Below are 64,912 nucleotides of genomic sequence, written 5' to 3' on the forward strand. Positions count from 1 at the left end.
TCTCCAGCCTGGCCGAATTCTGATCGGCCCCACAATAGTCCAAATCATCCTCCGTAGTTCCTTCAATGGCTGAACTTCTAATAATATTTGCAACTTCAGGTCCCACCAATGAACACTCCAAAGAAGGGTTTCCAATTTGCTTAGAACTCTTACCTGCAACAAGCACTTTTTGAAATTCAAAAGGAGTGGCCAAACCACTTTCGAGCTTATCTGTAGGTCCCATTAGTGAACTCCCCAAAAGAAGTTTACCAATTGGATTAAAACACTATGCCGCATCTAAGGAATTTTGAATTTCAACACTAGAGTCCACGGCCAAGGAAGCTGCTTCATAATTATTCAAATTTTGTTGGGCCTCGCATGACCCCACTTGAAGCTCCATACTAGAGTTCACGTCCAATGCAGTTTCTTCCAATCTAATCGAATTTTTTTTTGCGTAGAAAAGTCTTCCAAATAAACCGAATTCTGTTCCATAGAAGAGTCTTCAACTCTAACCGAATTCAGCAGGGCCCCACAAAGCCTCTCATGAAGCTTTTCAAACCGTTCAAAAGAGCCAATATCCTTAGTGGGCGAATTAGGTGGAAGTTCGTTAGTCGTGGGACCAACAGAGGTAACTACGTTCTTTGAAAGATTACCAACCAACATCGAACTCTTGCCTTTATCTAAAATTTTTTGAAGTTGAAAAGGATCGCTTTGAGAAAGAGAAAGATCAAGAGAAGAGTTCTTGCTAGACGCGATCACCACATCAGAAGGAACCAACCTTGTAGATTTGAAATTTGAATTGAAATTTGAAATTGAATTTGCTGCACCCCCATTGGATGAACTCTTTATTAGTCACATTTAACATGTTATCTTATGAGGCCTAAATCATCAAGACATAATTGGGAAGATGACCCATTGACCTTGAAGATTTTATTACAGAATCCATTAATAATTTAAATTGTTTCTATAAATATTTTCATGTATATACTCCTTTTTTTTTTTTTTTTTTTGTCTAAGGTTCATCGGAGCCCGCTGTTTAATGTTAGTACGTTTGTAACTTATAAACATTCCTATTCACAATGCAAGAATTTAAGTCATATTTTTCTTGCAATTTACCGCATTTTCATCTCTATCTTCCTAAAAAGTAGTAGTGGTATCAGCACAGAAGACATGAGATCCTAATCCTTTCCAAACTCCGTAATCGATGTGCACAAAAAAACAGGCACCCTTCCATCTCACTTCTCAAAGATAACTCTATCTACAATTTTCGGCTTCTCAGTATAAATTACTTGGAATTTCAGATAAAGTTCATCTTCAATGGAAGCGTTGTCCTAAAACTATTTTTCATTTTATTTTCTTATGAGATTTTAATTCAAGGACTGCTGGGATCACGCGCTTATGGTCAAGCTCGACTTAAATTTTCCACAATCTTAATGACGGAATTTTTTCAAACAAATTACAGGATTTTAGTTCGCGATTGCGCGGATATCGTCCACACAGGCTGCTACATTTGGATTCTGATCCAAAGGTAATAAATCCGGGAAACCCTGGTAATCAACTCCGTAAAGTTAAACGTAAAATAGGTTTTGAATTTTACAAAGAACACCCCCAATAGCAATTGAATTCACAAAATAAAACCCTGAAACCTTGAAAGAGATTTTATGAATCAAAACACCCAGCCGACTCTCCTCATCGCCGGTAGCCCAATCCACCTTCAACGCGTAGGTTGCAGCGGTTACATCTAGTTCAGAGGGTATTCGAGCTGGTCTTTATTTATCACTGCTACATCCCTTGCAATCCCTCTTAAGTAGGAAACCCCATCTTCTTTGTCGACGAGAATTGAGTATTCTATTGCAGATTTGACCTTTGCAATTTCTTCAAACGTGAATCCCTTTTCAGATGCAACAATGAACCATGCATTCTCTACAGTAGGTAGAATCAATTCAACTTAATTCAATAATTCTAATTTTATCCTATGTCTGAAATAAACTTTCTAATCATTCTTCAACAGGAGGTAGAATCAATTCAACTTAATTCAATAATTCTAATTTTATCATATGTCTGAAATCAACTTTCTTAGTCATCCTTCAACAACAATTCAGTAGGAGTAATTGAAGATATGTCTGATATTTTTCAAGTTTACTCAGATGGAGCATTGTGTGAAGCAACTTCAAATCAGGCCACGAAGTGGTACTTTTGGATCATAGCAGTTCTTCTGTTGCTGTCCAGACAAAACAGGGAAAAAATGTTTGGTTTTGCTTCAAGACTGCTGGTAAAATTTTTATTCCTTTGTATTAGAATTGCGAACAATGTTTATTGATGTCTTTTGCACAATACTTGGAAGAAAGATTTTTATACAATTTTTTTTTCTTTTTTTCTTTACCTCTAATTCGTTTTCAGGAATTGATCTTCTTTTAAGTGATGTTCTTTAGATCTCTTATCCGGGTATTTCCACTTCAAGAACGCCCTTTTCTCATTATGGGATCAGAAAATGAGCAAATCAGTCTACCAGAGGTTGTCATTATCTCGAGAATGGCTACTTGTGGAACTCTAATTTTTTTTTTAAATGTTTTTTCCTTGTCTTTTTTTTTAGTAAAAAAATGTTTTTGTCTTTGTCACTTGTTTTGCTTTTGTTTACAATTGGTTGGTCTTTCTGGACTTAATCCTTTCTATTACCCCCTTTTTCATCCTATCCTTTTGGTTAATAAATTTATTATTTATTAAAAATAATTCTTAAAAGAAGATTTTTGTAAAGATAAATTTAGTAGGTGAACCCTCCCATTCCCCCGGGCAACCACCCCCAAGATGCAAACGCTCAGACTAATAGCAAAGTTGACTCTCTCACACGAAAGGTTGTCTCATTACCGGAGAGGTTTGACTGGCCTATTTTCATTACCTTGATTTCCAAGCTTTGTAACTCGAAGATTTCTCCTATTGAATGAATTATGCTTTCCAAAAAAAGAAAAAACACGCGCACTCTAATTGGTCCCAATGTACAGACAGGTAAACTCGTGTTTGCTTACCAAGAATACCAATCCAAATCGTTTTTTTAACTTAAATTTGTAGTAGTATTCATAACGGTACTTTTCCATCTCTACAAGGATAACATTAATACAATGTGCTGAACATTTGACACATGACTGGTCTCTTCGGGTAATTAGAATTGGCGAATCATAGGGCAATTGGAAGCCATAAAAAGCTTCTTTTTCCCCTTTAAGATAAATTCATTTTTCCACCTACATATTACCATGAAATGCCTTCTCATGGCCATTTCTAATGAGCCATATGACATTTTGGTTAAAAGAATTTGTCATTATTAGAAGTCATCAGCTAGGAAATTGTAGCTACTCACAGCCCACAACTACCTGTTGGAAATACCTTAGCACATGGGCAATCGTATAAGACAAATGAAACGTAATCATAAAAATGAAAACTTATCTTATTTTGAATAGCATGAATGATCTCCTTTATTTTGTAGTTTCTTTTTTAGAAAAGAAAATGAATTTCAAATTAAATTTTTTTCCATAGTATGGTATTGTAACTTGACAAAAGAGTACATATGTAAAGAAATAACTCTAAAAAAAAAAAAAAAAGTAAAGAGATAACTAAAAATTATTTTTTCGATTTTGAGAAAATATATAGACGACACATCATCAGTAAACTAACGGAACTTAGCAGTAGGGGGCATCTCCTCTTAGTGCGGTTTTATCCATTCATATGTCCACATTTCTTCACCATCTCGCACAGTATATACCCCATCCATCTTTGCAGACCAATAGCACTGACTACAACGAATCTCATCTCTCTTGGCATCATAAGCTGTAAAACTCTGATATCCATCTCTCCAAGATAAATCGCAGAAGAAAAGTGTAGTTTTCTCGGAAATTGTTACGGAAAGGCCCCGGTAATAACTTTTAGGAGCGACATGTTGGATACCTAGATCATTGTCTCTTGATTTGCAATGAACCGTCAGCGTCAAACCTGGATCCAATTCGTTGATGATGCGAACATGCTTCGTGCATTCACCATGCTTGACGTTATTGCAATCATCAATGTGATTGTGATGATAAGTCTCAAATTTTCATGTTGTTTCCTCATAGTATTGGAATCACCCAATGTAATCATCGTCAACAACATGGTTTATTCTTCTTCTTCCATCTTCTTATATACTTCAAGAAAAAGAAGAAAAAAAGATAAGAGTTCTTTTTTTGGCATGGGAAATAGAAGGATGGGAGCCAAGAAACTGAAACTAATGTGGTTTCCCGGAATGGATAGTTTTAACCAATTTTATTCTAATTTGGAAGAGAATCCTCAAATTGAATAAAAGGTCTTTCGAGGTTAGAAAGTATAAGTCAGGAAACCCTAAATGCAAGGAGTGGTTACAAGCCAAAATGTCCCACACATACAAAAAAAGATTATCTTGTCAAGGTATCACCAACCACTTTTAATTTGGGAAAGGCATGCTGAGCAGAGAGGATTTTCACTATTTAATTTTACCATGAAATACCATATGTTTCTAAGATGTCATCCAGGAACGAAATTTCGTTCCATATCGGAAACAAGCCAAAATGGGGAAATCTTGCCGATATTTATTGACCAAATATCCGTATCCGCAATTTCGATCCCCCCATTTCGGGGGGGGGGGAGTTTGTCATTTTGGGCCTAAATTTTGTATGTACCCTAATTTGATGCCATTATTTAGTAAATTTGAATACTTCCCATAAATTATTCCATATAAATACTCTTTTTTTTTGCTAAAAGGGTCATTTTATAACGAAAATATGAAAAAGAAAAGAAATACAGCAATTAGTACCTACCTTGCTCGCCCGCAACAACTGTTGCCCCCAATACACCCTTCCTCACTGGTTCCGGTTCATAATTGACAACAACTAAGTTATCAGAAACGAAATGTAGGACGTCCAGATGCATCCAAATCAAGATCATTAAGAAAAGCTTCATAATAATAGTTACATAGCAGCACTATCCCCTCCCAATGGGAGACTCAAATGCACTGTGGATACTTTCTTTAAAGCTGCATCTACCTTCTTGAATTCCTCTGCTATAAAAGCCTTTTTACTTGTTACTACTTTCTTCACTCCGTGAGCCTTCTTCTTCGGACGACCAGGTTTCCGACGAGAAGAACCTTCAGCCCGCACTGATATAGACGAAGACGAAAGTGGAAGGACTACTTTCAGTTGCAAAGTTTCATCATTGGCCGAACTCTCCAGCCTGGCCGAATTCTGATCGGCCCCACAATAATCCAAATCATCCTCCGTAGTTCCTTCAATGGCTGAACTTCTAATAATATTTGCAACTTCAGGTCCCACCAATGAACACTCCAAAGAAGGGTTTCCAATTTGCTTAGAACTCTTACCTGCAACAAGCACTTTTTGAAATTCAAAAGGAGTGGCCAAACCACTTTCGAGCTTATCTGTAGGTCCCATTAGTGAACTCCCCAAAAGAAGTTTACCAATTGGATTAAAACACTATGCCGCATCTAAGGAATTTTGAATTTCAACACTAGAGTCCACGGCCAAGGAAGCTGCTTCATAATTATTCAAATTTTGTTGGGCCTCGCATGACCCCACTTGAAGCTCCATACTAGAGTTCACGTCCAATGCAGTTTCTTCCAATCTAATCGAATTTTTTTTTGCGTAGAAAAGTCTTCCAAATAAACCGAATTCTGTTCCATAGAAGAGTCTTCAACTCTAACCGAATTCAGCAGGGCCCCACAAAGCCTCTCATGAAGCTTTTCAAACCGTTCAAAAGAGCCAATATCCTTAGTGGGCGAATTAGGTGGAAGTTCGTTAGTCGTGGGACCAACAGAGGTAACTACGTTCTTTGAAAGATTACCAACCAACATCGAACTCTTGCCTTTATTTAAAATTTTTTGAAGTTGAAAAGGATCGCTTTGAGAAAGAGAAAGATCAAGAGAAGAGTTCTTGCTAGACGCGATCACCACATCAGAAGGAACCAACCTTGTAGATTTGAAATTTGAATTGAAATTTGAAATTGAATTTGCTGCACCCCCATTGGATGAACTCTTTATTAGTCACATTTAACATGTTATCTTATGAGGCCTAAATCATCAAGACATAATTGGGAAGATGACCCATTGACCTTGAAGATTTTATTACAGAATCCATTAATAATTTAAATTGTTTCTATAAATATTTTCATGTCTATACTCCTTTTTTTTTTTTTTGTCTAAGGTTCATCGGAGCCAGCTGTTTAATGTTAGTACGTTTGTACCTTATAAACATTCCTATTCACAATGCAAGAATTTAAGTCTTATTTTTCTTTCATGTTGTTTCCTCATAGTATTGGAATCACCCAATGTAATCATCGTCAACAACATGGTTTATTCTTCTTCTTCCATCTTCTTATATACTTCAAGAAAAAGAAGAAAAAAAGATAAGAGTTCTTTTTTTGGCATGGGAAATAGAAGGATGGGAGCCAAGAAACTGAAACTAATGTGGTTTCCCGGAATGGATAGTTTTAACCAATTTTATTCTAATTTGGAAGAGAATCCTCAAATTGAATAAAAGGTCTTTCAGTTAGAAAGTATAAGTCAGGAAACCCTAAATGCAAGGAGTGGTTACAAGCCAAAATGTCCCACACATACAAAAAAAGATTATCTTGTCAAGGTATCACCAACCACTTTTAATTTGGGAAAGGCATGCTGAGCAGAGAGGTTTTTCACTATTTAATTTTACCATGAAATATCATATGTTTCTAAGATGTCATCGAGGAACGAAATTTCGTTCCGTATCGGAAACAAGCCAACAACAACAACAACAACAATAAGCCTTGTCCCAACTAAATGGGGTCGGCTACATGGATTCTTGCCCTCCAATCAGTTCTATTCGAGGCCATGCTAGATACAAGGCCTAAGCTATACATATCCTTTCTCACCACTTCTCCTAAGGTTATCTTAGGTCTACCCCTAGCTCTTCTAGTTCCTTCAATATGGATTATATCACTTCTCCGTAAAGGAGCATTTATAGGTCTCCGTTGAACGTGGCCGTGCCACCTCAAACGAATTTCTCTAAGCTTATCACTTATGGGAGCAACTCCATGCCCAACTCTAATATGATCGTTTCTTATTTTATCCATCCTAGTTTTGCCACTCATCCATCTTAGCATCCTCATTTCGCTCACCGAGTTTATCTATATGATTTTTTTTAACAGCCCAACACCGTCACCGTATATCGTAGCTGGTCGAACAACGGTCCTATAAAATTTTCCTTTAAGCTTTAATGGAATACGCCGATCACATAAGACCCGAGACCTCTCCACTTCATCCACCCTATTTTAATTCTTTGGGAAACCTCATCTTCCAAATCACCTCTTTTACTTATGATTGAACTAAGGTACCTAAAACAATCACTCAGAAATCTCTTTATCGTCAAGTATCACCACCTCATCATCGCCGATCATGACTAAGTTACAAACTAAATATTCGTCTTGATCTACTAAGTTTAAAGCCTTTTGATTTCAAAGCTAATCTCCATGATTCTAATTTGGTATTAATCCCCACTTGGGTCTCATCAATCAACACAATATCATCCCAAAAGCATACACCGGGGACCTCATCTTGAATGTCTTTGGTTAATTCATCCATTACCAGTGCAAATAGATATGGGCTTAAAGTTGACCCTTGATGTAGCCAACGTTATCGGAATTCATTACTTTGTCCCCCCATGTTCTAACACTAGTCACCGAACCATCATACATATCCTTAACTATATCTATATATTTACTTGCAACACTTCTTTTCTCTAGTACTTGCCAAATTAACGCTCTAGGGACTCTATCATAAGTTTTTTCTAGGTCAATAAATACCATATGAAGATCTTTGTACATTCTCTATACCTTTCCATAAGTCTCCTAATTAAGTAAATAGCCTCCGTTGTAGATCTTCCGGCATAAACCCAAATTGGTTCTCCGTAATCGTAGTTAAGTGTCTCAAATGGGTTTCAATTATTCTCTCCCATAATTTCATCGTATGGCTCATCAATTTAATGCCCCTATAGTTATTACAACTTTGAATATCTCCTTTATTTTTGTAAATTGGAACCACAACACTTCTCCTCCAATCATCGGCATTTTCCCGTGCTCATAATCTTATTAAACAATTTAGTCAACCAAACTAGTCCATGGGTTCCTAAGCTCTTCCATACTTCAATTGGGATTTCATCGGACCTTGTGTCTTGGAGTTTATCCTCCTTAAAGCTTTTTTACTTGGACATCAAATTCTACGTATATAAGTTCGAACCTTGGTGCCTTGGTGAAAAGTGTAATCGTCCAAACATAAGTGCTTGAAGAATGCTCATTTAGTAAACTAGAGAAATAGGTTTCCCATCTTTTCTTAATATCCTCCTCACAAACTAATACTTTACCATCTCCATTTTTAATACATCTAACATGGTCAAGATTCTACTCTTCCTATCCTCATCTTAGCTATCTTATAAATAGATTTTTCCCCTTCCTTTGTGCCCAATTTATTATACAACTCTTATATTTCCTTCCCTTGTTTTCCGCAATTTTCTTAGCTTCATTTCTATCCAACCTATACCGATGAAGATCCTCAACATCTTTAGTTCTTTGCCATGCCTTAAAACTAGCTTTTTTATTCCTAATGGCAACTTGAACCTCACTATCCCACCACCACGTCTCTCTATAAGAATGAGTTTTTCCTTTTGATTCACCTAGAACATCTTTAGCCACCTTCTTAATACACATAGCCATCTCATTCCACATTGCATTGGTATCCCCTTTAAAATCCCATTTTCCTTGTTTGACTACTTCATTAATGAAGGATTTAGAGTACTCTCCTTTCAAATTCCACCATCTTATTCGGGATAGTTTACCTTGGACCTTTTATGTGTTCTTAGGACTAAGCACATATCCAAGACCACAAGTCTATGTTGTGCTTAAGCTTTCCCCGGTATCACCTTGCAATCCTTGCACAACAATCTATCAGTCCTTCTAGTTAGGAAGAAATCTATTTGGCTTCTATGCTGTCCACTTTTGAAAGTAATTAAATGTTCATCTCTCTTTTTGAAGTAAGTATTTAATATAGATAGATCAAAAGCAGTAGCAAAATCCAAAATTTGAAATCCCCTCCTCATTCCTTTCTCCAAAACCATATCCTCCATGAACACTCTCATATCCTCTTTGATCTTTTCCAATATGTCCATTTAAATCACCTCCTATGATAATCTTTTCTCCTTGACGAATTCCTTGCATTAATCCATCCATACTTTCCCAAAATTCTAGCTTTAGACTTTCATCTAATCCTACTTGAGGATATTTATTGACCAAATATCCGAAATTTACCCCCCATTGGGGTTTGTCATTTTGGGCCTAAATTTTGTATGTACCCTAATTTGATGCCATTATTTAGTAAATTTGAATACTTCCCATAAATTATTCCATATAAATACTCTTTTTTTTTTTCGCTAAAAGGGTCATTTTATAACGAAAATATGAAAAAGAAAAGAAATACAGCAATTAGTACCTACCTTGCCGCGAACAAGCCCAATACACCCTTCCTCACTGGTTCCCGTTCATAATTGACAACAACTAAGTTATCAGAAACGAAATGTAGGACGTCCAGATGCATCCAAATCAAGATCATTAAGAAAAGCTTCATAATAATAGTTAAATAGCAGCACTATCCCCTCCCAATGGGAGACTCAAATGCACTATGGATACTTTCGCTAAAGCTACATCTACCTTCTTGAATTCCTCTGCTATAAAAGCCTTTTTACTTGTTACTACTTTCTTCACTCCGTGAGCCTTCTTCTTCGGACAGTTTCACGAGAAGAACCTTCAGCCCGCACTGATATAAAACACTTTGCCGCATCTAAGGAATTTTGAATTTCAACACTAGAGTCCACGGACAAGGAAGCTGCTTCATAATTATTCAAATTTTGTTGGGCCTCGCATGACCCCACTTGAAGCTCCATACTAGAGTTCACGTCCAATGCAGTTTCTTCCAATCTAATTGAATTTTGTTGCGTAGAAAAGCCTTCCAAATAAACCGAATTCTGTTCCATAGAAGAGTCTTCAACTCTACCCGAATTCAGCAGGGCCCCACAAAGCCTCTCATGAAGCTTTTCAAACCGTTCAAAAGAGCCAATATCCTTAGTGGCCGAATTAGGCGGAAGTTCGTAGGTCGTGGGACCAACAGAGGTAACTACGTTCTTTGAAAGATTACCAACCAACATCGAACTCTTGCCTTTATCTAAAATTTTTTGAAATTGAAAAGGATCACTTTGAGAAAGAGAAAGATCAAAGAAGAGTTCTTGTAGAGATCACCACATCGAAGGAACCAACCTTGTAGATTTGAAATCGAAATTGAATTTGCGCACCCCATTGGATGAACTCTTTATTAGTCACATTTAACATGTTATCTTATGAGGCCTAAATCATCAAGACATAATTGGGAAGATGACCCGTTGACCTTGAAGATTTTATTACAGAATCCATTAATAATTTAAATTGTTTCTATAAATATTTTCATGTATATACTCCTTTTTTTTTTTGTCTAAGGTTCATCGGAGCCAGCTGTTTAATGTTAGTACGTTTGTAGCTTATAAACATTCCTATTCACAATGCAAGAATTTAAGTCTTATTTTTCTTTCAATTTACCGCATTTTCTACTCTATCTTCCTAACAAGTAGTAGTGGTATCAGCACAGAAGACATGAGATCCTAATCCTTTCCGAACTCCGTAATCGAGGTGCGCAAAAAAACAGGCACCCTTCCACCTCACTTCTCAAAGATAACTCTATCTACAATTTTCGGCTTCTCAATATAAATTACATGGAATTTCAGATAAAGTTCATCTTCAATGGAAGCGTTGTCCTAAAACTATTTTTCATTTTATTTTCTTCTGAGATTTTAATTCAAGGACTGCTGGGATCACGCGCTTATGGTCAAGCTCGACTTAAATTTTCCACAGTAATAATGACGGAAGTTTTACAAACAAATTAGAGGATTTTAGTTCGCGATTGCGCGGATATCGTCCACACAGGCTGCTACATTTGGATTCTGATCCAAAGGTAATAAATCCGGGAAACTCTGGTAATCAACTCCGTGAAGTTAGACGTAAAATAGGTTTTGAATTTTACAAAGAACACCCCCAATAGCAATTGAATTCACAAAATAAAACCCTGAAACCTTGAAAGAGATTTTATGAATCAAAACACCCAGCCGACTCTCCTCATCGCCGGTAGCCCAATCCACCTTCAACATGTAGGTTGCAGCGGTTACATCTAGTTCAGAGGCTATTCGAGCTGGTCTTTATTTATCACTGCTACATCCCTTGCAATCCCTCTTAAGTAGGAAACCCCATCTTCTTTGTCGACGAGAATTGAGTATTCTATTGCAGATTTGACCTTTGCAATTTCTTCAAACGTGAATCCCTTTTCAGATGCAACAATGAACCATGCATTCTCTACAGTAGGTAGAATCTATTCAACTTAATTCAATAATTCTAATTTTATCATATGTCTGAAATAAACTTTCTAATCATTCTTCTACAGGAGATAGAATCAATTCAACTTAATTCAATAATTCTAATTTTATCATATGTCTGAAATCAACTTTCTTAGTCATCGTTCAACAACAATTCAGTAGGAGTAATTGAAGATATGTCTGATATTTTTCAAGTTTACTCAGATGGAGCATGGTGTGAAGCAACTTCAAATCAGGCCACAGAGTGGTACTTTTGGATCATAGCAGTTCTTTTGTTGCTGTCCAGACAAAACTGGGAAAAAATGTTTGGTTTTGCTTCAAGACTGCTGGTAAAATTTTTATTCCTTTGTATTAGAATTGCGAACAATGTTTATTGATGTCTTTTGCACAATACTTGGAAGAAAGATTTTTATGCAATTTTTTTTTTCTTTTTTTCTTTTCCTCTAATTCGTTTTCAGGAATTGTTCTTCTTTTAAGTGATGTTCTTTAGATCTCTTATCCAGGTTTTTCCACTTCAAGAACGCCCTTTTCTCATTATGGGATCAGAAAATGAGCAAATCAGTCTACCAGAGGTTGTCATTATCTCGACAATGGCTACTTGTGGAACTCTAATTTTTTTTTTTAATGTTTTTTTCTTTGTCTTTTTTTTTGGGTAAAAAAATGTTTTTTTCTTTGTCACTTGTTTTGCTTTTGTTTACAATTGGTTGGTCTTTCTGGACTTAATCCTTTTTATTACCCCCCTTTTTTATTCTATCCTTTTGGTTAATAAATTTATTATTTATTAAAAATAATTCTTAAAATAAGATTTTTGTAAAGATAAATATAGTAGGTGAACCCTCCCATTCCCCCGGGCAACCACCCCCAAGATGCAAACGCTCAGACTAATAGCAAAGTTGACTCTCTCACACGAAAGGTTGTCTCATTACCGGAGAGGTTTGACTGGCCTATTTTCATTACCTTGATTTCCAAGCTTTGTAACTCGAAGATTTCTCCTATTGAATGAATTATGCTTTCCAAAAAAAAAAAAAAAACACGCGCACTCTAATTGGTGCCAATGTAGAGACAGGTAAACTCGTGTTTGCTTACCAAAAATACCAATCCAAATCGTTTTTTTAACTTAAATTTGTATTAGTATTCATAACGGTACTTTTCCATCTCTACAAGGATAACATTAATACAATGTTGTGAACATTTGACACATGACTGGTTTCTTCAGGTAATTAGAATAGGCAAATCATAGGGCAATTGGAAGCCATAAAAAGCTTCTTTTTCCCCTTTAAGATAAGTTCATTTTTCCACCTACATATTACCATGAAATGCCTTCTCATGGACATTTCTTATGAGCCATATGACATTTTGGTTAAAAGAATTTATCATTATTAGAAGTCATCAGCTAGGAAATTGTAGCTACTCACACCCACAACTACCAGTTGGAAATTAAGAAATTAATGGCGGGAAAATTGATATTATTAATGTAATTTTTAAATTCAAAAAGGGAGAATACAGGGATGAAGACGTGAAACGAAATTCTGGCGGGAAAAAATTCTGCTCAATATTAAAATTGAATTTTGAAAAAAAGACTCGATTAAACGGGATAACAGAAAATTAGTAATCGACTTTTTCACATTTAGAGTCTCTCTCAAGGTGGTTTCTATCTAGAAATCCTTGTTTGACCAAAACTGTCACACAATCACGATCGTTCAAACCATAACTTCTTCAGGGAGTTTTGTCATCCGTTTGAATCCATAACCTCTCCACTGAGAAATATGAATCTTATCACTCTATCAACCCTACATTTACATTTCCCATGGTTGATTAGATGATAAGACTTGGTAACTCTATCCTCCATAGGATTCATACTTGACAAGTGACTTAAAGAGTGTAAAATAGTATCATATCCATAATGTAACGGTATAATATGATACATTTTTAGTACTAAATATGGAAAAATGGAATGGTTATGGGGTATTAAATGGTATAATACAGTTTTAATATAAAAACAGTACAAAAGTGGTATGAATACAATATGTATGGTCTTGGTATGTGAATGGTGCGATACGATTTTGGTATGAAAAATGGTATTATATGGTATAATTCATTATGTCAATATGACACCCGAAAATGGCACCATACCGTAATGGACTCAAAATCTGTCTTGAAAATCGTATTGTAAAATAAGAATGGTTTCTGGGGGATTTCAACCTTTAGAAATATCAGTTCCACACTGGTACTCAACTTTTGCTTTGATATCTCTAATAATTCATTGATACCAACAAAGCATGGCTTAGTTGGCAATGAACAATGCTTCCCAGTGGAGAGGATCAGGATGTGATCCTCTTTGATGGAATATATAATAGTCCCCACCCCCTATTGCCAATAAGTTAAGATATAGCAAATCCCCACTAATAATTCATCAATAGATCTTTTCATTTCTTAATATTTAGAAGGTCTTTTTCCCTCCTAATTTGGATAACCATCTTGCAAAGTGCCATTTAGCAATGCTCCCAATTGAATCCCCTTGAGATTCTTTGCTATCCATCTTGCCTCAAAAAGAATTTCCACCCTAGGCTTTCCGAAAGGGGGAACACAACATATATCTCTGTATTCTAATTTCTTAATTAGAAGAGTACTCGAAAAATACGCGGCTTTATTTCCGACCCCTGCCCAACAGAAGATATAGTATGGAGCAACCAATACCACGCATTTTCAAATCTGATCATTTGTAAGAACAATATCCACCAAACATCTCCAAAATTGATGCCAAATGTCTAGGAATACAGTTAGTATACCTCTTCCCAGTCTACCTCTAGGAGTGAAGCTCTAGCAGTATTCCAACTATTTTTGTAGAGAATGACACCAAAGGGAAGGCCAGGCCATACAAATGATGGAATCATCAATAGATGACCTAGCTGCTCCTAAAGCTAGACTAACATCAGATGAAGTGTGAGGCCCAGGACCCAATTCTCTATCAGGATTGGATTGCACCCATACCAATCTAGTAGGTCTAAGTAAAAATCTAATGGATCCTCCAAACCTATTAAGAAGAACCCTTGTAGCTAAGGTTCCAAAATAGAGAACAATGGTGAATCCACTCCTAATAATCTGTTGAATAAAAGGTTCCACACAATCCTGATACTTCAGCATCTTCTTATTAGAGTTTGTCTGCCCTGTTTTCTGAAACAATTCTTCCTCAGTTGGATCACATCAAACATAAACTCCTTCAAGAAGCATAATTGATCAATGATAAAGTATAACATGTACAATTTGCAATTTTCAGTTTAACAAAATGAGGGACAAAAACCAAACATTCAATTCATAATCAGTCATATGCATGCAACTTCTTCTAATTCAAAGTTTTCTTCTATGGTTCTCTTTAATACAATGGTTGGAAGCTTTTCCAACACTGTTGCTCTTACCTATCGGAAAGCAATAATAGATGGAGATCTGGAAATTCCCTATGATGAGGTATAGGTTTGATGACAGGACTAGAGTGAACAGCAAAGCACTTTCTGCAAACACAGTGAGCAATGTCATTAGAATTCAAAGTCGAGGTCATACCCCATAGCCTTTAATCAGTACTGAAATTCTCCATCAAATCCATGCCAAACTGTATAAATTTAATTTAAATCAAAACAAGAGTGTGAGTTAACTAATGGCATTTGATATTGAAGAATATTTGAAATTCAATGTACCTCAATGAAAGACAACTGCTGAGACTCATCTTGTGATGGGAACTTCTTAGTTTTTAAATTATCTATGTCAAATTGTATTGCCTTAAGCTGCTCATCAATCTCCCTCAACAATCTTAATTGCTCTTCACCTCTGTTATGGGCTTCTTGCTTTATAATTCTTCCATCATCCTCAAGTAACTCTAGTCTTCTCTTAAGCTGCTTAACCTCAGATTGAGATGGATCAGAAAGAGGTGAATGAGAATCAGCAGCGAGTTCCTCTCTTGGTTTAGGCAGCAATTTCTCACGATATGACAAGACTTTCTTTATCCACTCATCTTTCTCTTTGAAATAGTATTCAGATGTCTCAGGTGGGAGTGAATGCTGCTTCCAGATCCTGGTCTGACCTTGGAAGATCAACTTCTTTTGTTCTTGTTTCTGTGATACACAAAATTCATTATTTTCATAACCATGCACAGCCATCGAATGGATTGAGCTCCTCATGATTGTTTCACTTTCTAGACATGGATTAATAGAGGCATTAAATCCCAGAAAGCCATCAGAATCTTTAACCTCAGAAGTCAAATGTGAAGGTCTACTCGTCATAGTCCATTTTAAGTTTTGTGGCACTTCTCATTGGATTAAGTGGCAGGATTCTGCTCCCTGCTGCACTCAATGAACAAGTCCTTGATATACCCATCAATGTTGAAGATGCTGCCATGGTCAAGGAATTTCTTGAAATCAAGTTGGAATCTGCACTTTCTACAACTCTTCTATTTGATAACTCATTAACTAGTTCATCCAACCTCTTGATTTGTTCACGATATGAATTACAGTCACCAACTGCAGATGCCTCAGACATCACCTGCAATTCCTGCAGTGCAATTGATGACCCTTCATCTTCGAGTGGAGCTGGAGGAAGAGAATTGTACCGCCTCATAATTCTTTGACCTTCATTTCTTGGTAGATACTGATTGTCTTGGAATTTCGGTTTCCCAATAAACAGATCGGTAAAACCCAAGCTTAGTAATTTATATCTGTATGCCTGCATTTGGAACAAAAGAGAAGCAATTTCCATTTCTTTTGAATACATTAGATCTTCAAAAACAGACAGACATTCCTCAGCATGATGCATCTTCTCTTCTACCATTCTCTTGTATTGACTAGCTTCCATCTTCTCTGCAGCCTTTTCTTCTTGCAGACGCAAAATCATGGACAGAGCTTCAGTTGCTGCTGTGGCTGAGGATTCTCTCTCCTCTTCAAGTTCCTGATAGACTTTTTGCAGGAGTTGTTGCTGAGTTTGAAGTGTTTCTTTTACAGCAGAAGCCTTGCCTTCAGCCATTGGCAAAGATTCCAACAGTAGGACACCCACTCAGTTTGATGAAGTATCCAATCTCAAGGTTAACCTGATCAAAAATATAGTTTCTGATCCATGTAAGAACACCCCTTATTCATGTGAACATCAAAAGACACCAAGAAACAAAACAAATTCGCAAAAGCAACACAAAGATTCAACGTGGTTCAACAACAATTTGATGTGCTACATTCACAATCAAAGTCGAAGATCATTTGCTTAAGAACTCTGCCAGAACAATCTTAACGCGAACAATACTCAAGTCTATTTCACATTCTTGCTTTAACAACATGACAATAAGAAAAGGTTAATACTCCTTTGTCAGCCTAAACCCTTCATTACCATCACATTTATAGTTAAATTTCCCCTTCAGATCGCCATAGAAAAATGTCAAACTGGGGCAAAATTTGAAATGTATATGAGAATTCAAAACAACCAACAACACCTAAACAAAGTAAACTTATATTTCTAATGAAACAAACTATTGATAAGTTTGAATACCTTGGAAGCAGAATTCCAGGGTGCGTCTACAAGGAAACTTAAGAAATAAATAAAACAGAAAGGGAACAAGAAAATATAGCCTTCAAGCTTAAGGAATGAAAATCCTTCATAAACATCATAAACATGCAGAAACAGGCGAAGAAATTTTGAAGATAAATGTAGAGATTACCTGATAGGTTGGCTGACAGATCCAAATTGATCCCTTAGATCAGATTGAGAAAACAGGAGGTTGTAATGGTTGACTCAAGTCTCTGAGGATTTCGAAATCAAGGCCTCCAGAAGTAACATTTCTCAGTCAGGAAACCCAACTTTAGAGCTGAAGTAGATCAATCAAGCAATGTCTTCTCAATTCACCCAGATTGAAAATACTCAATATTCAATTTATAGGAAGAAAACCCACTTCCTGGTTCATCGATTTTACAAATTTAAAACCTGAAAATGTCGGTGAAATCAACTAATAAACGAACAAACTAACACGGAAATCAAAATTTTCTTCCTAGAAAAGCCAAATGTATCTGACAAACAAAACAAAACTTTTTACAGGAATTTCCAAATCCCTTTCCAAGGTCAACACAGGAGTGAGTGACAACGAAGGCTTGGATTTAAAAGGATAAAAAAAATCAAAATAAGTTATTATTTTTTGCCATCGTTACTCTCCTGAGTGGGAACCGATCGAAAAATCATTGGGAGCTGAAACCGTCCACTTCTTATTACAAGAAGAAAAAAACAGAAAAAAAGGAATATGGAACCGTTCATCACCATAATCAAGGGTCACACGTGACTGATTTGGTTTCTTGAATGAGTTGACCTTGATGTCAGATAGTGATCGCTAGATCTTCTGTTTAACCTATGGCCCACAACATTAACTGTAAATCAACGGTTTTCGGTAAGTATTGATGGATTTGATAATTAAAAAAAAATCTGATTCGGATGATCCTCATATCAAAAAAAAATCCGATTTGAAATTCCTATGACGAATAGATTATTTACCAAAAACATTTTTGAAAATTAATCATGTCAAGGATCCAGCTATTGGTTGAAAATGTATCTTTTTATGCTGGTAGAGGATGCAGACTTACTTAATTTGCTCATAACCTTTTTAGGTTATTATTTTTTGATCCATTATATTAACCCAAAAAAAAAAAAAAAGCTGATCCATTAATTGTTCGATTAAACATTACCTTGCTAGATTTACAATTTTTTCCAGAAAAGTATCAAGATTGACTGTCATCTTGTTCGTTAGGAATTAGAACTCGTCTCATTTGTTTTGTTAAGATTTAGTACTAAATCTTAAGTGTCGGATTTATTCAGTTGAAATCTCGAGATCATTTTCAGGACTTGCTTGACAAGTTGGGCATTTGAAATTTAAGCACACCAACTTTAGGGGAAGTCCATGAATAACTCGCTGAACATACCTAGCTCAATAACTGGACAAGATACAAATTTCACCAACTCCCATCCATATCACTCCACCTTGTCTTCTTAATCCATTCCATGTTGATTGTACATACCATAGATAATAATTCCTTTTATTGTATAAACACTAAATATTTACCACACAAGCTGCAATGTAGAATCCAAAAAAATTTTTTTTTTTGGGAAAAAAGGAGGGGGGGGGGGGGGGGGGGGAATTCTTCAATCACTCATAAGGTACAAAGCCAAACCTACAAAGTGGAGAGGAGAGGTTTATTGTCCAATACCATTTTCTTTGTGAAAGCAAGTTAGGGAGCTACACTAGAGAAAATGTGAAATGAGTGAAACTTACATTTACAAAGGCTAGTGAGATCATTTCATACACGGAAGGAGATAATTGCTTGCTCTTAATTATTTTGGAGTCATTTGATAGCTTACTGGAAAATAGTTTCTGGTGTTTCTTGCTTCGAGGAACCAAAAAAAATTACAAAAAACTATTTGATAACATTTTTTTTGTTTCTTTTTGCAATATAAATTGAAATTTATGAAAATTTATGCGTTGAAGACACTTTTGACAATATATTTTCAAAACCAAAAGTTGGATACAGACTATATTTAAATAAAATAGCTCTATAAAATGATTATTCATGGAATTTAGCATATTTAACATAAGAATCCTACTAAAATCCACTCATATTGCAATAAAACTCTTTCATTAGTTGCTTTTTCAATCCTAACCATAGGAATTATTCAGTTCTTTATATTATCTATCTCCAGTTACGAAAGTTATTCATCTTTTGTATATTCAGTAAAACCATAACCCTTTCATAAACCTTTCCTTTATGAAAGGGTTTCCTATTCTTCACTTTCAATAAAATAGTTATAGCAATAAAATACTTGTTGATACTATTTCTACTCCTGGAAGTCTGTTTTATCAAACATCTACACAAGTACTTTTGCTGCTAGAAACACTAAAATTGCTTCTGGCATTTCTTGAAGCAATAAAAAAATAATAATAATAATAATAAAAATAAAAAGAGGAAAAGAACTTGATGAATTATCAAATGGGTCATTAACCAATGCTTTCTCATAGATCTTATAGAAGAATCATTTCCAAACCTATTAAGGAGTCATGAATGATTTCTATTAATTAATATACATTCCCGAGAGTCCCTGGAAAGGGTTCTTTTTTTTTTGGGTGCCGGGGGGGGGGGGGGGTTTGTGAAGCAAACATCATTCATTAGAATGCAAAGGAAAATACAAGTATAATTGCATGTGAAAACAAGTTGGTTATAGATATAGATATCTATAGTACCAAAAGATAAAAATATCTCATATCAAAATAGATATTAACTTATAATAAAGTGGGGGTGGGATGCATAGTACCATGTCCCATTGCAGAGTTAGATTGGAAGAGTAATCACTGGTGCAGAAGGTTCAAGTAAGTTGAGTCTTCGGTGTGCAAGGGAATAGGTAGGAAACCCACTGACCTCGAGATGGCCTGAAAACCATGTCTTCTCCGACGCTGTTCCACCCCCCCCCCCCGCGGCCTTCTCCCACCTCCATCATCTCTCCTCCTCTTCCCCCTCCTAAACCTTGGAACACCTTGTTCACAAATCAAAGTCCCTTTGCAAACAACCTAAACCTTTCTTTCGTCCCTCCCGTCTCCCAAAACCTTGTCCCTCTTGCTCATTGCCCCTCTGGCCTCCCTGCTCTTGGTATTAACCGATGGAAATCAGCCATCATTAGCCAATTCCTAGGCCATGTTCCCCCTCTCAACATCCTCAAGTCCTCCCTTGCCAAACAATGAACATCAATTGGGCTTATGCATACTTACTTGCTAGAGTCTGGAATTTTTCTGTTCAACTTCTCTTCTCTAGATTGTCAAGCGCATGCCTTGGATGGATCTCCTTGATTTGTTGGAAAGTCCCATAATTTCATCAAACCTTGGTCTCCTTCCTCTACTCTCCACAGGGTCAACTTCAACACTCTTCCCTTGTGGACTAGCCTCCCCGGCCTGCCTCTTGAATTCTAGAATAGTGATTGTCTCAGTCTAATTGGATTTGCAATGGGTAATCCCCTGCCCACTGACATTAAAACCCTTAAGATGGAAAGACTCTCATATTCTTGCCTATATGTGGATTTCCTTGCTTTCAAGCCTCTTCTTGCAACTGTCTCCATCGCTAACGATAGTGGACTAATGAACGAACAAGTTATCATATATGACTAGGTTCCCCTATGTTGCGACCTCTGCTCTTCATTTGGACATGAAGCAATCTCTTGTTCAACTACTGTTTCAGCTCCAACTAGTTCATACATTCATAAGCAAAGCCTTGAATTTCAAGCTATTTCTACAACTTTTCCCATCAACTCATCGCCTCCAACTTAGAAGATGGCCCTGATTTCTGACACCCCTCAAAGTACTATAGATTTTCTCAAAAAAAATCACTGTTCAGAAGAGCCCAACTACCACTTCCACTACTGCTGCCACCGAAAGAGTGGAAGCCTCAAAACCTTCTCTTACAAACATCTATTGGAGGAATAGAAGACGACCAAAAAATCCATCACCAATAGCCAGCTATTCTCCCCAAGTTTTGCAAGTCCGTATTATTACTACTATTGTTGCACCTGTTTGCGATTCTCTCAGCATAGGTCTCCTCCCTGCAAGCCAGGAAGCTACCTTTGCTGTCATCGAAGCTTTGAATGGTTCCATCACCTTAGACGCTGCTCCCAAAGCACTTGAAAACACGCTATCCTCTGCTTGATTGCCTAATATGCTATTGCCTGAAAAGGATCTCTCCATCCTTACCAACCTTGAAACCACAAGCTTGTTGACCAACCTCTCTGCGAAGGTCTCCATCATCCCAAAATCATCACCTCAGGCTTTCCTTTTTACCTCGACCAATTGTTTAACCAAAAAAACCTTTTTAACCCACACCCCATTGATCGAAATACCCTTATTACCCCCTTCCTACTTCAAACCAATCACCCAACCAAAATATAACCAAGCCCTTAACCCGTTGGCCAAAGCCCATCTCTCAAGCTTCTCCTCCTTTTGGCCCAAAACCACTATCCCTTTTTAGGCCCATCTCTTATGGGCCTAGCTTTCACTTAATACTTAAGCCTTCTCATACTTCAATTCATCGGCCTTTTCAAATCACCAACCATTTTAACCCCTTAAAACCCATTTCCCCTACCCAATCTAATACCTCCGTTAATAACCCCTAACAACATCCTTCTAACCCATTACGTCATCCCACCTGGGCCAAAAAATCACCTCCAAGCCCATGTCCACTGTCCCTACATCCCTGCACCCATCTAGCCCAAACCTCCTTATTCTTGAACTAGACCTCCTCACTACACCCTAGAATTCCTTTATCAACAAAGAGCCTCTTTCCCCATCTTCTGGCTCCTCTATTAATCCAAACCTTTTTGAAACTCCATCTCCCCTTAGCTCCCCCCGTGTGAGAATCCCCTATTCACCCGCTTGTCCGCAATTGCCATCTTCCCCACCTCTTGCCCCACGCCCACTAGCTACAAGGATGCCCCCACCCCTTTTGTTCCAAATGTCTGACTTCTTTATTTGGAATGTCAAGGGCCTCAACTCTCTTGCAAAACAAGCTGAGGTTAGAAATACCATCAAGACAATAGAAGTCTCTCTTTGTGCCATTCTTGAGACCCATGTCCATATAGAGAATTCCCATCGGATTGCCCAGTCTATAACCCCCTCTTGGTCCTTTCTCTCTAACTCCTCTTCCTCTCTAAATGGTCACATCTAGATTCCTGAGACTCTAGATTCCAAATTACTCACCTTAGATCCTCCCCCCCAGCTCATGCATCTTAGTATCCTAGCCAATCACTCCCCCCCCCCTCCCATTTCTCCTCACTATCATTTATGGTTTCACTTATTAGTCAATTGCTAGTTTGGGGTTTTCGAGCTATTCTATTTACTTAAGAATAGTAAGGGTGCACCATTTGCTAGCTTCAAAGTGCTAGTTGTAGTGCGCTGCTTTCAACCGTGCCGTTGATTGCATTCGGGAGGATATCCAATCTATCTCCACCTCCGATCCTAATCTCCCTTGGAGTATGGGGGGGGGGGGACTTCAATACCATCCTGTATTCCCATGAATGCTTTGGAGGATCCACTCCGGACCTGGTTGCAATTGGTGACTTCAACGCCTGCATTGATGACTGGATTTCCAACCTTCATTGGTCTAGCTTCCCCTCACTTGGCATAATTGTCGAGTGGCTCCTGCTAGAATCACCTCTAAGCTTAATTGCTCCCTCACTAATTCTTCTTGGCTCTCCTCCTTCCCTTCTTCCCATGCTTCTTTCTCTCACTCCATTCTTTCTGATCATTCCCCCTGTTTTGTCCATCTTTCCAGCCCTGTTTCCTTCGGACAAAAGCCTTTCAAATTCTTTGATATGTGAACTTCGAGCCCTTCTTTCATTCCTATAGTTCATGAAGCTTGGTATTGTCACTCTCTCCCTTTTATTGCCTTTTCCGCAAGCTTCACAATACTAAGGAAGCTCTTCACTCTTGGAACTCTTCCACTTTTGGCAATATCTCTTCTAGGGTCTCCTCCTGCAGCTCAAATCTTCAACATATTCAATCCTTGCTCCAAAATAATCCCACCAACCCCTCCCTTGTTGAAGATGAAAAAGCCCTCTCCTATAAGCTGTCTTCCCTCATCTCCTCTGAATAAAATTTTCTCCGTCAGGAAGCAAGAATCAAGTGGCTTGAGCTTGGAGACTCCAATTCTGCCTTTTTCATGGGTCTCTCAAGGCACAGAATAACTTCAACTCCATCTCGTCCCTCATCACTAATAATGGTACTTTGATTTCAGACCCCCCCCCCAACATTAAGGCCGAAATTGTCTCTCTCTTCTCAAACCTTCTTGTCCCCCTCCCTCCCTCCCCGTGCCCCCTCCCTCCCAATCTCATTAATAAATTCATTGATCCATCTATCATCTCCTCTCTGAGTGCTATCCCCTTCCTCGAAAGAGATCCTCCTCGCCATCTGTTTCCACAAGCCTAATAAGGCCCCATGTTTTGATGGCTTCAATATGAGTTTCTTCCTTGCTTCTTAGGAGTTCATTGAGAATGATATCGTTTGTGCCATCTGTAGCTTCTTCTTTAGCCCATCTTAGCTCTCATCCATCAACCAAACTTCCCTCCACCTCATTCTCAATAAGCAAGGTGCCACCTCTCTCTCCGATTTCAGCCCTATTTCCCTCTATAACCTCCTTTACAAATTCATCTCAAAAGTTCTAGCAAATAGGCTCAAAAAGGTTTTACCTTCCCTTGTGAGCTTGAACCAATCCACTTTTATCTTGAGCTGTAGTACATCACATAACATCCTTCTTTGCGTGAAAATCGTCCGCGGTTTTGATAGATCCGCTCTCTCTTCGGCAACTCTTCTAAAGGTAGATCTCCACAAAGCCTTTAACTCTATTCGTTGGGACTTCATTAGCAAGGTCCTCTCTTCCATGGGGTTCCCCTCCCCCATTCATCCACTGGATTGAAACCTATATCTCCTCTCGTTGCTTCTCCATCATCACCAACGGCTCCCCTCTTCCCTTCCTGGGTTGGCATTCGCAAGGTTGCCCCCTCTCCCCTACCTTTTTTCCTTAGCCTTGGAAGTCCTTTAGAATCCTCCACTCTAAAACTGATCATCTTCTCATTTCTTCCATCCCCAAGTGCAAATCCCTTAATCTTACCCATTTCACTTTTGCTAATGATTTCATGATCTTCTTTAGAGCGGATCATCTCTCCATCTCCTCCATCCTCATAGCCCTCTCGCAATTCAAATACCTCTTTGGCCTTCAGGTCAACCTCGAAAAGTCCACCCTCTTTCTCTCTAGTGTCCTTAATCATCTATGTGCATCCCTTCTCTAGTTCTTAGGCTTTAAGCCTGGCTCCTTTCCCTTTGTCTATCTAGGTCTCCTACTCATTCTTGGCAGACTCACCCACCACCACTGCCTCCCTAATGCTAGATCATATTCGTAAGAAGCTTCATCTCTGGAAGGGCAAGCCTTTGTCTTTTGCTGGCAGAGTGGTTCTCATCCGCCTCATTCTTGATAGACTCACCCACCACCACTGCCTCCCTATGCTAGATCATATTCGTAAGAAGTTTTAGCTCTGAAAGGGCAAGCTTCTGTCTTTTGCTGGCAGAGTGGTTCTCATCCGCTCCGTTCTTCAATTATTCTATCTTTATTAGTGTGGAATCTTCTCAATTCCCAAATCGACCATCCATGTTATGGAATCTTTGTTTTGTGCCTTCCTTTGGAAAGGGCAAGAAGCCTCGCACTTCATCCATCCGGTCAGTTGGTCGTCTAGCTGCTGCCCTATTTCTAAAGGAGGCTTGGGAATCCGCCGGATCATAGATGTTAACCTAGCATGCCTTCTCAAGCTTATATGGAAAATTGCCTCAAAGCATGATTCCATCTGGGTTAAGAAGGTTTCTTCTTATCTTCTCTAGTCTGATTCCCTTTGGACTACTTCCATGCCATCCAACCCTTCATGGGTTTGGAGGAAAATCCTCTTGTTGCGTCCCTGCGCTATCGTTGTTGTTTCTACCACTATCTCCTTCGGCTCTTCCTCTTCCTTTTGGCTTGACCCGTGGCATCCGATGGCTATTCTCTTAACTACTTTGGGCCCCACATTGACTATGATACTCATATCTCTAAAACCACCCCTATCTACTTTCATCACAAACGGCTCCTGGAATCCTACCCTCCTCCCCATTCTCACACAAGTTTGGGAAACTCTCTCCCCACTCTCTCGTTCCACTTGTGACCTCCCTATTTGGCTCCCCTCCCCCACCAAAACCTTCTCCACATCCTCAGTCTGGAATCTCCTCAGAGCCCACAACCTTAAACCCCCCCGGCCACCCTTGGTTTGGTTCAAAGGCTTCATCCCCCGTCACTCTCTTACCCTCTGGAGGGCCTTTAATCATGCTCTCTCCACCCAATCCTTCCTTCTTAGCCACCAAATCCCCGCCAACCCCAACTACACTCTCCGTTAGAATGGCTTGGAGGACCTTGAACATCTGTTCTTTTCTTGCCCTTTCTCCGGATTTATCTGGGGAAAGTCTTGGCTTCCATTTGGCGCCGTTTGAGACATTCCTTTGGTTTTACTCAAGATTGGTCTTGGATTCTGAGAAACTTTTTAGGTACTTCCATCCGTGATCGGATTGGTAAACAAGTGTTTTGTGCCTCTATTCATCACCTTTGGTGGGAGCACAACCTTCAAAGATGGATTTCAAATCCTGCTCTATAGATAGGATTTGGAATGCCATCTATTTTGATGTATCTTCTATATTGTTATCTATCCCCCATCCCCAGGTTGATGACACCTCAAGGAACAAGCTTATTGTTGTCTCCTAACTTATTGTTGTCTCCTAGGGCTTTAGTTCTTCTTTTCAGTCTTTTGCTTAAAGACCTTATTCTCTTGTTCGTTTAATATAATTATTTATTTCAAAAAAAAAAAAAAAAAAAAAGCAATCTAAGGTTTATTGTTCAAAGTACCCCTAGTATACCTTGTAGTTCTTACCATCTGTATGGTCTCCCATTTATTTGAGACTTCCCTTCATGGTTTAATCGTTTCTGTTGTCTGCTATGTGGTATTTGCATGCTCAATGGATCAGCCCTCATAGCTCTGATATTATCACAAATTGATCATAGCTGGGTAGATAAGACTACAAGCAAAACCTGCTGCCCCTAATCCATGACGAATTCAAACATCATTATTGAGATGGTTTGTTTCAACCTATACATCGATCATATAAGAAAGATTGAAGCTCCATCTCCAATAGTCATTTTCTGATTCAGCAATCATGTTCAGTTCAGTGAGACAAATCTTCTCTCTCACCGAGTGGTTAAGAAACTCAAAGCTTTTTCATTTCTAAACTGTGCAAGAACACAACATTGATTCAAATGATGCTTCACAAATCTTTGAGTTTCCAGAAAAGAAGATTTCATATATAATAAAACAAATAGCCAACCTTGCTACAGCAACAGAAGTATCAGGAAATAGACACCAAAGAGGGCAATAGAAAAAAACAATATATTAGCATCCTGACACAAACATGGTAGAATAATAACCTCACGTTCCTAAGACGAACAACACTGGAGTATATCAGGCGTCTCATCAGTCCACTGGAACTTCTACCTCGATCTTTAAGCCTGAGCAGCCAAGAATCCGCAAACAGTGGAATAAGCAAACATACACACTTTGCCGTAAGATTTGTATGGATCAGGCTTCTTATCAGTCTACTGGAACTTCAACCTCCATCTTCAACCCCGAGCTGCCAAGAATCTGCAGACAGAGGAATGAGCAAACATACATGCCTTACTGTAAGAGAATTTCTAAGAATTATCAAGAAAGTTGACCAAACCAAAGAAGCGCCCCGTTGTGCCACAAAGTGGCTGAATAACTTCACCGGGGAAACAAAGAATGAGAAGTAGATCAGACAAAATATGCAACAAGGGCAGACAGTATGACTCTCTTCTGACCTCACATTCTTCAGCACAAGAAAATGTGAAAGTCATCGGGTGTGGATCTACTCAAACAATTGTCTAAGGATGCTGCAATTCATAACCATGCTTTTATGCATAAATATTGTTGACTAAGAACTACACTTCTTAAACAACAGCTCCACTTCCTTTTTGTGGAAGATAACCATTTAGGACCTTTTTTTTTTCCTTTCGGGTTCGATTTTCTATTTGGCATTCTTTGGGTGTCAATGGAATTTGGGCTGTTGCACACAATTCAACATTTCACAGTGGGAATGACAGCAGTAGAGCTTGCAAAAGATAAGTAGAGAATGCACTGGGACACAAATAGACCATAATGCTAGGGTCACAAACTAATACAATACAATAGCAGTCACACATAAGAAAGAGACAAGAATAATCTGTTAACTTCCTGGTTAATACTGGGGGCGAAGCATAACACATACAAATATCAAGGATAATTCTCAGGTTGTCCCATGTATGGCAGAAAATGTTCATATTGGTTTACATACTAAAAGACAAGTGAAAGCCTGTCTTGATTTATAACATATATAATGTTTAAAAAACATGTAGTGCATTTTCAAAGTTCCAGTCAAATTAAGAACCCCGTAAAAAGGTAAATAAGAATGATGTACATAACCACAAACCTTTATAAAGTCGGCCAAGACAAATGAAGCATCATTAGAGTAGCCTGCCTCCTCAAGGACATGGGTCAGGACTTGCTGCATGCGAACAAACAGAAAATTTTAGTTTTGTTTCCCTTGCTAACAGAAAGTATTTAGTATGACACGTTGTTCACAATTTATCATGTAAACCCAACTGATAATAACTTCATTCATTACAAAATATGAAAGCTAATGTAAGCTTTATCTAAATAAATGATGAGATATGATAAAGCCTCAGAGACTGCAACACAGTGCAAAACAAAAGGATCCTAACCTGTTTAGATTACTTAAAGATAACTAAGTAGAACTCTAGAACACCCTTCACAATCTGATAAGATTCCTTGTTTGAATTCACCCAAGAAGAAAATGATTTCTTGTTTTAGGAGGGGGGAAAAGAAATAGCATCTGTAAGCTTTATGATATCCACAGCTGGGCTTCATCAAGTGCTGATTTCAAGGAAGAGAACATCTCCAAACAGAGCTTGCAACATATTAACGATGAGATTGATGAAATCAGGAAAATAGCAGCCGTTTATCTCCAAACACCTGACTTATATGTCTGGTTGGAGCCTGACTTGGGCCAGAATTAATCCAAGAACAACCTCTCTTATTCTTCCTTTTTAAATCGGAATGAGCTCTCATTGGCTTGGAATCTCAAGTTTCTGAAAGTCAAGGGATCTGTTGTATGTGATGAATGCCCTGTTCCAGCCCACACCAAACTCAGGCAGCTTCCAAAATCTGAGAATCTAGCCCTCAAGAAGTGGATCCCATCTATTTAAAAAACACTCGTGGAGTGACATTTTATGTGCTCAAACCTTCAGACTAGACACGCACTTGAATGTTGTGTCCACATAGTCTCCTCCAATTGTATCTTCAATTACCACCACCCCAATCTCCATTGTTTTCCAAGCACCATGAGTTCATCATCACTATTGCCAATAATTAAATTGTTGGGACCAAACAAAAGACACTAATGCAATGAGTCTCCTCACCTTCCCCTAAACCATCATTAATTGGCCAAATCTCATCCAACTCCTACAAAAGGGAGTCCATCATACAGCCCCTGAATTAGCTTCAAAACCATCAAACTGGCTTTCATTCATCGTTCACGAATATTGGAAGTTGGCTAAGAGGCCATACATGTTGAGTGGTAACATTCCATTTCAATCCCACCAGCTACAGGAGTGTATTTCCTTCCCATGGCTGTGAGAACACGAGTTTGCTGGTCTAGTGTAGCATGATACCACTACCGCTCTCTACTATGTTAATTTTTCCCCGTTTGAGGGAACATAAGAAATAAGAGAAACCTGTTTGAAAATACCAGCACATTTTTTTCACACCTGGGAATGAACCGTGACAAAAATGTAGCTGATATATAGAAAAAACAATTAGGATTAGTAGCTTCCCTGTCCTAGAAATAACAGGAAGACATAAAGGGGAGTTGCTCTTTAGTGGACACATGATTAATTTGATGGTGAAACAGTATTTTCATGTTCACAACAGAACACCACCCGAACGCCACCTCCACCACCACCTCCACCATTGTCATTGCTACCACCACCATAACTGCCATCACCAACCCCAGCACCACTGCCACCGCCGCTGTTGCCACCACCACCAACCCTCTTCCTCTTCCACCTCCACTAGGACCAGCATGGTGATACAATCCCCACCGCCTCAATGACACCTGAGGGAAAGGAGAACACACCTGGCAGTCAAGTTGTGCGTAGAGCTTCACGAATGAGACAAACTCCAGGGTATTTGAGGGATTACCTATGTAAATAGTGGAAGGATATCTGTAGGAGAGAAAGTATAGAAATTGGGGAAATGATACAGCTGTTGCTAATTTGTTAGGCAGCATGAGCTGTGTTGTAACAACCTACAGATTATCGGCTTTATAAGCATGATGCGAGATAAAGAAGGAATAGAATATTACTCTCAACTCTAAAGTCTCTGCTCTGTCTCTTACCTTCGTCCATATCTCTCCTCATTCTTCCTTCTTATCCTTAAAAACTTCCTCTGTCTCTATCATTGGTCCGACCTGCCGGATATGGCTGAAGGAACCAGAGCACGGCAAGCTGAAGAGATCCTTCGACAGCTGAGCAATGCTTCCACTGACCACGCCTCCCAGATTGGTTCTCTACACAATTCAATGTCTGAACAGCGCACTGTTCTCGCAGCACAACAGAATACCTTGGCAGAGCAGAAACTTATGCTCGCAGAAATTATGTCCAAGTTAACATCTATGGATGGGAGAGTAGCATCAGGCTCACTGCCGCCGGAAAATAGAGGAATACTGGGATCTCCTCCATTGGGATCCCCTCCATTTAACCACAGCGTCACCTCGACCAGTTCAATCCAAACTCGAGCTGCTCGAGTCGATTTTCCCAGATTCAATGGCGTTGATCCCATCGGATGGATCTTCCGAGCTGAGAAATTTTTTGACATACATGGAACTCCGGATGACCAACGCCTCAATCTAGCTTCAATTCACATGGAAGGGCTCACGGTGGTTCCAATGGGTAAGCAAGGCTAATCTCTTACTACTTGGGCCTCCTTTACACGAGCACTTGAAATACGATAGACCAACCGACCAATGATCCAGAGCCCTCTCCCAAGTTGACCCAGACGACAACCCCCAGATACCAAGCCCAATTTGAAGCACTGCTAATCGCGGGAAGGTTTACCCACCGATTGCTTGGTTAGTTTCTTTGTATCCGGCCTCCGATCGATATACGAGAGCGAGGTCAAGGCTCGCCCAAAGGAATTAATGGATGCTGTTATGCTCGCACGAGTTCGGAGCAAAAATTTCTCGAATCCAAACGCTCATATGTCGGCCACACCATTATCTTCACGACCCCCCCACTAATTAACACCACCGCAGCTATGTCCAACCAAAACCTTATTCTCCACCGCAAGCACCGGAATCCCAATTAAGCGTTTATCCACAACCGAAATGGACACGAAGGGAACGAGGACTCGCTCAATTGCGATGAGAAATATGTTCCCGGTCATCGTTGTAAGACCCATTTGTGCTCTTGGAATATAACGACGACATTCGGAAGGGGTTGCTTGCCCCGATGATCTAACAAATACCACACCATAGCAGACATGGATTCTATGTTAACCACTGAAATTTCCTATCATTCATTGGCGGTATATCTACTCCAACCACTCTCGTTATTGGGTATGTTAATGGACAACCTCTCAGAATCGGTTGACGGTGGGAGCACGCACAATTTGTGCAAACCCATGTTGCTCCCGATTAGGAATGGCCAACCGCCCTCCGAGTATGTTGGTCCTTGTCGGAGATGGTAACCGTTACTTGTGAAGGTCAAATCCAACTTGCCCTTGGTAATCCAATATACCACATGATCCAAGCTATGTCTACCCTTAGTTGGGGCCGAATTGATATTGGAGTACGGTGGTTGGCCCAATTGGGCCCAATGTTGTTCGATACACCAAACGAACCCTTGCCTTCACCGTGGATACATCAAACGATATTAGTTGGTACAGTGGACCATCATCCGAACCCATTCACTATCACGGCGAAGGGTCACTACAAGCCCATAATCAGATACCTTATTTTATTGTCTATGGATGGGCCCCAAGAAACCTTCCCAAAATTGGGCTCCAAATCCAGCACTACTCACAGATTATGAGGATATTTCTTGAACCACCCGGCTCCTCCACCACGCACCAAGACCACAAGCATCCCTACACCGGAAGTCAGCCGGTTAAGGTGCGACCTTATCGATACCCTTATTTTCAAAAAAATGAGTTGAGAGACAAGTAACCACCATGTTACAATCGGCATCATACGGCCCAATCACAGCCCCATCTCCCGTCCTATTGGTTAAGAAGAAAGATGGTACTTGGAGATTTTGTGTTGACTATCGGGCCCTAAATGTGATTACTATTAAAGATCGGTTTCCCATCCCAACAATCGATGAGTTATTTGATGAATTGCATGGCGCCCGTTATTTTCGAAATTAGACCTTCGCCGGATATCATCGAGTTCGGTACGAGTGGAAGATATCCATAAAACGCCCGGACTCACGAGGGTCAATGAGTTCTGGTCATGCCATTGGGCTCACCAACGCCCCTCGACCTTCAAGCCATGATGAATGACATTTCGCCCACCTCCACCAATTTGTTTTGGTCTTTGATGACCTCTTGGTCTATAGCCCACTTGGCCTACCCACCTTCCCACTGACACGGTGGCACTCTCCGAGCCCATCAACTATTGCCAAAAGGCCAAGTGTCGCTTGGGCAGCTCACTATTGATTATCTTGGGCATAAGGTTTCGGGTAATGGACTTGAGGTGGATCCAAATAAAATAACCCATGTCTTGCGTGCCACACCAAAAAATGTCCAGACGTTCCCCGCCTACGCTACTATAGGCGCATACGGGTATGCCAAATTGGCCAGCCCACTTACCGATCTAATTAAACATGGAACATCTCATGGACCGATTCAGCTCAAGGCATCCAAACCCTTCAACAAGTATTAATCCATGCTCCTATCCTGCATTACCAAATTTTGACTTGCCTTCACCATCGAAACAGATCCCGGATCCGGTAGGGCAGAACTATCTCAACTGGACATCCATAGCATACTTTAGCAAGAAATTATCACTCAATTACAAGCTGCATCCACTTATGTACGTGAAATGTATGCCATCACTCAAGCCTGGCTAAATGGAGACAATATCTTGGCGCAAATTCATATCAAGACCGATCAAAAGAGTTTGAAGAAGCTCGACTCAAGTTGTCAAACCCCCGAGCATATCATTGGCACCAAATTAATGGGGTACGTCTTGATATCGAATATAAACCAGGAATACAAAATGGAGCCCGATTCTCTCTCACGGTCTCCAGCTCCCTCTCACTCCTTCACGGGGTTTTCCCCAACCGGACTCTTAGATGAATTACGCATCGTATCTACATCGTCGAGTTAGACACTCTCTAAGATCAGGCAGCACCCACAACCCGCAACACCCTTCATATGCCCAACCACCACACCCCTTGACCAAGAGGTTCCTGTTCCCAAACAGTCTGACGAATTCCATGACACCCGATGAGGACACTCGGATATGTTAACTACAAACGCATCAGTGCTAATGTATGAAGGGTATTCAAAGGATGTTAAACAATATGTCGCCACGGTTGTGCCAAGCAATGAAAACACGACAACAGCTCCGACACAACCCCCCAATCCCCACGGGATGATGTCTCTATGGATTTCATAACCGGACTACCTTGTTCACACGGCAAAACATTATTATGGTCGTGGTTGATCGACCAAGCAAATATGCTCATCATGCCTTACCGACTCACTCTCCACCAAGGCTGCACCGATGTTCACCGAAATTATCGCTACATGCCCCGCGATCGATTGTTAGTGATCACGACCCATTGTTTGTAAGTGGTTTTGGAAGGAGTTATTCGATTACAAGGCACCACCACCAACCTTAGCACGCCACCAACCACCATCCAAACAGGTAGTAAATCGCTGCTTGGAAATGTCTTACGCTCATTTGTCAAACAGAGCCCCCCTGGTTCAATTCCTCACGGGCCGAACTCGTACAACACCAGCTATCATTCTTCCACCGGTACTACTCCCTAAGCCCCAATGTCCCACCACCAGCATTGATCAAATATATTCCGAGCACCGCAATGTCCGCGAGCAAGAATTGACCGCCCGCGATGTTGCTCGACTCACCTAAAACTCCGCCTTCAGCTGCTCAAGCTCAATGAAGCATCAGGCCGATAAACACCGTCTGATAAAGAGTTTCAAGTCCGACGGGTGGTCAAATACAGCCGTATCGCCAAATCTCAGCCGCAATCGAAGCTCCAAGCGCCCCCTCCGTATTGTGGTCGTGTGGCAAGGTAGCGATCGCTAGACTTACCATCGAACCCTCATCCACCCTTCCATACTCAAGAAATAGCGAACCCCCGCACTCACCACACCCCGCACCCCTTCCCACGCCAGCCTCTGCCATTCTTCAACATCGTACCTCTCGAGTGGTACCACCGTTCCCAGTCCCGTTCAATGGCGTGATTTGCCACCGAAGATGCTACCGGATCGATTCACCCCGCATCGTCATTCCACAACAACCCGAGGACAAGGACAAGGTTCCTCTGCCGGATAGTAATGATACAATCCCCACCCCCAAGACACCCGAGGGAAAGGAGAAACACACCACAAGCAGAGCTCACGAATGAGACAAACTCGGGTATTTGAGGGATTACCATGTAAATAGTGGAAGGATATCCGAGGAGAGAAAGTATAGAAATTGGGAAATGATACACTTCTAATTTTAGCAGCATAGCTTGTAACAACCTACAATTATCCATAACATGATGCGAGATAAAGAAGGAATATAATATTACTCTCAACTCTAAAGTCTCTGCTCTGTCTCTTACCTTCGTCCATATCTCTCCTCATTCTTCCTTCTTATCCTTAAAAACTTCCTCTGTCTCTATCACATGGCCACCACCTCCCTTCACCACCACCACTTTTACCACTATCGTCTTCTTCTCTTCTCTACTGCCACCATCACCTCTACTAAAACCACCTCCTGAACACAACTTCCATGACCAACATCACCACTGCCTCCTTCACCAAATTTTGAGTTCAGTGGCTTACTGAAATTTTCTTATACACAACAAATAGGAATAGCTCAAATGGTAAGTTAATTGCCTTGTAACAGTCTATCTCTAAGATAATTCACACTGAAAGTGAATATTAATTTGCTGCCATGTGGGTATCTCCTGTGCGGTTCTTGGAAGGCAGCATGTGGCAACTTTAGAATTCAACAATTGTGGTTAAAAGGGCGAAGCAATCACAACAACTGGATCTAAAGTTTTCACATGTCGCATTCCGAGAGCTGTGCAGGTATCAAAGGAAAATTCCATGAAAAGCACAGACGAAGGAAAAGCGAATGGGGAAAAAGAAAACGCTTAACACAAGGCTTATCTAATTTTCTTTTGGGTTGGGGTACCCTAATTTAAGATTCTGAAACAGACCTGTCTCTGCTGTTCAGAGATGTATGATCCCGTCAAATCCCGCAATACCTCCAATATATCATTGAAATTAACCTTCCCATTGCAGTCCGAATCATAAACCTTGAATATAACTGGTAACAAAAATATAATAGAAAATTTTGAGAGAAAGAGAGAGAAATGGATCTTCATGAAAACAAAACATACGAGGGTAGAGAAGCAATTACATTCAATTTTCTGTTGCAAACTGGCACGGGAACTGAATGCACCCAAGAAAGCTACAAATTCCTTAAAATTCAAGCCATCCAACATCCTCAGCAATCTCTGAAGAAAAAGCAAAATCACCCAAACCCCAGATTTAATGTCTTTTTCATTCACATGCATTTTAATTCATGGAAGGCAAGAAAAATTGAAGAAAAACTATGATCACCAACCTGAGAGAGAGGACTGACAGCAAATTCTGGTACAGATAAGAACTCCTCTGCCGAGATGAATCCACCACCATTCCGATCCAGTTGACAAAACCTCTGGTAGAGTGAGACGATTTCCTGCTGTGAAACTGAACCCAAGACACTGTAATCTCAAAGAATAACACTCTCGAAATCCATAAAAAGAAGTACAAAAACACAAACTCACAGGTATGATTGCAGTGCTCCTGGAGTTCTTCTATGTCGTATTGGGTGAGCATTGACGAAGTGTTTCCCATCCTTCTTGCCTGCACAAACCCTAATCACACCATTAAAGTTTCAGAGCAGAAGATCGAGAGAAAATGCGTTCTCTACTGGAGAGAAACGGTAAAGTTGTTCCACGTAGTCCCAAGTCCCAAGTCCCAACAGCAACTACAAAATCCGTGACCCATTTGAATTGACCAAAATACCCTCAAGCTTGAACATTGCAGAGCTATTCGAGGATCGGACGAAGAGTTAGGGTTCGATCGTTTAATGGGTTTTCCTTCATTTCTGGGTTCTTCCGTTCCCAATTTTCTCTTAAAATCTTAGGTTTTAGTCGAGTAATTGTTAGGATTTGTGTTTGTAGATGATGGAAGAGGAATCCGTGATGCCAAATAGGAAGAACACACTACAATTAGCAGAGGAGGGGCTGAAGTATTTAGAAGACACAACTGAATCAGCATTTCAGATCCTTTCTTCCATTAATGATGAGTTATGTAATCCTGCATTGTGGTCAACAAAAGCTGCGACTCACTCTTCTGATGGCATTAACAGTGATGTTTCTGGCTCAACAAATCATGCTGAAACAGGAAGTGGAACCTTGGAAGAGGCTCGGCTTCGTTATAAATCTTCTGTGGCTTCCCTTCGAGATGTTCTTTCTGCCATTCCCAATTCTGAAAAGGCAAGTCAAAAATCTAGACTATAAAATATTTACAGAGGTATTGAAGGACTTTAGTTGATGATTACTCTTAGTTCTTGCACGCTTTTACTGGATTATTATTATCAATAGAAGACTAAGTCACTGGATCAATTTTTTTGAATGAAATTCCTCTAAATTGTATGTTCAATTGTTTTCTCACTTTTTGGCTTTTTTATCTCCTTCTTGGAGTCTCTGATGATACAATATATTTTGATCTTATATGATCTTAACATAGGTGACGGCAGGTGAGACAGTTTCCACCATTGAAGACTCAGAATCCCAAGTAGGTGAAGCTGAAATTGAGAAACTGGAGGAAAAATTAACCAATCTAGGAAAGGTATTTTGCCATTTGTTAATTTTTTTTTGACTTTGATGTCTCCTTTTTCTCTACATTGTCTTATTTCAACTTCTGTGGGGGCCAAGTATGATTTGGTTTGCTCCATCTACACAATATCCCAATGGAAGGAATATGTTCTTTGGCCAGAACTGAATGTTCTAGCTTACTTCAGTGAAATTGTTATACAGGGAGCCGGAAAGGGAGAAGCACTCCTTCTCCTTACCTCCCAACTCACGGCCGCCCACAAGGGACGCCTAGGCCTTTTCCTTTCTTCTTTTGTATAAGGGGTCATAGTTCTCTCCCCCCCACCTCCCCCTCTGCCCCACCCCAAAAGAAAGGGGAAAAGGAAAACCACCGAATGGAAGGAATATGTTCTTTGGCCAGAACTGAATGTTCTAGTTTACTTCAGTGAAATTGTTATACAGGGAAAGGTGAGTAAAAGCATCTCCTTTCTCCTTTTAAACCTCATCTTCAACTCACAGTTGCCATGACTCCATCAAGTGGACTGTTAATCTTAGGCTTTCTTTTTCCTTTCTTCTTTATGTATAAAGGGGTCATGAGTTACTCTACACACCCCACCTCCCCCTTCCTGATCCCACCCCAAAAGAAAAAGGGAAAAAAAAGGAAAATCCTTCCTAGAATGAAAGTGCATTGTAGAATCCTGCCTTGTCTTTCATCATGTGATCTGTCCTTGTGATGCTAATAGTCGAGGGAAATCAAACATGTAAATAACTTGACTTATGTTTTCTTTTTCAGATATGGTTGTACAAGACTCACACTGTCTATACTCCTACACTAAGAACAATCAAAGTAAACAACAGTTCACACTAATAGAGAACTAAAATGATTGCTTCCTTATCTTTGTAATATTCGACCGGTGGTGATAGATAATTGGCTTCTCAGTATAAAGCAGTGCTTATGAACTTCTCCTGAGTCCTGACTATTTGCTTTTGTAGGATTAGAAATCTAATTTATTGTTGCCAAACCAAGGGGTGGAAGACAAGGGACATGGTGCAAGTCCTCGACAGACCCAACATTTTTCTCTGTGCGTTTATAATTAATAGGGGCAATTCAGTTCTCTTCATCCACCCCTTCTTTTCTCCTCCCCAGAAAAGATTTTAAGAAAGTTAAATCTTTCTACTTGTTTAGATTGATATGATATTACAGCAAGGATATGATTGCAGCCATCATTACCCATCTCAATCTTTCTTTTTGCATGACTATTTACAGAACCTTTTTGCCAAAAAAAACTGTTTACAGAACCTAGACTTTCCAATGCTAACTATGACTGAATCCTAATATAACACCGGAAAGTGAAAACTTTTGTCACATTATGGTCTTCTCTGCTTTTCCTTGACAGATATAATTAATTAATCTGTGCCTTCTCCATGAAATCAACTGCAATCCCTCCTTTTTTTCTTGAAACCGAAGATGGTACTTAAACACTCATCTATATTGCTTGTGAAAGTTCTTACACATTACTCATTTGGCTGCTATCTTCTTAATGCAGGAACTTATAGGTAAGAACAAGCATCTCAAGCTCCTGATCGATCAGCTCCGTGATCTCATCACTGACATCTCCATGTGGCAAAGTTCCTGTTCTGCTTGAGTCTCCAAATAAACCTGTATAATGGAAAAGTGGTAACAAAGCATTGAATACCCTGTGGAATTTAGCCAATTTTTTTTTTATTGATGTGGAGTCTCACTAACTAGTGTTAAAAGTTGACATGGACAAAGTCATGGCCCTTGTCTTGGTCAAGTACTTGAAATTTCATATAGTAAATACCTAACAAAAAAACATAGGTGGTCGAATGTAGTAAGTCTTTTATGGCTGTAACTAGAACTTTGGACGAATCTTATTTTTTCAAATCTGAGGTAGAAACATGATTCACCATCTTCTTTGATGTTTCATTGAGGCTTCTTTCCATTCCCCATCCCCCTGTGGCTGACATCCCCAAAAATAGGTTCATTGTTAGTTTCTGGGGTCTCAGCTGCTCTCTCATCCCCCCTTGAGCTTCTTGCTCCCCCCTTGTCTCTTTTGTATCTCCTTTGTTCAGTTCTTTGTCTTAATATATTACTTATTCATCCAAAAAAAAAAAAACATGATTCACCATGGTTATATAAATACATGGATTCTTGAATTCTTCTTTGGTTGCAGAACTAATGTGTTGCATTGATCAGTGTCATCAGAATTGTGGGGTTCATGTATGGTATTTGTCAATAGGATTGAACAGTGGCCCTTTAATGTGGAGTTTAGTCATTGACCTGAGAACACAAAGGTCCTCAAGGAATGGTGCCACATTCAATTCGATTGCCAAAGACTTAAAACTTGCATTGCTAGTGTAATTTTGGAACTGACATCCTGATTGAACAGGAATTCCAACCCCCCCCCCCCCCAAAGTTTTCACCTGAAACCAAACAGGAATAGATAGCTGTCTATCTTTGTCATATGTAGCAAGATGAGGAGTGTAAAGCACCCAACAGTAGAAGATTTTGGCTTTGATTCTGGTGTAGAGGATGAATTGATAAAGAAAATCAAAACCCAAGGAAATAAGTACAATGTGTTGAAGGCAACTTGATTTTAGAAGGGTTAACTCTACAGGTTGGAATGCTTCTCATTCTGGTTCACCTCCATTTTCCACCATTAGCAAATTGCCCCACTTCAAAGATAATATCTGTAAATGGAGTTACTAAGCCTTTGGCCATATACAGACTATACTTCAATCACTCTGAAGCAGATTTAGCTAAGCATTAGATTTACCTAGCACAGCAGCCTCAAAAGGAGAAGGAAAAATTCTGCTTCCAGAGGTTTCAGAGAGGCCCTTATTCATGTGAGGTTGAAATGCTTGTGAATCAATTGGTTGCAAGAAGTTGAAATTCTGCATTCTGCTGATCAACTGGCTCTTGTCAAATATTTCTCATCTGATGTGATCAAACTTGCTCATGCGCTTGTGGACTTGTCTTGGAAAATCAATGCTTGGATCTATGAACTACATTTTGACAAACAGTTCAATTTCTTTACCCACAAATAGAGGGTTGTTAGAACTAATAACACTGAATCTAGTGACAAAGAAGGCTTCAATGAGCACCAAAAGCACCAGCTCCAAATTTACCTCATTATGCCATCTAGGTTTATATTCCTAATTCAAAAAAAAAAATTCTATGGCTTGAACATATTATCCTATGACACTATGTGCAATTTCCTTTCCAAAGAAAGACAAATCAATAAGAAATATGCAAACATAGATTCAAGTTTGGCATTACTAGATGTGTAAATTTAGCTTCTTTACAATACTACAGTGAACAATTGTATTCATCCTACACAAGATAGAAGCCAAGCTCTCCACCCTTCGAGTCTCTTCCTCACCTTCTCAAGAATAAGAGTGCATCCATTTCATTGATGGGTTCCCTGAAATAAGAGGTATTCCATACCAAGATACCTATGTAGGTAACTTTAAAACCCGTTAGTTCCAAAAGTTGCATCCTACTACTTCGGATTAGAGTAGGCAGAAAACTCATTTAAAGCCCGTAGACCAACCTCGATGTTCAGTCGACTCTTTACTTATTATATGGATCATCAAATCATCCACAAAGATGAGATGGGTGAGCTTGGAGCTTTTGCATCTCAAAGCAGTTTTATTTATCTATTTTCTTTTTCAATCGCATCGAGTCCATTCTTTCTCTTGAAATATCCTTGAAAAGTTCCTATTTTTAATGAGTATTGAAATGGAATAGTGATGATAAATCCCCTTACTAGAGCCTCTCCAGAAAATTCTTCCTGATTTAGGCTTCCAATCCACATTTTTTTATTCTAACAATTGTTAGTAGGGGCAATCGCGGGTATTTAGTTCAGGTACAAGATACTATCATTACCACCTGGACAATTAGACATCCAACCCATTGAGATCAAGGTACCTCAGTTTAGGCTCTCTTTGGGTTCAAGGCAGGTTCATGCTGGTTCGGACCAACATGGCCAAAATTGCGTAACTATTTATGACCGATATGGGCTATCTTCTTCTTCTTTTTAGCTGGGCTAGGGAATCTAAGGCCCATATTAGGATTTGGGCCTAGGCGAGTCCATTTTATTATTGAGCTCCAAGCCTCCAACGCTAGGCTTTCAACCCGGTTCTTCTTGAAACTCAAAACGCTTATCCAAAGCTCTGCAACTCCTTCGATGTCCATGGCAGCCAAGTCACTGCCGATTCATCTCAGTCCTTCGAATTCTTTCTCGGGCTTCAGGTATCCTGAGCTCAAACCCTCTAATTTTCAGTTCAAAATATTGAGAATCCAGTGTGCCAAGAGGTCAGAGAGGAAGGGAAAGCTGAGGTATCCCTCGGAGAAGAAGCAGCTTAGAGTGAAGAAGAAAACCTTAAAAGACGTCAAGAACAAGGATGAGGGTTTCTGGAAGTTGTCTAAACTTGCTGTTCCAGTTGATAAGGACCCGGGAAAAGATTATCTTGGGATATCAGATGCTCTGCTTGAGGAGATTGCTAAAGTTCTTGAATTTCCGGTATCTTTCTCCTCTCAACTTATTTTTTTACAGTTTCGTATTACCTGTGAAGTTGCTCCGCTTGCTTTTCGGCTTAGTTGAAGTTTCTTAATCGTTGCTGGCTGTTTGTTTTGCTAGTTTGGTTCCATGTTACCACGTGAAGCTTTCACTGTCGTTCGGAAATCTTTTGATGCCAGGAAGGTTGGTTCACCATGAAATTCATGTAACCCTCTTTTTTCCATCGCTTGATTTGATTGTCATTTGTAAAGTGGTTGAGTGTGATCTTGATTAACTTCATAACGAAAAATTGAATGCAACAATGCTACACTTTCCACACTATATTGTTGTAGTTCTCCATGTCTTATTATTGCTTATCTGGGTAACTATTTTAACCTTTTATATGTGTTTCTCCAAATGTGTTTAGTTTGTGTAGCACTGTTCTTTTTCGGTAGGATGATTTGTTCATGCTGAATTATTGTTACACACTTTGGAGGAGGGACATAAGCGAGATGGTAGAGAGTGCAAATCTGTAAACCTTGAGCATAATTGTTAGGTGTGGCCCCAGGTTTCTTGGTAAGCACAGATAACCCATGGTACAGTTTCATCATGAAGTCTCCAAATTCTTCTTAGAACTAGAAATCCATCGAGCAACTCTCATTTCCCTGATTAAAAGCAAGCTTTCTTAATATAATCCAGTGACATACTAGTTGTGGGAAAGGAAGATTTTAACTCGAGAGAAATAAGCCGGAGCTATTTAACAGCTGCATGCCTTTTAGGTTACAACAGCCTGAACGGATTAAGATGTTAAGAAAATAGGTGTGGTACGGAATGAAAAGAATATTTCAAAGCATTTAATTATTTTATTTGGTTTTTTCTTTTCTTTATTGGATTATGGTCAAATGTTAATGATTTATAGTTAATATGTGATATATGGCTGAACATAATCATTGTTAAGGCAGATTTCAAGCTTTCCCTGGATCAACTAGGCTGCAGCCCAGAAATTCCCACTGTTTTCAGCAAAATGTTGTGTATTGCGGAGCTGATATTGGATTTTTCATATTTGGGTTGCATAATTTATTAATAATGTGTATCTGCTTGGGTTGTTTTCCTTATTCTTTGCAGTTGCTAAAGGAGCCCAAATTTGTCTATACTGTGCACATGGATGTCAAGAAACTTTTGAAGTTGGAGCCTCGGATGTGGGATTTTGTTACTGAGTTGGAACCTGAACCTGGGCTTGTAGAGCATATGCCTCATGAGACAGTCAGTGGTGATTTGATCAGTATAATACGTAATTACCAGGAAACTGATGAAGGAAAGGAATTACAAGGTGATCTCAGCATCTTCTCTGAGGGTTCACGTAGATTTGGAACTACTGAAAAGCCAAAAATTGTTGTTGTGGGTAGCGGGCCCGCAGGATTGTTTGCATCTCTGGTGCTTGTGGAACTTGGTGCGCAGGTCACACTGATAGAAAGAGGTCAAGCTGTGGAACAGAGAGGACGGGATATCGGTGCTTTGGTAGTTCGTCGAATTTTACAGTTGGAAAGCAACTTTTGCTTTGGGGAGGTCATATTCTGATTCACTTAGAAAAGTTCCTTTCAGTATCTTAACCTCTAGGTACCATAGCAGTTTTTCCCCCTCCTATTTCTATTTCAGATACATTATTTTCCCTTGTGATTCTGTAGTCAAATCACTTTCTTTTTCCTCTTGGACTAGATTCTTGTTTCAGTTAACTGTTCTAGTTTGGAACTGTGATATAGCAGGGTTCTTGTTTCTACTGTTTGTAAAGGGTGGAATGTTAGGGGAATGGGAGGGAAAGATAATTGGCTTGGGTGAGTTCAAAACTTCCTGTTGTAGTTGTCACCCAACCAGTGTTGGAAATGACAAATAGACAAGTTTGGCCTTGCTTTGGAGAATAAGAGATAGGGACTGGTGTGGCTTAAAAAATTGGTATCTAAACTAGGCTCAGAATATGGTTTCTTTGTCTTTTGCAGAATTATCTAATGTGTACTACTGAATTTTGCATATAACCACTAAAATTTATCCATCTGTACTAGTGGATTGACGAAGGAAACTATTCATCAATGGGGCAAATTTTGTGATTTTAAGTACCTTGGTCATTGGGCTTTGACAATCTACTTTCTCAAGTAAGGGTTCATCTTTTAAATATATAGCACAAGTAAGCGTGAAGATTAGGGTTTGGATATTGGATTGATTCTTGGAGTAACATCGATTTGGTTAGAGCTTTGTTTATGGCCTAGTATCACCATAAATATGTCTGTCCAACAGGTATGTTATATAGGTAAATGATGTTGGCAGAGTAGATTGTTGACTAAAGAAAAGGGAAAGCAGTAGGTATCAATGGTCTGAGTATCACCAGAAATGGATTCATCAAACAGGTGCATTATATGGGTAAATGATGTCAGTGGAATAGACTCTTGACTAAAGAAAAAGGGAAAGCAGTAGGTATTCAAGGCTATGAGGAGAAACAACCAGATCATCCAAGTGGACATATCAGGGTCAAAAAGGGAAAGGAAGTTCCTGTGGCTCTTCAGTCCATTTGTTTGGTGTCTTGAGAGATCCTCTGAGCTGGCACTGAGTTTTCCAACATCGGCTACATTAGCAAAGTGTTAAATTTTAGACTGATTCAATCAGGTACCCTCCCATGTAATTGCATATTTTTCTCATTTTTTTTCAGCCATTCATCTCTTATTAGAAAGCTTTCTTTTTCCACTTGATCACCTCCATTTTTGGCTGAAACTTGATTTACTAGCAGAGGACCTTGTGATGTACTTATTCGCAAAATTCAGTTCTATTCGATCTCCCAAGCACCGGGAGGGGGGGGGGGCAGATAGAGCTTACCTTTTTTGTGTCATTGCTTAATTAATTGTACTTCTCTTGTTCTGTAAATAAAGTCATCAGAGCCTAAGCCACTCTTTCTGTTCTGCATGGCTTACCATTCTAATCCATGAAGACTCATTAATGACAACGACAATCATAACTGTATACAAACTATATGGGTTGGATACATGGATTTAGCAAGGAAACAGATAAGGAAGTGAAAAGGAATAAATGAAAGAATAAAAAAACAATAAATAATGGGAATAAGTCAAAGAAGTACTATAAGAAGCATCCCAGGAATACTCCTGCACAATGGGTTGGCAACACAGATTTTTGTCCTCCAAACAACTCTGTTCATGGTCATATTAGTGTCGAGCCCCACCACAAGCATATCCTTTCTTACTACATTGCCAATAGCCATTTTAGGCCTTCCGCTACCTCTTTGACTTCTGTACCGTGAAATGCCATTATCGTCCATAAATTTAAGCTGTCTTTTGGTTAGTCTTTGTTTCTTGTCCGTTTTATGCACTGTAACAAATCCATAGATAGATGTTGAAAGTGAGTACTTAGGTTGGCATAATTTTAAATACAAAAGCTGTGCAATTGCTTAAGATGAATCTGCTACCTCTCTCTCTCTCTCTCTCTCTCTCAAGATTCAGAATTTACTTTAGTCCTTAAATTTTTTTCCCTTCTTACGCACTCATTCATTAAAGACTTACACATGGCAGGGTGGTGCAGGCACTTGGAGTGATGGGAAACTAGTGACTAGAATTGGAAGGAACAGCAACAGTGTTTTGGCTGTAGGTATCTGGATCCCATCCTGGTCTTTATAATATTTTCTTTTATTCTGATGAGGGGAACTTGATATTTTGCGCTGAAATACTTCCTCTTGAATCTTTGCAAGTTGTCTGTGATGGCCAGGGAATACAAGAATTGATCCTGATGATCAGTTGCATATTATATTCCTGTAAATGCTTAGGGCAATGACTATCCTGCTTCTAGGCATGGCATGCATATTATTGTTCTAATCAATTTAGTTGTACAAGTTATGAGCTTTTGTTATCCCTTATCATTAATTTCCCTCTCTTTTGGTGCAAAGCTCCTTTTAGCTGTAAATGTCTGATCTTTGTAAATTTTTTGGTTTCTTAACATTAATTGTGTGCAGTTCACTTGTTTCCTGTCAGGTTATGAAAACATTGGTTCAATTTGGAGCACCACCAAACATCCTGGTTGATGGAAAACCACATCTGGGAACAGATAGATTAATCCCATTACTACGCAACTTCCGGCAACATCTACTGGACTTGGGTGTGAGTAACATACTTTTGCATATTTGTTTATAAGCAAGCAAATGCACACTTTTTGGTTTAAGGTGTTTAGAACTCTGGTTACCTTAGGCAATTGCCTTGCTTGTGCAATGTGCATAGCCCAAACCATGAACATTAAGGTTGTGTTAGGTTGACTAGAATTAAATAGAAATGACAAGAAAAAAACACTATTATACTAATTTCCATTGGACTGGAAATATCACACTGTTTGGTCTGATATTGATTCTTTTGACAGTTTCTGAATGTCTTTGGGAGTGGTGAAAATCTCACAGGTAGCCCACGATAAAGTCTTGCCAAAATTTTACTTTTTCTTGTAAGTTTTGTCTTGGACTTGTGTCTAGAGTGAATATTGGCATGGGTCCCACAACATTTGGAAAATAAAATATGAAAATTTTTATTTTAATTTCTTTTTTATTGATGTTAGAATAAAGGGCAAATAAATAAAGAAAGAAAGAGAAATAGGTACGTCGCGGATTAGTGCTAATTCTTGATGGGTTTAGGAGATAAGAGTTTGAGTTGTTTTGGAAATTTGTTTACTTTGGTTTTCTATGTGTGAATTGGCTTTATATGTATTCAAAACCTAGAAATAATAGGTACTGTTCTTGGAGTCTTCACAAGTTTCTGTTAACTCCACAGCATCTTGCACTTCATTCTCTCCTTTATTCTCTTATTTCTTCCTTACTCTAAGTATGGTCGACAATTCACAACCAAAGACCATGGCATTTTTATTTTTCATCTCATTTCATTTCATTTATTTTCTACTTACTTTTCCTGTTCTTTAATTTCCATCCATCTCTTAACAATCAAATACAGCCTAAAGCTTTATCTGAAAGTCTCCAGTGCCCTCTTGTTGGTTCTGATAATGAAAGAATTGATAATCATAAACAGTTAGTAGCTATCTAAGCTTACATTTGTTAAGTGATTGTCTTAGGGCCTGTTTGGTTACATGAATCCAGAGATTTCAAATTTGAAATCTCTGGATTCATGAATCTGAGAATTATACCCGTTTGGTTGTAAAAATCTCTAGATTCATGAAATCTAGAGATTCACCTTTTTACACTAAAAATGTGAATCTGTAGATTTATGGGTAAGGGGTGAAATCCAGAGATTTCAAAAAAGCTATACATTTGCACATTCACAAAAATCACGTTGATCAAATAGTTTTTTTAGGATGAATCCACAGATTTCATTCCACAACCAAACATCTAATTTTATAAATTACAACTCCATAGATTTGAAATCCATAGATTTGAAATCTCTAGATATTTGAAATCTCCAAACTCATGTAACCAAACAGGCCCTTAGTCATTTTAGTTGACCCAGGGGTCTGAAATTTCAAGGAAAAATGGTGAAATTTGGTAAAATGTTTAGTTTTTCCAAGGGCTGAATTGGTGAAATATTTCACTTTTCTGGGAGTAAAATCTCCCTGTGGAATTAGTTGAACTATGTTTTTTACATTCAAATGAAGCAACATGATACCTCCTTAAGTACAGCAATGATGTTTCCTGATTTAATTTGTCTAGGTCACTATCAAGTTTGGCACGAGGTTAGACGATCTGCTAGTAGAGAATGGACAGGCTATTGGAGTCAAAGTTTCAGATTCAAGGCATGAATTGCATTCTAGTAGCGAGAACTTGGGATGTGATGCGGTTGTTCTAGCTGTGGGGCATTCTGCTCGTGATACATATGAAATGCTTCTGTCTCACCATGTTAACTTGGTCCCAAAAGATTTTTCTGTGAGTCACTAAAAATTTAATGACATAATTCGTTTATGACATGTTTATATCATGTAACTAGGCTTTCCTTCAATCTTGAGCATGTTAGGTATTGTTCTTCAGGCTTTTCATTCAGTCTTCAGAAAAAAGATACTTTTGAAAAGGATGGTTCTCTGTTTCTTTTCCTAATTTTCGTTCTTGCTATTAAAGCTGGAAAGTATGTACTATTTTTCAAATCTCTGGCTTTGTTATATTATTATTATTACCATCATCTTGAAGTATATTTTAGGATCTTCTGGGAAGAAAATTGTATGTCTTAGGTATGATCTAATCACATTTTGTTATATTTACACATTAGGAATGGAAAATTTATCATAAGGCATGCATAGAAGGGAATGTTGCAGCACTGAATCTTTTATAATTTGGATTTCGTGTAGAGTTGAATGTATTTTAAAATTGGCTTTTTTATATCTCACTTTGTTGAGTGCTAAAGTACTTTTCTTATGCTTTTTATATGGCCAAACAGGTTGGATTGAGAGTTGAGCATCCTCAAGAACTTATAAACACCATACTGGTTGGTCCTATATTCATTTCTTTCAGAAAATTTTGATTTACCTCATTAATAGGAGCAAATTCTTTTATTTAAATGAAAAAATAGTCTCCAGTGACAAATCTGGTAGTTGAAAAATTACCTGATCCCTCGTGAACCTAGGAGTCCGCATAGTTTTCCTGGAAACTCATTTTCTTTTGTTGCAAGATGTCCATGGAAGAGCTCCTCCTTGATGAGCATGTTTTGGTTTAAATCTTGAAAATACACTGGCAAAAGGGGGTTTTATTCACATACCTGTGTTCAAGAAAACTAGTGAACATGCTCATTTTCCATGAGTTTTTTTCAGTACTCAGGATAGATTGGTGTCCTAAAAGAGGTTTGGCAATGATGAGTCATATGACTGTGTTTGTTACTTTCCATTCTGGTCAAGAAACTACTGAACATGTTTATTTTCCATGAGTTTTTTTCAGTACTCTGCATTTGCCGCTGAAGTTAAAAGTGGAAGAGGAAAAGTACCAGTTGCAGATTACAAGGTAGTCAACTATGTTGATGAAGAGGATATCCGCATGGCTACCAGTTCAGATGAGAGAAGTCGTAGTTGTTATTCTTTTTGCATGTGTCCAGGTGGGCAGGTAACTATTTGATAATATTTATTTCTAAAATTAGCACAATCTTCTAGAGAAAAATAGCAGTCATGAGTTTGCTATCACAATGTCGTATTCACAGAACAAATGATGCATGGTCTTATTGTCATGACTCATCAAGTCAATAAGGAACTCCTTGTGAGTGCCTCCAAATAAAATTGCAATGGGGTTACAATCTTAAAATTTTTCTTCCTTAGTTGTATGAGGTATATCAGCTAAACATCTGCAGCCATCATTCAAAAATTCCTTGAAGTGAATTCTTGGGATGGAGATCAATCTCCACGAATAATATCATTAAGTTATTGTTGAACGATGTCCTCCCAGAGCTGGATGATGAGACTGTGGGCCACATCTGGGATGACTTACATTACTAGAGAATCTTAAGATGACTGCCTGTATCAGATGCTAAGGTTGGTTCACCAAATTACATGCTTTTAGGTTGTTCTCACTAGCACAAATCCTGCTGAACTTTGTATCAATGGCATGTCCTTTTCTCGTCGTGCATCAAGATGGGCGAATGCTGCTCTAGTTGTCTCCATCTCATCAATGGATTTTGAGGCGTTGGGATGCCATGGGCCTCTTGCTGGGATTGAATTTCAGGTAGCTTTTGTTCTACTATCTACTTTTAATCTCTCTTCCGGCATTCTGTGAAGTTTGTTTTCATTCTCTTTCATAACCAAAAAAATCCGGAGGGACGCCAAAAAACCTTTGATGTTGTACATGGAAAACGTGACCTTTTAAGAAATAGATAATTGTCCTCTAATGACAGAAACAGTAAACTCTTTCTTGTAGACAATTTGTTGATCTATGGATGTCATAGAGGACGTGTGGCACCATAGTTTTTAAACTAAGAATCGGATCAGCCAGATCATTGGAGTCAACTAGAGGTTAGTGGCTATTGATCTCTCTGATGCTGCTTGATCCTAATAGAGTTGCTTCAGAATTCAGCCACAATTGGCTGAATCAGCCTAGTTAATTTGATTTATTTCCAGTAGTTAAACCTTATTTATAACTTACCAGGGAGATGAGATGCCATCTGATTGGTCATGTTTAGACTTTATGGCCCAAAATTGACCAGGTTGATTGACCGATCACTTCATGCCCTCTCTTTCTTCATGGAGTATTTGACATGCTTTATAACCACAGTACAATATTCCATTGGATAGCTCCACCTAGTTATACACAAAGGACACATTTATTTATTTTTTATTCTAATCTGATACCTTTTTATCAGAAAGAATTTGAACGAAGAGCTGCCAAAATGGGAGGGGGAAATTTTGTAGTGCCTGTTCAAGCTGTGAATGATTTTCTGGAAAACAAATTATCAGGTAGAAGCTGGTAAACCTTTCTTTATTTAATCACTAACACTGGGCTTACACAACTTCTATAAAATTTTCCACAGTAACATCTGTACCACCAACAAGTTATCGTTTAGGAGTGAAGGCATCAAATCTCCACGAGTTGTTCCCTTCTAATATAACAGAGGCTTTACAACATTCAATCTTGAAGTTTGACAAAGAGGTATCCTTTGATATTCTCTCTCGATCTTATTCATGTCAAAAAAATTTCCCTTGCTAATAAAATGCTTCTGGCCTTTCTTTTTCTCAACCTTGGGACATTCAGCTACCAGGATTCATCTCCAATGATGCAATTCTGCATGGAGTGGAGGTAAATAATAACATTTGTTGGTTAATTCTATGTTTTATGTTTTCAACATTTGTTGGGTTAATTATATCATTTATATGTTTTATGTTTCATATATTAAGCTTATTTATATTTGGTTGTATGTTCAAGTCTTTACACCACCACCAGCTTCTGTAGCCCGATTATATTACCCATCGGTAAATCATAGTTAATGAATTTGAAATGGATGTCTAAGATACCATTAATGGCCGAGTTTAGAACTTGGATGGGTAACAGTCCTTGTGGATAGGTGGTGGCCGTGTTTCAAACTAATAGTATGTTCATCTTTCAAAATACATTTCCAATCGATTAAAATTTATCTTAGTCTGAAGAATCTCTGATCTTTGCTCGGTATGCTAATGACTTCGCCCCCTTTTAAATTTCAGACAAGGACCAGCTCTCCTGTGAGGATATCACGCGATGTTGACACCTATGAAAGTGTGTCATTGAAAGGACTATACCCAATTGGAGAAGGTGCCGGGTATGCAGGTGGGATAGTAAGTGCTGCTGTTGATGGATTATATGCTGGTTTTGCCGTGGCTAAAAAATTTGGTCTGTTCAAGGGAGAAATAGAATCAATTTTGGGGAAGGCTTCTCGACACACTGGATTTGTAAAATATTGAGACTCCTTTGCTTTTGACTTAGCTTCAGTTTTTCCCAGCAGTTTATCAAAGTTGGGAACAAGGCTTTCGACCATGGCTGGAATGCGCTAGATTGGAACCTGGTGTAGGAAGGAAATGTTGCTCTTCCTTTTCAAAAATTTTCTTCCTCTTCTAGGACTAGTTTGGGAGGAATTTTGGATTGTATTGTTGTCACCATAAGAAACTATGTGAATGCCAAATTTTTGTGTAATCCCCAAGTGAGGAAAACTGTAGATGAGAGGTCCTTACGTTGGATTAAGATTTTTGTGGGTCTTTTATTTTGTAATTAGAATGTTGATAAGGAACATTTATGTCATTCTTGCTGTATTTATGCAATCTCTTTGTTTCTATGTTGTTTCCTGCAAGAAATTCCCAACAGCTTTATTATTCCACTGGATGAGATGCAACCGTAAAAGGAGTTCTAATCTGCAGATAGCACCCAGTTTCCGGGTGTAAAAGTGAAGTCTCATTTTGTGTATCATTTCTATTGATTCTGTTTGATGTAGAAGTTTACCTGGAAAATTTTTGTAGAAAATTCATACACCTGAAAAAAAATTCCAGTCTGTTTTCATTGATATGTAACGGTGAACATTTCAACATGCAAAATTTCTTCCATAACAAGCAGATCCATAATTATGATGAATTGGGACATCACTGCACAGGAAGATGCTTTCATTTGGCACGAGCACAGGTTTTGTTAGCTAATACCCATTTGAAATGTTGAAATATGAAACCCCATTAGGCACAGGAACCCTTACTTGCCATAAATCAGCTGAGCTACAGAACCAGTGGATCTCAAGGTATTGCATCTCTGGCCAACCGTTCTAACATGGGGTGGAAGAAACAGAGAAGCCAAAGTGATGGCACAGCAAATATAAATGTAATCAGTAAATAAAAAGCAAGAACTACAAGGCTACCCATAATCACATAACTAAGGAACAACATGACTATGATTACAAATGGGAACTTTACTGTTAATTGTAACAGCGACGAAAGTGACCTGCGGAGTGATGAGCTCACTTCCCATCTTCCTTGAAGATGGTTCATTCTTTGTGTTGCTGTATCAAGGATATCTTGAGGATGTTCATGGAGGTTCTCTAGGGATGGTGACAGGCAGCAACCTTGAGAAACCAAATCTGTACTTGGAAGCTGAAGGAACTTGTGATCCTTGGAAGATGAAGATGGGCAACTCGTCGTTCGGTACCCCATTGCACTTTCGACCAACCAGAGGAGGAAGAAGTTCTTCCTTGGGTACCGGAGATCGCCTTTCCAGACCAGTTTGAAACACAAAAGCTGACACCATGGACATGAGAGGAGGATTGGTAGCTGTATAGATAAAATTGGGAATTTGATCTCAGCTGGTTGGAGGGAGAGTAAGCAAGTCTTGCAGAGACTGTGTCCACACCAGAGGACATGAGGTACATTCTCCACAAGGTTGAAGGACTCCAAACATATTGGACAATCAAGTGAGCCTTCCTCCCCCTTAACACTCATGGAGCTAAATATTATGGATGCACTAACTCAGATTAGCTTGTAAGCAAGCAGTAGAGGCCGGGTTTTACACTTCCAAGTTGTGATCTGTGAAAGTTTAAAGCAAAAGACAAAATGTTAAAATCCACTCTAGAAGAAATGATAACCTGAAGCTAATGTGATCAGTAAAGTTGAAGGCTTGTGAACATCAGGTAATGGTGCTATTCTTGGATCTGGTCTCTTACTTTGGTATCTTTCTAGTGCTCTTCCTGTTGCAGACAATTACTAGACTTTCTAACAAAAAATGACTTAAATGCTCAAATTAACATCTCCAAGCTGGTCAGCTGATCTTTTAATTAAAACAACATCTCTACAAAATACAGAAGAAACCCAGACAAGAAGAGAGAGAGAGTTGTAAGAATACAGAAGAAACCCAGATAAGAAGAGAGAGAGAGAGAGTTGTAAGAATACAGAAGAAACCCAGACAAGAAAGAAGAGAGAGAGAGATAGAAAGTTGTACCAATAAAATAGAAACCCAGGTATGAATTGAGTAAAATCTATAAATGAAAAAAGCATTTCAGATGAAACATGTCAATTGTTCTGTAATTGTATGAAGAAATGAGAACACTAACCTCTGAAACAAAGCTTCTGCAATATCCCTCCAACCTAGCAACGAATGACTCAAAGTATCTCTCATGTTATGAACCCAGAGGCAGCACTGACAAAATATTATTTATATGATAAACAGCAGGGAGGAAACCTACCAAACTACTCTCCAGAATACAGATCACATAGCTAAGAAAGAAATTATTTAATTTACAGTAATCTGAAATTCTGGAATGAGATTCATATTTTTTTAAGATTATTGGATGAGTCACCACATATGACCCTTATAGCAGATGAGCAGATTCCTTGTCGATCGCCTTAATTTCTTTTTCTTGTCTTCTAATAAAACAGGTAACCCTTTGTTGAAATCCAAATTAATGACCTCATTTTTCATTTTTGTCTCCTTACAGACAGTAAGACTTGAGAAGCCAAGAGTCCATTTTCATGACCCTTTTTTCAATGTTTTGGTCTTAGAAATCAACAAGCTTCAAGCTTGATTGTGAAGTCTTAAGTATTCATTTCCATGCATCTGCTTGTGCAAGAACAATGCAATATTCATTGCTAGAACAGTGTTAAAGTGGGTTTGTTTCAAAACCACTATAGAAATATGATGCCTGAGATGACAGGAGCCAAAATTGTGTCATGTCTTATTCAGTTCTTCTAACATCTCTTTCAAAGCCCAAAAAACCAAAAATTAAAAAAGTCACAATCAAGTAACATAATTACTATTTGCCCCCTGTACTTTGATTTTATTACTAATGTAACCCCTGTATTTTGAAAAATTACTAATCCAACCTTTAACTTTGTCTATAATTACTAATGCCCCCCTACTGTTACGTTCTGTTAGTTTATTGATGATGTGGCATCTTCATATTTTTTGAAAATCCCAAAATACCCTTTTACTTATCTCTTTACTTATTTGCCATTTTGCCAAGTTACATACCCTTAATTAATTGTAGAGGAAAAAATTATCATAACCTGTTTACCTAAAAAAATCACCAAAATAAAGAAATAATAATTGAATAAAATTAAAATAGAAACCAAAGAGGAGGGAAGATAGAATTCAACTCAAATTTGGAACACGAACTCACCTACCCCCCCGGCAAGATTTTGTGGTTTCGCAGATGGGTCAGCAAAGGAAAGTCTAAACCCCATGGGGAGTGCGCGTCCAATAAAAAAAAGCACCGCCCCCAAAAAAAAATTGTGGTTCCTCCCACGATGTTAGAGGAGAAGGTGGGAAACCACAATGAATTTTGTCAATCTTTAATTCAAAATAAATAAGTTTAGTGAAGGTGGAAAGCCAATATTTTTTAATTCAAAATAAATGAAGTTAGGGAAAATTGACATTAACGGTTTTATAAATGGGGTAGTATCGCCTTTGATTTCTTAATTTTAATGAAGGACAAAGTGGACATTATATATTCAAACTTAACGGCTACTTAACACCGTTATAAGGAAGGGGGGCAACAGTAATTTTGTAAAGAACAGGATTTTATTAGTAATAAAATCAAAGTATAGGGGGGCCACAGTAATTATCCCCTTTTTAAAACTTAATTCTTATAATCTATTGTAATTGTGTTCTCCATTCTAAACAAAAGGATGGATCTAGTGTCGAAGGCTTCTGCATAAATAATGTTTGGAAGGAAGACAATTTTCTTACACAATCTTACCTTAAAATTTTTTTTGCTGAAAAACTGTTTCAATTGTTGTTATCTTTAAAGATTTATAATTTATAATTTAATTTTTAACTATCTAGTACAACATATTTTTCTCATGTTATCAAATTATGTGAATTTGAAAAAGAAAATTTTTTTTCTTCACCACATGGTGAGGGTTGATCATTATCAACATAGGATTCTTAATCTTTATCCCAAAAATGTCTTAGATCAGATTATTGGACAGAGCTGATGTCAGATTAGATTAGTATCATCGAAGATTTAGATGACACTAAACCTAAAGGAGTTGGCTCAGTTGATAAAAAATCTACACCTCATAATATGACGCCAAGAATTTGAACCTTCATACCCATTTTCCAGTTAATCTTGGTGTGACACATCCAAACAGATATACTCAAACTTTTATTTATTTATTTATTTTTTATACTCAAACCTTTTTTTTTTTTTTTTTAAATTATAAATCAACTCAAGAAAATGAGAGCTAGATTCAGGAAAATAAAACAGATAACCAACCAAATCTAGTCGTTTGGCTGTAGTGTTTGGTTGGGGGGGCGCGGGGCCCGGCCCCCCCCCCCCCCCCCCCCCCCCCCCCCCCCCCCCCCCCCCCCCCTCAGTTGGTCGTCACGAGCTTATTTAGATGTATCTCACAAAAGAAAGATGAGTTAAAGGGCTGTTTCGATATGATAATCTGTTCAAATTTTTTTTTTTTTTTAATTAGGTGAAAAAAAAATCAGAAATAAATGAAAGCTTGTCCAACAATTTTTGTTTCTGCACCAAAAAGAGTTTTAGAATTTCTATTTCATTTGATTTTGCTCATGCTATTTGATACATATGATTAATTTTTTATTTTTTGGGAAAATAAATTGGGTTAGGATTTGATGCATCCAAATATTGATCAACAATTGGATTCCTACAAAATAAAATCAGATGTGAACCGACTCAGTGGTAAAAAAGCCACATCCGAAGGCTAAGTTAATAAGAGCACCACTCAAGAGCTCAAATGAGTTGCTGAGTTTAATTGAAAGATGAGAATGGAGGGAAACGATTCAATTACCTTACCTTTGGTTATGCTTTAATTTGTATAGGTTTACCTTCCTTTTCTCGACTATTAGATTAACTCACAAGTCTCATATATAGTTGTTCGATCGTAGGGTTGTTTTCTTTCCTCCATGTGAGTTGGTTACAGTTTCCACATAGAGCACGATTGCGTATTCTGAGTCTCACGAGATCACATCTCCTTCCTTTTACAACTGTCGGGTTCCTTGGTGCTTACGATACATCAAGTTTTAATTCTTGAGCCGATCCCTACAAGAATGATTGAACCGACCATGATCAAACCAGTTAAGTATTATTATTTTTTACTCATCAGGATCCAAACAAAAAGAAAATCTATTTAAAAAAATATAGATTTATTAGGAATCCGCTTGGAGGATCCCCTTCAACTCCAGAGAAGGATCCGTAAAACCCCATTAGCATCAGATATGTTCTCAACATACAATCAACAGCAACATTCGTGTCTCGATATAGATGTGATCTATCAAAAACTTCTCATTGAAATTTAGCAACATTTAATTAACCTAACAGGCTCATCTGTCAACACCCCGACCATTGAAAAGACAGTAATGCTCAGGGAATTGATTCTATCTCAGCAGATCCCCTCTCTATGATAACAATGCTCCACCCAACCAGCAATCAGCCCCAAAACAACAATGTCTATCACCGCACCACACAACAACAACATCGCATCCCGCGCAAAGGCAATGCTAAACCAACCTCATGGTCAGGAAAATCTCTCCAACCTGAGTAAGGTTGGTTTGTTCATTTATAATTGCGTCTACATTGAGTTTCAGGACCTCAACTAGGAAAAAATCCACTTCACCTTACCCAAACACAACACAACGAAGGTTGAGCCATTACGTTCTGAAATTCTTCCTTCCAAGCATCTAAGGTAATAGCCACAAATTCACTGATCACCATCAACCCTCACTTGACTGGTTGAAGTTAGTCTCATGCACAAAACATGGTTAATCTAGTGTCTGGGTAATAATTTAAAGTTAGAAAGAAATCAAAATTAACATTCTCCTAACAAAAATTTTCATTTCAAAGTGGACCAATTTTGGTTGTTGTCTGATAATTATTTAGGTTTAACGTTGATGCATCCAAAATCTGCTCAGCCCTTGGATCTCCACGTGATGCCTGCCAACAAAATGCGCGCCGTCGGGAGTCCACCTCCGACGGCTAAGTCAGTTGATGAACTTAATCACAAGACGCACAGAGATAATGAATGAAGAAACGGGAAAGGTGATCTAGATGGACGGGTAGTTTAGGTCTATCAGCATGTATCGGGCAGTCTCAGATAGTATTCTCCTTGATCGATTGATCCGTCCCTCACCTTGTATGGAGGAGGTTAAAGAGACGAACTCGGGAGAAGCCCCCGAGCGGATCCATAGAAGATCCGTGAACGAAGACACACAGTTTGGGCAGAGAGGATTCCGAGAACCGTTAGGTTATGTGATAGTTATCCCTTTGATGATGATTATCCGCAGCCGTCGCTTGAGCAGGTTGAGGTGATTACCCTAATCCATAAGTAAGATTGGGTAAGCTAGTATCTGGGTAATAATTTAAAGTTAGAAAGAAATCAAAATTAACATTCTCCTAACAAAAAATTTCTGGGGTAAAATTTCATTTCAAAGTGGACCAATTTTGGTTGTTGTATGATAATTAATTATTTATATCAAACATAGTTATATAAGTGGGAAGTAAATTCAAAGTAATGCTATAGGTAATCAACATTAGGCAATGCCCCTTTCTTCATGGTGAAGCCAAAGCATGAAGATCTAGAATTGGAACTCACACAATGATAGGAATGCTAAAAATAATTACATCAACAATATATTATTATGGATTAGTTTTTAATCTCTTGATTATTGGTTATGCAGTACCTAATAATCCTAATTTAGCTTAGATATTGTAGAAGTTTGTCACTTGACCAACTTAATACTTCAATACGAAAAGGATTGATTTGATGAAGTTAACGGAAATTGAAACCAAAGATTTGAAGAAGCTAGGTTCTTAATTTGCAGGTCTGCTGTTGATCATTGATATCACAGATAAGTTCTCTGGGAGAATAAAGAATTACAAGTTAATCGAGAAAGTTAATCTCGGGAGAAGATTTTAGGTCGAATGGAAGTGTCAAACTTTAAGTTTTAACGTTTGAAAAGCTTGCAAGCAAGAACATAATTACGTGCTTCAATTTCTTGCAAGAAACAACATAAAGTTTCTCTCTCTCTTGTGAGTGACTCTGGCAGGTGAAATAAGGCTATTTTTTTAGACCCAAAAAAAAAAAGTGTATAGTTTGGTAATTTGTGTCTTTGCTCTTTGGGTTTATATGTTTGCATGGTTACTTGGAGAAGTTAATTAATCATGTTTTTATATATTCACTAAGAGATGAATTTTATTCCAAGAAGGTTTACATGCCTAGGTCGTAATAAGGTATAAATTTTGCGCTTTTGCGTTAGCGTGGCAAAGATGTCTCATAGTATGAGGTTAATAATTTAAGTTTATTTCGAGCTAAGGGTGAAGAGTCTGGATCATCTTCTCCCATTGTACTCCCCGACGGCTAATGACTACAAATTACAGGGGGCCCACAGGATTAGAGTCAGTTTTTTTTTTTTTAAATGTTTAATTAATTTTTTACTTATGGGTTCCACATAGTTTGTGGTTGTAAAGCCGTCGGAGGAGCACTATGTGTTTTCTGTCATGGGGGATGATCCACACTCAAGGGTGAAGCCTTATGTATATAAATAGTTAACTTCCTAGTTTTCCCTGAGTTTGAATCTTCTCCTTGGATGGGCTTTTCCAATGAATTATAGGATTCAGACACGTATAATTCTACTCCGAAGACCAGGTTACATCCAATGAGTATTGTTCTTGGATTAGAATATTACCAATGGTAAATCCTATAACTCCAAAGACCAAGTTACATCCAATGAGTATGTATAATTTTACTCCAAAGAGATTGTTTTCAAAGAGAGGAGCCAAATACAACCCTCAAACAAAAAGTTAAAAAAAAAGTGTCCAAAAAATATTATAATGATTTATAATAAGTAATAGGTTAATTTCATTCCCTAAAAATCCGGCATATGAGTCAATCCGGATAAGAAGTTGTAACAGTTGTAGAGATTAGCATGAAATAGATTACATAATATGCAATGAATAAATATTGAAATTTGAAATTTGACATGTGACCGATCCACATTATTTGTACATCGTCTTTTATTTGACGAAAAAAAGTCATGGCTTGCCTTTGATTAGATCTGTTAGGCAAGTTTTAATATACTACACTTTGAGATTTATATAGTTAACTAAACCCTCAAAAGGTAAATAAATAAAATCTTTTCTCATTATCATCTGATCGACCTTGATTATCTTATGGAAGCATTTTAGATTGTCTTACAATATGAAATATTATAAGACAATTATACATTGTCATTCAATAGTGACTACAATCCAGTATTATCTCATGTATTGACATGCATCCTTATATACGTACCACACACACAAATAGTATTCATTCCAAACACTACAATTTATAATTATAGATTAATTTTTTAATTTTTATTTTTTCTGTGATTTTAAAATTTTATATGTAAAAAAAATAAAAACCTACTTGTTTATAAAATATATTTATGATCTATCACATGAAAAATATTTAGGCACTTCCATGTAAAAAACATTGCACTATCACAAAACTGATGGAAAAATAATTAAAAATTAATAATGTATATCTGCATGAGTCATGTTATTGCTTCCACTCATGAATTTCAAAACTCTTCAAAAGTCAAAGCTCATGAAATCGAATCATACTTGCTAATTTCCTGTCAAAGAAATCAAAAAATTATTTACATAAAAAGATTAAGAAGAGGAAGTTAACCAATTAGACAACTACCAACCCACCAAGGCTGCAAAAGAGACAAAACATTTGAATTACCTTTGAAAAACTTCAATTTAGAACAAGGATACTTTGAGAAAATGTTATAAACATGGTTTAAAATATGGAATTGGGTTAGTCGAATTGATTGATTTAACCCACCAAGGCTGCAAAAGAGTCAAAACATTTGAATTACCTTTAAAAGACTTCAATTTAGAACAAGGATAATTTGGAAATTTTATAAACATGGTTTAAAATATAGAAATTGATTGTTTGTATCAGAATTGGGCTTTATTGGAGTTTAAGTCCAAGGGTAAATTCAGGGGACCTTGCTTGGGTCCTGCACAATAAATGCGCAGGACTATCAAGCCATTCACTTTGGGCGGTGGGATTGGAATTTAGGTTGAAATTTCGGATCCTACAGTCGAAAATTCGGCTTGATGATCCTGCGCATTAAATGCGCAGGATCCAAGCTTTTTCGAATCAGGTTTTGTTTTGAAATTTTTCTGACCGTTGGAGTAAAATTAAGGGTGTCAATGGGTCGGGATTAGTCTAAATTCAATTTTAGCCTTCGGGCCTAAACCCTGTTAGGGTTAGGGTTTAAGCACAAAGTTGCTTAAAGCATTACACCATGAGTATCTAGATTGGAATACTCAGACCGTTGCTTCCAGTAGTATTTATAGACCAACATTAGGTTCTACGGATAGTTGGACTCTCATGCCCATTACTCCGTTAGATCTTAATTGATCTGATGACCTATATTAGAACATAAGTTGGGTATAATTCAAATACCTTAACTTTATTTGAGTATGACTCAGATACCTCAACAAACCCTACCTAATTTTAAACAAAAAAAATAGGTTAGTGGCCAAAGGAGATTTAAGTTTTTGACATTTTTTTACTAATGATAAATTTTTTTTACCAACTGAGCTAATCCCATTGAGTAACTAGTGAGATATTTTGTTAAATAATTAATTCTAATATATAAGGTCGAGTAGGATCATGTCAGTTGGCCCGACAGTTAAGTCTAAATCCTATCCAACCCCTACCAAAGCTAACTATTTTGTAACCCTAAACCTACCCTTGCGATAGAAAAGTCAAGTCGGTCTTATTCCGGGCTGAAGAGGCGTTTGGAATGGTTCGGGGTGATAGGGTTTTATTAATATCGCTAAGAAAAACTACTAATGAAGGATGTATACTAGATTCAGCTAGATTTTGACTGATTCAAATGAAAATTGACAAGAGTTCATTCAATTGCTTGGAAGAAGTTTGTTGATTTTGAGTAATCCCGAAAATATTCATTGTACATGGAATATTCGAAAGATCAATTCATGTGAAAATGATAGAAATGGAGGGGAAGGAATGCTAGTGTAGCCTTTGTCAATGCTGGCGGCTCATCATTTCTCAGAAAGACTAAATTAATGAGATTAGGACCAATTATGAGAGGGTTCAGTTTGTAACGTTAGGGTTTAACAAATAAGAAAGTTTGTAAAGTTGTTCTTTTGACCCACTTATCACTTTCTTGCTCTAAAAAAATGGTTCAGTTTTCTCTCTCATCACACACTCAATCAAAAAAAAAAAAAAAAAAAACTTGGGCTTTGAATTTGGGCCATTTTGGGCTTAATTACTAAGATTTTAAAATTGAGATTGATCGCAGAAGCAATAAATAGCTGGGTAGTCTTAAGATATTGAATTGGTTGGGCAAGTTGTGGTCAATTTAAAACTTATAAAGGTGTATGTTTGGTCCTAATGGTCCAAATCCACCTTTGCCTTCTCTGAGCCTAAGTAGAGCTTGGGCTTCAAAATTCTAGTTCTGTGGTAGGTCAAGGTCGGGCTAAGTGGCCTTGACAATGGTCAGGGCTAGTTTAGAGTTGAGTGTAAGCATGGCTTAATCCAATCCATTCAGGCTCGACTCTATCACACTGTACAAGTTGAGTAACAATTTAGAATTCAAATCATCTCCCTTGACAAGGTGCACTTTTTTCTTTCCTTACATTTTCCAACCACAAAATCAAACGGGACTTACAAATAAAAGATATAAAGTAAAAGTTTAAGTAAGGTGGGACCCATGGTAGTACCTCGTAGGGCCCACTGTATTTGTAGTTGGTAAGAGTCCGAAGAACACTTTGTGCTCCGCGTCAAGGTCACTGATCCGGACTTAACAATTTATGTGTGGTTTTGTTGTTTTATGATTAGAACTAAAGTCTGGGTATGATTAAGTGTCTATGTTAAGCCCATCCTAATTTTATAGGGTTGGGGTCAAAGTCAAGTCAGAGGTACATTGCAATCAATATAGGAGAATGTACTTAAAATGCACATGTAGCATTATATATAATCTAATTGGAAAAAGGAGAGGTGACCTTCTAAGCCTTTTGTCCCCATATACTATACTTTAGCTACTATTTTATTTTCTATACTTTTTGAAATTACTAATTCAACCTTAAATTTTATATGTAGTTACTGTTGCCCCCTATTGTTAAATTTCGCTAGTTAAGTGATGACGTGGTGATTTTTATTTACTTAAAAATCCCAAAGTAATTCTAAGGTTTATTCTACTTATTTACACTTTATATTAAATTACATTATTATCATAGTAATAAGGAAAAAATTAACCTTAACTTACTAGCTTTTTTTTTTTTTTTTTTTTAAATAAAGATAATATTGTATTTTAAAGGATAAAACAAATATTACATATTCAACTATAATGGTCTCCTAACACCAACACGGTTAAAACTGAAGGAGACAACAACAATTTTATCAAAGTAAAGTCCTTTTTAGCAATTAAATTATAGTACAAAAGACAACACTAATTATCCCAATTATGAAAGTAATCAATTAAAAAACAACACCCATAATTTGCTACCTGAAAAGAAGACTATGCATGTGCCACCGTTTAGGGTTTCTCTTCTTACATTCTTTTGTGAAGTGGGTGGGCCCATTGCTCGTAGGTTGTACTTGATTAGCAAAGGCTTGGCCCCACAAGGTATTCAAGTTCAGTTTATACTTTAGAGAGCATGCGAAAAAAGACTAGTGACCGAGAAGTTACACTTGCTACATGTTACCCATTAGCTTTATCTTGTGCCCCAATGTAGGAGGTCAACACAACACTGAGGTAGAAAGTGGATAAACTAGGGTATGATAAAACCCCTCATCTTGCTAAGTCAGAAGATTGGGTTGACCCTAAATTTGCTTAGGAATTAAAAGAAAGTCAGAGCAGACTGATCATGTTGATTGTGAGTGTTGCTGTAAAAATTCTACTCGATCGGACAAATGAGTAAACTTGCAAAAACGTGCTCGACTGGGTTGATTGAGTAACGCTTCCGACGATCAAGGCTCTAAAAATAAAGAAGCTTAGTTTAGCTCTTAATGTTAGAGAGGATAACTCAAAAATGTTTACCTAATATGAGAGTAGATGAGAGTCGAAAATTTTGGAAATATAATAGACGCCGAGTCATCACCCAACCTTGTTATTTTATCTTAGGGACAATGTTTAAAGTATCGGTATCCAGTATCGTATCGGTAAAGTGGTTTTTAGAGACGTATCGTCTTGTATCGAGTATTGTATCGCTCTGGCTAATGTATTTTAGTGTAATTCAATGAAGAAACGTATCGAGATGTATCGTATCGGTTGGATCAAATATGGATACGTATCGGCTAGTATCATATGGTATCGTGGGATACTTTAAACCTTGCTTAGGGATACTTTGTTAAATAATTTAAAAGTAAAAGATATAAATGTAAGAAAAAATATCCAAGATATGGAAAGATAATTTGCTCTTAAGTTTTTAAAGGGATGTAAGTAAATAGTAAAATCCACTTTTTAATCTGTATTCGTTTTGGTTAAAGAAAATCTCAATTTAAATACTTTGAAAAAAATTAAGAATGTTTTTTTTTTGGTAGAAAATAATTAAGAAAGTTAGATCTAAATCTCCCTAAATATAATTAGGTGCACATATGATAATACAACTAGCCGATCTAATTCAACCAATTAGGTTCTCCTTGGCCTTAACTAAGGCCAAAGATTGCATTTGGCTTTTTTTCCTTAAAAAAAATCTCTCAACGAGTATCCAATGAGTTAGAAGATTCAAGCACATGTAGTATTTTAATTTAAAAATGTTTATTAAATTTATCTTAATTCCTAGATTAGAATATACCATGTGAACCATTGAAGGATTCCTCAATCATAATAACCGGCATTCTTGGTGAAGAATCTTAAAATATTACATGATTGAAGCTGTAAATTACTAGACACGCGCATTGAAAGGACAACTCCCAAAAGACCACCAGAGGTGATGGTCTAGTGGTTTGAAGCTCATACCCAAGTGGTTTGGTAGCCCTCATGTCCCATGTTCGAATTTCGGTCTAGTGGTCTCAAGCTCATATCCAAGCGGTTTGATACCCTCTGCTTTTCTATTTCCCATGTTCGAATTTCCTCTGCTTTTCTGTTTCTTGCATTGGGCATTTGTGTGCTCTTTTATTTGGGCATTGGATCATTACTGGTTTTTGTGAATTATACTAAGCTTTCGATAAAACTATGCTGATGAAGCCAGTGCTTGCGCTAGTAGTTCACATGCCTAAGAGAAAACAACTCCAAAATGAATCTTTTAAGCCAGAAGAATCTCTCAGAGCTATTCTACTTTACATCTTGCTTGAAATGGAATGGAATCCTATGCAAACAGAAATGCCCAATGCCCACTTGTAATGTTTATTAATAAATTCAAAATTGTAAGTTTGGTGATCGAATGAAGACATGAGTCACATTTTGGACACAGCAAGCCGACATGTAACAACACTAAATGGCAGCATCCATTACGGTGAACAAGAACATGTTTCACCCTCTACCACATGAATGCCTAAATGCCTCTCTCTCTCTCTCTCTCTCCCACTGGTTCTGATTACCCAGAATAGTTCTTGTGGGGGACACACAGAGTAATCCAACATATTGATGCAATTGGAATCTGTCTTGCTCTAATCTAAATTTCATAATAACCTTCGAATCTTCAGCTTAAACCAGGTGTTTGCTCTTCACTTTTTTAAAATTTTTATTTGTTTTGGTCAATGGAGAAATAGACCAAAATGTATTCCATTGCAGGAAAATAACTAGTGTTCAGAAAATTCAATGTTGTTTATAAAATTGAAGAACTTTAGAAGAAAAAAATCAAAACTTTCCTGACTAAATAATCAAAAGTTCAAAAAATAATTATATGGTGATTTGGTGATTGGTGCTTTGTTCAAAAAATAATTATAGGGTTTACCTATTGATAATGACCAACATCTAGCTCTGGGGCAAACAAGCAAAAAGCGGGCAAGAAAAAGGGGACAAAAGAAGGAAAAAGGGGCGAAAAAAGGAACGGGAAGGGGGGTGAAGGCTCCTCGCAGAACCCAAGAAGAAGACACCGGCGCGGTGGAGGTCTTAAAGGGGCAAAGCGCGGCCCCTTAGTTAAGAGGTCAAGTTCGATTCTCTCTGATGGTATATATAATAACTTCTATCCCAATGTGTATAAAACTACTAGTCCACCCCCTCCCCCTCTTTGTCTCCCCTAACAAAAAAAGGTCTCACCGATAACATCATGTCACCTCCACATACAAGGGCTATTATGTGTCCTTTCATATGGCAAGGAAAGAAACTTACTAATGGGAATGCTAGAGTAACTCGATAAATGCAATCGTGTGGAAGGCACGATCCATATCATATCGCTCAAAATGCAAGCGATGTACTGTGAGTAGATTGATCTAGATAGTAACTGTTTTTTTTTTTTTTTGGCCATAATCTAGATAGTAACTATAAGGCTAAGCCAAAGCTAAGTTAGGGTTAACAACCAAGTTAGGTTAGACCTTAACCTTGACTTAGCTTTAACCCTTAACTTTGACCTTTACCACAAAATAACTGGGGAAAAAAAATCATAATTTCAAATTGTTGTCCTACTTTTACCAAAAATATCTTTGAAGAAGATAGTCTTGGCTTCGAACTTAGGTCAAATATTCAAACTTGCCCCATCTCCAACTTGTCCTTTGGATCAAAATTTTGACGTGATTTAATCAAGCTCAA

General features: G+C 38.1%; 4 protein-coding genes across 5 annotated transcripts; 2 read left to right on the forward strand and 2 right to left on the reverse strand.

Moving 5' to 3' along the window:
* Nucleotides 1–14,425: 14,425 nt before the first annotated feature.
* LOC148999883 (myosin-binding protein 7-like) lies at nt 14,426–17,540 on the reverse strand. Its single transcript, XM_089140413.1, has 3 exons — nt 17,158–17,540; nt 15,158–16,539; nt 14,426–14,974 (listed from the first exon to the last, which is right to left on the reverse strand). The coding sequence occupies exon 2, from the start codon at nt 16,473–16,475 to the stop codon at nt 15,729–15,731; it is 747 nt and encodes a 248-aa protein (XP_088996539.1). The 5' UTR covers nt 16,476–16,539; nt 17,158–17,540; the 3' UTR covers nt 14,426–14,974; nt 15,158–15,728.
* An 8,761-nt stretch (nt 17,541–26,301) lies between these two features.
* On the reverse strand, nt 26,302–35,511 carry LOC148999884 (uncharacterized). Its single transcript, XM_089139386.1, has 6 exons — nt 35,225–35,511; nt 35,023–35,147; nt 34,816–34,912; nt 34,613–34,722; nt 27,565–27,639; nt 26,302–26,720 (listed from the first exon to the last, which is right to left on the reverse strand). Exons 1-6 carry the CDS (start codon nt 35,292–35,294, stop codon nt 26,670–26,672), a joined length of 528 nt encoding a protein of 175 aa, XP_088995512.1. The 5' UTR covers nt 35,295–35,511; the 3' UTR covers nt 26,302–26,669.
* LOC148999885 (mediator of RNA polymerase II transcription subunit 30-like) lies at nt 35,512–39,306 on the forward strand. The gene is made up of 3 exons (XM_089139387.1): nt 35,512–35,938; nt 36,192–36,293; nt 37,804–39,306. The coding sequence occupies exons 1-3, from the start codon at nt 35,624–35,626 to the stop codon at nt 37,900–37,902; spliced, it is 516 nt and encodes a 171-aa protein (XP_088995513.1). The 5' UTR covers nt 35,512–35,623; the 3' UTR covers nt 37,903–39,306.
* Nucleotides 39,307–40,388: 1,082 nt separating this feature from the next.
* Nucleotides 40,389–50,787, forward strand: PDE327 (FAD/NAD(P)-binding oxidoreductase family protein). Of its 2 annotated transcripts, XM_089139384.1 has the most exons (13): nt 40,389–40,803; nt 40,921–40,983; nt 41,905–42,345; nt 44,349–44,420; nt 44,805–44,930; nt 46,472–46,684; nt 47,190–47,237; nt 47,684–47,845; nt 48,296–48,457; nt 49,092–49,185; nt 49,260–49,378; nt 49,481–49,525; nt 49,927–50,787. In XM_089139384.1, the coding sequence occupies exons 1-13, from the start codon at nt 40,468–40,470 to the stop codon at nt 50,161–50,163; spliced, it is 2,118 nt and encodes a 705-aa protein (XP_088995510.1). In that variant the 5' UTR covers nt 40,389–40,467; the 3' UTR covers nt 50,164–50,787. The 2 variants fall into 2 exon arrangements, with proteins under 2 accessions (XP_088995510.1, XP_088995511.1); XM_089139385.1 differs by lacking the exons at nt 49,092–49,185; nt 49,260–49,378; nt 49,481–49,525.
* Nucleotides 50,788–64,912: the final 14,125 nt, after the last annotated feature.

Source organism: Hakea prostrata, chromosome 11, assembly GCF_041222555.1.
Source record: "Hakea prostrata isolate BN-2017 chromosome 11, UWA_Hpros_2, whole genome shotgun sequence".
Classification (NCBI taxonomy): domain Eukaryota; kingdom Viridiplantae; phylum Streptophyta; class Magnoliopsida; order Proteales; family Proteaceae; genus Hakea; species Hakea prostrata.

What these genes read in the sequence shown, in the direction of transcription:
- LOC148999883 (XM_089140413.1), bottom strand. Translation starts at nt 16,475, where the DNA reads ATGGCTGAAGGCAAGGCTTCTGCTGTAAAAGAAACACTTCAAACTCAG.
- LOC148999884 (XM_089139386.1), bottom strand. Translation starts at nt 35,294, where the DNA reads ATGGGAAACACTTCGTCAATGCTCACCCAATACGACATAGAAGAACTC. An exon ending in GGAGCACTGCAATCATACCT is followed by an intron (nt 35,148 to 35,224) that starts GTGAGTTTGTGT and finishes TCTTGGGTTCAG; the next exon opens with TTTCACAGCAGGAAATCGTC. An exon ending in CTGTCAGTCCTCTCTCTCAG is followed by an intron (nt 34,913 to 35,022) that starts GTTGGTGATCAT and finishes CTTTTTCTTCAG; the next exon opens with AGATTGCTGAGGATGTTGGA.
- LOC148999885 (XM_089139387.1), top strand. Translation starts at nt 35,624, where the DNA reads ATGATGGAAGAGGAATCCGTGATGCCAAATAGGAAGAACACACTACAA. An exon ending in CCATTCCCAATTCTGAAAAG is followed by an intron (nt 35,939 to 36,191) that starts GCAAGTCAAAAA and finishes ATCTTAACATAG; the next exon opens with GTGACGGCAGGTGAGACAGT. An exon ending in AATTAACCAATCTAGGAAAG is followed by an intron (nt 36,294 to 37,803) that starts GTATTTTGCCAT and finishes TTCTTAATGCAG; the next exon opens with GAACTTATAGGTAAGAACAA.
- PDE327 (XM_089139384.1), top strand. Translation starts at nt 40,468, where the DNA reads ATGTCCATGGCAGCCAAGTCACTGCCGATTCATCTCAGTCCTTCGAAT. An exon ending in GCATGTGTCCAGGTGGGCAG is followed by an intron (nt 47,846 to 48,295) that starts GTAACTATTTGA and finishes ACATGCTTTTAG; the next exon opens with GTTGTTCTCACTAGCACAAA. An exon ending in TTGCTGGGATTGAATTTCAG is followed by an intron (nt 48,458 to 49,091) that starts GTAGCTTTTGTT and finishes CCTTTTTATCAG; the next exon opens with AAAGAATTTGAACGAAGAGC.